The sequence below is a fragment of the Amphiura filiformis genome, chromosome 6, assembly GCF_039555335.1.
Source record: "Amphiura filiformis chromosome 6, Afil_fr2py, whole genome shotgun sequence".
Lineage (NCBI taxonomy): Eukaryota > Metazoa > Echinodermata > Ophiuroidea > Amphilepidida > Amphiuridae > Amphiura > Amphiura filiformis.
The window spans coordinates 7,601,340-7,660,866 of NC_092633.1; the positions used below are offsets into that span (position 1 = coordinate 7,601,340).

The 59,527-nt window shown below is 37.5% G+C and overlaps 20 non-coding genes across 20 annotated transcripts; 3 read left to right on the forward strand and 17 right to left on the reverse strand.

Moving 5' to 3' along the window:
* Positions 1 to 14,055: 14,055 nt before the first annotated feature.
* On the reverse strand, positions 14,056 to 14,127 carry Trnap-cgg (transfer RNA proline (anticodon CGG)). Its single transcript has one exon. It is a non-coding gene; the product is annotated as a tRNA-Pro (tRNA).
* A 463-nt stretch (positions 14,128 to 14,590) lies between these two features.
* On the reverse strand, positions 14,591 to 14,662 carry Trnap-agg (transfer RNA proline (anticodon AGG)). Its single transcript has one exon. It is a non-coding gene; the product is annotated as a tRNA-Pro (tRNA).
* Positions 14,663 to 15,064: 402 nt separating this feature from the next.
* On the reverse strand, positions 15,065 to 15,136 carry Trnap-ugg (transfer RNA proline (anticodon UGG)). The gene has a single exon. It is a non-coding gene; the product is annotated as a tRNA-Pro (tRNA).
* A 1,444-nt stretch (positions 15,137 to 16,580) lies between these two features.
* Positions 16,581 to 16,652, reverse strand: Trnap-cgg (transfer RNA proline (anticodon CGG)). Its single transcript has one exon. It is a non-coding gene; the product is annotated as a tRNA-Pro (tRNA).
* A 465-nt stretch (positions 16,653 to 17,117) lies between these two features.
* Positions 17,118 to 17,189, reverse strand: Trnap-agg (transfer RNA proline (anticodon AGG)). The gene has a single exon. It is a non-coding gene; the product is annotated as a tRNA-Pro (tRNA).
* A 402-nt stretch (positions 17,190 to 17,591) lies between these two features.
* On the reverse strand, positions 17,592 to 17,663 carry Trnap-ugg (transfer RNA proline (anticodon UGG)). The gene has a single exon. It is a non-coding gene; the product is annotated as a tRNA-Pro (tRNA).
* A 4,254-nt stretch (positions 17,664 to 21,917) lies between these two features.
* Trnap-agg (transfer RNA proline (anticodon AGG)) lies at positions 21,918 to 21,989 on the reverse strand. Its single transcript has one exon. It is a non-coding gene; the product is annotated as a tRNA-Pro (tRNA).
* Positions 21,990 to 25,077: 3,088 nt separating this feature from the next.
* Positions 25,078 to 25,149, reverse strand: Trnap-cgg (transfer RNA proline (anticodon CGG)). The gene has a single exon. It is a non-coding gene; the product is annotated as a tRNA-Pro (tRNA).
* Positions 25,150 to 34,663: 9,514 nt separating this feature from the next.
* Trnap-agg (transfer RNA proline (anticodon AGG)) lies at positions 34,664 to 34,735 on the reverse strand. Its single transcript has one exon. It is a non-coding gene; the product is annotated as a tRNA-Pro (tRNA).
* A 5,641-nt stretch (positions 34,736 to 40,376) lies between these two features.
* Positions 40,377 to 40,448, reverse strand: Trnap-ugg (transfer RNA proline (anticodon UGG)). The gene has a single exon. It is a non-coding gene; the product is annotated as a tRNA-Pro (tRNA).
* A 452-nt stretch (positions 40,449 to 40,900) lies between these two features.
* On the reverse strand, positions 40,901 to 40,973 carry Trnaq-uug (transfer RNA glutamine (anticodon UUG)). The gene has a single exon. It is a non-coding gene; the product is annotated as a tRNA-Gln (tRNA).
* Positions 40,974 to 41,755: 782 nt separating this feature from the next.
* On the reverse strand, positions 41,756 to 41,827 carry Trnap-agg (transfer RNA proline (anticodon AGG)). The gene has a single exon. It is a non-coding gene; the product is annotated as a tRNA-Pro (tRNA).
* Positions 41,828 to 43,568: 1,741 nt separating this feature from the next.
* On the reverse strand, positions 43,569 to 43,640 carry Trnap-ugg (transfer RNA proline (anticodon UGG)). Its single transcript has one exon. It is a non-coding gene; the product is annotated as a tRNA-Pro (tRNA).
* A 1,895-nt stretch (positions 43,641 to 45,535) lies between these two features.
* Positions 45,536 to 45,607, reverse strand: Trnap-agg (transfer RNA proline (anticodon AGG)). Its single transcript has one exon. It is a non-coding gene; the product is annotated as a tRNA-Pro (tRNA).
* A 426-nt stretch (positions 45,608 to 46,033) lies between these two features.
* Trnap-ugg (transfer RNA proline (anticodon UGG)) lies at positions 46,034 to 46,105 on the reverse strand. Its single transcript has one exon. It is a non-coding gene; the product is annotated as a tRNA-Pro (tRNA).
* Positions 46,106 to 46,882: 777 nt separating this feature from the next.
* Trnap-agg (transfer RNA proline (anticodon AGG)) lies at positions 46,883 to 46,954 on the reverse strand. The gene has a single exon. It is a non-coding gene; the product is annotated as a tRNA-Pro (tRNA).
* Positions 46,955 to 47,366: 412 nt separating this feature from the next.
* Trnap-ugg (transfer RNA proline (anticodon UGG)) lies at positions 47,367 to 47,438 on the reverse strand. The gene has a single exon. It is a non-coding gene; the product is annotated as a tRNA-Pro (tRNA).
* Positions 47,439 to 47,660: 222 nt separating this feature from the next.
* Positions 47,661 to 47,732, forward strand: Trnap-cgg (transfer RNA proline (anticodon CGG)). Its single transcript has one exon. It is a non-coding gene; the product is annotated as a tRNA-Pro (tRNA).
* Positions 47,733 to 54,752: 7,020 nt separating this feature from the next.
* Trnap-cgg (transfer RNA proline (anticodon CGG)) lies at positions 54,753 to 54,824 on the forward strand. The gene has a single exon. It is a non-coding gene; the product is annotated as a tRNA-Pro (tRNA).
* A 3,093-nt stretch (positions 54,825 to 57,917) lies between these two features.
* On the forward strand, positions 57,918 to 57,989 carry Trnap-agg (transfer RNA proline (anticodon AGG)). Its single transcript has one exon. It is a non-coding gene; the product is annotated as a tRNA-Pro (tRNA).
* Positions 57,990 to 59,527: the final 1,538 nt, after the last annotated feature.

Sequence of the window (59,527 nt, forward strand, 5' to 3'; positions counted from 1 at the left end):
AACTGCACTATCATATCCTGAAAGAAACAGGAAGAAAGAAAATTAAGGTTGAAAGAAAGAAAGAAAGAAAGAAAGAAAGAAAGAAAGAAAGAAAGAAAGAGATATAAAAGAGAAAGCAAAGAAATAACTTAAAGAACTTAGATAGAAAGAAAGAAAGAAAGAAAGAAATAAAGAGAGAAAAAAAGAAAGAAAGAAAGAATAAAAGAGAAAACAAAGAAATAACTTAAAGAACTTAGATATAGAAAGAAAGAAAAAAAGAAAGAAAGAAAGAAAGAAAGAAACTGAGAAAGAAAGAGATATAAAAGAGAAAGCAAAGAAATAACTTAAAGAACTTAGATATAGATAGAAAGAAAGAAAGAAAGAAAGAAAGAAAGAAATAAAGAGAGAAAGAAAGAAAAAAAAAAAAAGAAAGAAAGAAAGAAAGAGATAAAAGAGAAAACAAAGAAATAACTTAAAGAACTTAGATATAGAAAGAAAGAAAGAAAGAAAGAAAGAAAGAAAGAAAGAAAGAAAGAAAGAAAGAAAGAAAGAAATAAAGAGAGAAAGAAAGAAAAAAAGAAAAAAAGAAAGAACAAAAGAAAGAAAGAATTTAAACAAACGAGCAAAAAAAAAAGCTCAAAAAGAAACAAATGGGTGATGAAAGATAGAAAGAATTATAATTTTTAATATATTTTTATAGTTGTATTGATAGGCCTACATGTAGAAAGTACATTAATAACTGTATATAAAAATACATGTAGGCCCTACACAAAAATTGACACAATTAATTGTGGGGTGGGATTAAGTGAAATCAGTCCGATCTCACAAATTTGCATATTTATCTTTCCCCCGGGGTGGGGCAAATTCCAAAATGCCCTGTCAAAATTCCTTCGTCCCCCCTTGCGGCCTGCCAAAAATGTCTTCCCCTCCCACTTCGGCTTGCGCAAAAATAAACCCCTGCCTCCGTTGCACATGCCAATTTGGGAACCCCATTTATAAACCTTTAGGCCTAATATAATTATAATGCATTTTGCATCTTAGAACGTTTCCGTAATAATTTTTAGTGCTGTTTATTTAAAAAGGTGCCAGGTGAATGTGTGCCAAAATTCTCTTGCCTCCCTGCTCCCCCCTTTCGACCTGCCAAATATTGCTCCCCCATTGCTCTGCCAAGAAGTGCCTCCCCCATTTTTGCCCAATGGTTTAAATAGTAATTAAATAAGTTCTATTAGTGTTTGTTATAATGTTTTTATTTGAATGGGGGTATCGAGTTACTCAAGTAAAACTGAACACATGTTATAGTTACCACATATTTTAGGCAAAAAAATAACAAAACAAAAAAAACAAAAAACAAAAAAACAAAACAAAACAAACGTACATAACTCAATAATAAATCAAGCAAGTTTTCAAAGCATATAATTTGTAGAATGAACATTTGCAAACATCAAGGAGTTATTTTTCAATAACATATTGATTAAGATAATGAGTTTTTTTTTGGCTGCTTCGACCAACAATTTTAAAACGCTTGAAATATCACAAACAAATAGGCCTATGTTGATAAATAATATAAATAGGCCTACAAGCTAAAACCGTTGGGGTTCGATAATGAACCCCACAAAACTAAACGACTATATTGGAAAATGCCATACGGCCAGGCGGTTTCACAAGTTGCCGGCTCGATCATGTCATCCGCCGCCTGCCCTAGACCAACGAGCCTTCGATGAAAATAATGTGTAATTTTACTGCTATTATCCATGCAATTCAGAATGAAAGATACACGAGCCACACTTGTTGCTCTTATTACAGAACAGAGAGTGCAATCACCCCTGCTCAATGTGATCCGTTTCCACTAAAACCAGGAACAATATTTTACATTTTGAAAACGACATCAAACTGGGTTTTTTTATAGCATTATATAGGCCTACAACAAAATGTGCGCACCTTACAATTTGGGTGTGACTGCAAGGAGTAATATATAACTCCAAACGGTAATTTGTAGCTAATGTGTTAATGACCATAGGCGTAGATCCCAGGGGATGGTCCATATACTCACTCTCTCCCAATGTTGATGCCTGCATATGGGTTTCTGACCAAATTAACCCCAATTAATTGGCCATTTTAACCTTAAAAGTGCCAAATATTGCGCTTCGCGCAAATTCATTCCATTCACTGTACCATCACTAGTTTAGCTTCAATATGGAAAATTTTTATTTGGTCGCCAAAAGGTGCTGGATTCACTAGACTTCAAGAAATTTTCTCCAACCCTATCCCCCAATGTCAAAAAAAGAGAAAAAATCAGACCATAGGTAGGAAATTTCAATATGGCCTGCCAAAATCCTCCCCACCCCAAAAAATTATTTCCCATCCCTTCACGGCCTGTGCAAAATCCTCCCCCTTCCCCCATTGCCCATTGGGAACCCCATATTTATAAGCCTTTGATATATAATGCAAGCGTAGCGAGCAGGATATTTGCCATCTTAGAACGTTTCCGTAGTCCTACTACTTTCCTAAGTCTTTTTTGTGCGTTTTATTTAAAGGGTCCGGGTGAACATGTGCCAGACTCTTGCCTCCCTGCTTCCCCCTTTCGACCTGGCAACCTCCCCCCCTTTACTCTGCCAAAAATTGCCCATTCCCCATTTTTCCCCAATGGATAAATAATTAATGCACAGTCCCTGACGAAAAAAGTTGATAAAACAACAAAAAAAAGCTAAAATGCTAAGAGTTACAGTTGTGTAAGAAAATTTACCATCCCAAAAAATATATGCTCACACATAGAACTCCTATCAATGATTAACGTCGATTGTTCGAAATAGGCTATCATTAGTACGAAAACCCAATAACTTAGTTAAAAACCCCAATCCTTGCCCTAACCCTAATAGCGCTAATAGCGCCTACCATACTGAGAAAGTAAACAATTTTGCCAATGATACGTTAATAAACGCTAATAGCGCTAATACCGTTATTAGCACACCTTACGCTATTAGTGCTAATAGCGCTATTAGTACACCTTACGCTATTAGCGCTATTAGCGCACCTCACGCTAATGAATGCTATACTATTAGCGCTAATAGCTGCGCCTACCATACTGAGAAAAGTAAACAATTTTGCAAGTGATATGTTAATGATCGCTAATATTAGCGCTAATACCGTTATTAGCACACCTTGCGCTATTAGAGCTAATAGCGCTATTAGCACAACTTACCGCACCTCACGCTAATATGTGCTATTTTCGCTATATCGCTAATAGTGCCTACCATCCTGAGAAAATTAACACTTTTGCAAATGATACGCCAATGAGCGCCAATAGCGCTAATATCATTATTAGCAAACCTTATGCTATTAGCCCTTATAGTGCGCATTACGGTAATGGTCGCTATTAGCGCTAATATCAATAATATTGGGGAAATAGCGCCTACGCGCTGAAGCGCTAAATCGCCAATCCGGCACCATGAACCCATTTTTGATAAAGGTGCGATGATGGTTATTTAGCGCGTTAGCGCTGCTCACTAGCAAAATTGCAAATTGCGCGGTATTGCTTTGCTATTTCGTGCTAATTGTGGTGAACCAATTGCGCGCTATTACCAAAACTGCTAAAAATGTTCTCGGCATGGGAAGCGATATTAGCGCTAATATCGTTAATAGCGGTCATTACCGTAATGCGTGCTATTAGCGCTATTAGCGTGAGTCGTGCTATTTTCATCACTAACGCTATTAGCACTCATTAGCATATATCATTTGCAAAAGTTCTAAAAATGCTCTCAATAGCGTAAGGTTTGCTACTACGCTATAAGCACTAATAGCGCTAACAGCACTCATTAGCGTGAGATGCGCTTAGCGCTAATAGCGTAATGCGTGCTATTAGCGCTATTAGTGCTAATACCGACAGGTATGCTAATAACGATATTACAACTCATTGTATTATGTGCTAAATTGTTCATTTTCTGCGAATGGTAGACGCTATTAGCGCTAATAGCGCTAATAGCATTCATTAGCGCGAGGTGCGCTATTAGCGCTAATAGCGTAGTGTGTGCTAATAGCGATATTAGCGCTCATTAGTGTATCGTTTGCAAATTTTAAAATTGATCATTTTCTACGGATGGTAGGAGCTATTAGCGCTATTAGCGCTAATAGCGCTAATAGTGCTAATAACACTCATTAGCGTGAGATGTGCTATTAGCGCTAATAGCGTAAGGCGTGCTATTAGCGCTAATACCGACAGGTATGCTAATAATGATTTTACAACTCATTGTATTATGTCCAAATTGTTCATTTTCTGCAAATGTTCATTTTCTGCTAATAGCGCTATTAGCGCTATTAGCGCTAATAGCACTCATTAGCACTCATTAGCGCTCATTAGTGTATCGTTTGCAAAATTTAAAATTTATCCTTTTCTACGGATGGTAGGTGCTATTAGCGCTAATAGTGCTAATAGCACTCATTAGCGTGAGATGTGCTATTAGCGCTAATAGCGTAAGGCGTGCTATTAGCGCTAATACCGACAGGTATGCTAATAATGATTTTACAACTCATTGTATTATGTCCAAATTGTTCATTTTCTGCAAATGGTAGACGCTAATAGCGCTAATAGCACTCATTAACGCGAGGTGCGCTAATAGCGTCGTGTGTGCTAATAGCGATATTAGCGCTCATTAGTGTATCGTTGGCAAAATTTAAAATTTATCATTTTCTACGGATGGTAGGTGCTATTAGCGCTAATAGCACTCATTAGCGTGAGATGCGCTATTAGCGCTAATAGCGACAGGTATGCTAAGGGGCTGTGCAATAATTATCAGCCCCCCCGGGGGGGGTAAAAATTTCCGAATGGCTCGCCAAAAATCGCTTGCCCCCCCCTCTCGGCCCGCCAAAAATCGCTTGCCCCCCCTCTCGGCCCGCCAAAAATTCTTTGCCCCCCTTGAACATGCCGAGTTTTTGGGATCCCAAACCCAAACTTTAAGTGGTCTAGATGTATGTTGCGAGCGCAGCGAGCAGGAAAATTTGCATATTTAAGCGTTTCCGTACCGTTTTCCTAAGCCTTTTTAGAGCGTTTTATTAAAAGGTGCCCCGTGAATGCGTGCCAAAATCGCTTGCCCCCCCCTCTCAGCTTGCCAAAAATTGCTTGCCCCCCCCTTTCGGCTCGCCAAAAATTTCTTGTCCCCCCAATTTTACCCTCCCCCAGGGCTCATAATTATTGCACAGCCCCTAATAACGATATTACCACTCATTTGTTCATTTTTGTTCAAATTGTTCATTTTCTGCGATTGGTAGACGCTATTAGCGCTAATAGCACTAATAGCGCTAATAGCACTCATTAGCGCGAGGTGCGCTATTAGCGCTAATAGCGTAAGGTGTGCTAATAGCGCTAGTAGCGCCAATAGCGCAGTGACTAGGCCGGTGACTCCCATACGACAACTAAACACTCCAAGTGAGTTCCAATATAAAAGGGCCCCGCAGGGCAACAAAGCTAGTGTGACCGCTGTCCCCACCATCAACAAAAATATTAAGACCGCAGGGCCGGCAGGGCTGAGGCCGGAGACTCCCATACGACAACTAACCACTCCAAGTGAGTTCCAATATAAAAGGGCCCTGCAGGGCAAGAAATTTAGTGTGACCACTGTCCCCACCATCAACAAAAAACATCAAGGCCGCAGGGCCAGCAGGCCCGAGGCCGGAGACTCCCATACGACAACTTAACACTCCAAGTGAGTTCCAATATAAATGGGCCCCGCAGGGCAAGAAACTTAGTGTGACTGCTGTCCCCAACATCAACAAAAACATCAAGGCCGCAGGGCCGGCGACTCCCATACGACAACTAAACACTCCAAGTGAGTTCCAATATAAAAGGGCCCCGCAGGGCAAGAAATTTAGTGTGACCGCTGTCCCCAACATCAACAAAAAACATCAAGGCCGCAGGGCCGGCAGGCCCGAGGCTGGTGACTCCCATACGACAACTAAACACTCCAAGTGAGTTCCAATATAAAAGGGCCCCGCAGGGCAAAAAAGCTAGTGTGACCGCTGTCCCCACCATCAACAAAAATATTAAGGCCGCAGGGCCGGCAGGGCTGAGGCCGGAGACTCCCATACGACAACTAAACACTCCAAGTGAGTTCCAATATAAAAGGGCCCCGCAGGGCAATAAAGCTAGTGTGACCGCTGTCCCCACCATCAACAAAAATATTAATAATAATAATAATAAACAGACACTTAATATAGCGCATTATTACGAAGAGCCTCAATGCGCTTTACAACAAAATATACAAGCATAAAAAACATTAAAAGAACCAACACGCCTAAGAATACAGTCAGAAGGAGAGCAAAACAAGGCCAAAGGCTGAAACTCAAACGTGATGGTTTTACAAAAGCAGGCAAGCAATAAAAGTAAATTACAGTTATAGAACCACAAAATATAGGCAAGCAATATAATGATATAATATGAAAGTAAGCTACAAATATATCAAAGCAAATATAAACATAAAAATATTTCAATTACAAATGGCAAGTAATAAAAGAGAGTATGGATGACCAGCATCCACGCCCTCGGCAAAAAGAACATGTCAAACAACATTATTTTAATGCAGGCAAAACCTTATCTAAACAAACATCAGAATACAAGAGCATATTACATTTCAACAAACTATATGAAACCACTAATGATCAATTATCGGAAAGATCATCAATAATTATGAAAACAAAACCAAATAATGTGATCAAGCAATTAACAAAGATACAATATATGCAAAATATAATGCAAAATGAATCAAAATATGAACCAATATGAGGAACACGCAAAGGCAAGAGTAAATAGGGAACCCTTGAATAACGAAGAGGTCACCAGTACATATGAGCAACATTAAGATGCAAACAAAGTATAATGATAAACAATTCAATCATAAATACAACAAAATATAATAAAGCATTAATGAAACCGGTTATCAGGAACATACAAAGACAAAATATTATATGGAACCCTGGAGGAGCAGAGGTCGCCAGTACATGCATCCTCAGCCTAGATCCTCAGCATCCGGCTCTTGAAACAAGCAGGGAACCCGAGCACAAGAAAAATAAGCAAAACACACAACCCTGGTGGAGCAGAGGTTGCTAGCACATGCATCCACAACCAAGATCTTCAGCATCTGGTTCTTGATGAAGCAGGGTATTACAAATTTTGAAACATGTGTGTCTTGAGCAATTTTTTGAAACAAGCAGCAGATGGAGCGGAACGGATGTTTTCTGGTAAGGTGTTGCACAGTGCGGGTGCAGCTGACGCAAAAGCTCTATCGCCGTAAAACTGCGTAGATGAGCGGCGTGTAACAGACAGAAGAGTTTTGGAAGATGAGCGAAGATGACGTTTGGGCTTGTACAATGAAATGATGTCAGATATGTAGCGTGGAGCAAGGTCGTTGATCGCTTTATAGGTGAGAAGAAGGATCTTATAAGCTGTACGCTGTTTGACCGGGAGCCAGTGAAGGGAATGAAGAACTGGAGAGATGTGTTCGTGACGAGATACGCGTGCGACAAGTCTGGCAGTCGTATTCTGGACTCGTTGAAGCTTGTTGATGTCGGAACAAGGAAGACCATACAGGGCAGAATTGCATGAATCCAAACGCGATGTAACAAAAGCGTGAACCAGTCGCGCACATGTTGTATCATCTAAAAATTGCGAATTTGGCCGATACGACGAATTGCTGTGAGAGCACCTTTGCAAGTGTTGGAAATGTGGTCTTTCATTCGAAGCTCGTCGTCGAAATGGACACCAAGATTGCGAGCGCACGATGACGCGTTGATCTCTGAATCACCAATTGTAACAGTAGGAGATGGGGAAGATGTATTTGAAAAGCGTGATCTGAAATGAAGAACTTCGGTTTTAGCATCATTGAGAACAAGTTTATTTTCGATGGCCCACAATTTCACATCCTGGATACATTTCTCAATTCTGGAGACTGCTGTATCTCTATCCTCTGGAGGGAATGTGAGGTAGAGTTGCGTGTCGTCTGCATAAACGATAGTGTTAATACCATGGCTGTTAATGATGTCCTGAAGAGGAGCACTGTACAAGGTGAAAATAAGAGGGCCCGCTACAGAGCCTTGAGGAACTCCCCATTTAAGGGGAACCTTCTCCGACAAATCATTTGAGATGTTGACAGACTGCGTGCGGCCATCTAAGTACGAGGTGAACCAGTCCAATGCTGTTCCCGTGATACCATACCGCGATGAAAGACGTTTCAGTAGGATGGAATGATCGATGGTATCAAACGCGGATGAAAAATCCAGAAGGACTAACAGGGCCTCATGACGAACATCCAGAGCACACAAAATGTCATTCATGACGCAAAGAGTGGCAGATTCGGTGCTATGGTGGGCGCGGTATGCAGACTGTGCCCTAGTATAGAGATCGTGTTCAGCTAGGTAGGTCTGCAACTGAGCAACTGCAGCACGTTCAATTAACTTGCCGAGGTACGCTAAATTCGAAATTGGACGGAAGTTAGCTAGATTGTCGACATCCAAATTCACTTTCTTGAGAAGAGGTATCACGTGGGCATGCTTGAGAGACGCCGGGAACTTTCCAGATGATAGGGACTTGTTCACAATGCTGGTAAGCACAGGTAAGATTGGCTCAATGCACTCCTTAAAGGTGCACGTGGGTAAAGGGTCCAGCTGACAAGATGTTATGGACGATGAACGAATGATCTTCTGCAAGTCTTCCTCAGATACATGATCAAAATTTGAGAAAGTGCTGGTACAGGGAGCAGAGAGGTCATCAAGAAGCATCGATACCGGCGACGAATCAAGGCGTTCTCGAAGTGCATTGATCTTTTGGTGAAAGAAGTCCGCAAACCGCTTGGCAAGGTCACTTTTGTTCGTATGGGATGGAAAGATGGTATCAGATTTAGGCTTCGAGAGCTTGTCCACTACACGAAAAAGATCTTTATGATCCGCACGTTCTATCTCCTTCCGGTGAAAAGATGACTTAGATTCATTGAGCATGTTTCTATAGTTGACGCATTGTTCCTTGTAGAGATCTTGGTGAACAGACAGCCCAGTGCGTTTGTATTTTCTCTCGCGACGGCGCTTCTCCTGTGAGGCTGCCCGTAGCGCATCATCATACCAGGGAGCGTGAGGGCGAAGAATAACGTTTCGCTCCACAACAGGGGCATGGACGTCGATGATTTCACTCAGAACATCAGTGTATTGCTCAGTCAAAGAATCCAGATCACTAGCAGGATCACAGAGTAAGGAAGATTCCATGATATCTTTGTGGAATGACACAATATCAACGTTGCGCAATTTGCGGCCACGTATCATCTTCCTTGTCGGCGGCGGACGAGAGATGTTAATCAAACATTTGACCGCAGAGTGAAATGAAGGAAGATCATCATGAATTGATGTCGAAGTGACAAGGTCATCATCCTTGTAAGATATTAGAAGATCCAAGGTGTGATTTCCCTTAGAATAGGTTGGACCAGTGACGTGCTGAAGTAAATTGTAGGACTCCAAAATGTTTAGAAAAACAGACGATTCTCGATCATCAGGAGTGTCCACGTGAATATTGAAATCTCCAGCCAGCAGGATCCTTGACGAGGATGCAGTACAGGTTTCTAGCAGAGAAGAAAATTCATCTTGAAAAGCGGAGAAAGTGAACTTGTTTATGCGATTTGGTGGTGGTCTGTACAGGACGATTAAACGGAACGAAGATGACTGAGAAGTTACGTTCAAGTCCAAGTACTCAAATGTACTAAAATCACCGGTGGTGTTGAAGTCAACATTAATACCCTTGCGAACGATCACAGCAACCCCGCCACCTCTTGAATTGAGACGATGCTTGTGATGGATGACAAAATGCGGAAGAGTATTCTGGATATCAGCGATTGCACGATTATCTCGAACAGTCCCGGTAAGCCAAGTTTCTGTAATGGCTAACACATCGACATGATGATGGATAATAAAATCACAAATAGCACTAGATTTCTTTTTTGCTTTCATGGAGCGAGCATTCCATACCGCAAAACAAATATTTGGAGCATTATGGGCACTATCTCTATTAAGCGGAATGCTAATAAGATTGTTCTTATTTACTGATGATGAAGCGGTGCATTTTGGGATTCTGTTCTTTATGCAAGTTTTTATTGACCGCTTTTTGTGTTTGCCAGCTCTGCAACCTCTGATTTCTTGATCAATACGAGAATAGTTATTGTTTATCACACTTTTTCGCTCAGACGATCGATTGGGTGGAAAGAGCAAGAACGGTCTCATGATGAATAAAATGAAGACAATTAAGTACTATACAACAGTCAACAGTAAACATGTAGCGTAGTGTTAGTATAGTAAAACGCAAATTAAGGCCGCAGGGCCGGCAGGGCTGAGGCCGGAGACTCCCATACTACAACTAAACACTCCAAGTGAGTTCCAATATAAAAGGGCCCGCAGGGCAACAAAGCTAGTGTGACCGCTGTCCCCACAGGGTTTCAAATTCGAGGAGAACCCGAGAACCGGTTCTCCTGAAGGTTCTCGCTGGATTGCAACTAGGAGAACCAAAATTGGTTCTCGTAAGCTTCCAAGTCTCAGATCGCATGTTGTGTTATATGTTACCTTTCTGCAACGGAAATGTGATTTAGTTGGGAAAAAGGCAAAGTTTTCTTCATTTTAGCTGTCAATTTATTGTACGATCACGAACAGGAATCCACGTATGCATGTACTTTCAATAATGTTTAAATATTACTCGAACATCCCATAATAATAGATGTGACCTCACTAGCATAGCAATGAAAGTGTCTCCTTTGGCTGTATTCGCCATAGAAGTGATGATGTAACAGGAATAACTACCATAGCAATAGATGAATACAATTTTCGAATATATCGTTCTGCACTACAATATTCACGCGAACCGAAGGTTCTCGCAAAAGCCCTTTGTGAGAACCTAAACAGGTTCCCGCAATTGACTGCCAATTTGAACCCCTGGCCCCACCATCAACAAACAACATCAAGGCCTCAGGGCCGGCAGGCCCGAGGCCGGTGGCTCTCATACGACAACTAAACACTTCAAGTGAGTTCCAATATCAAAGGGCCCCGCAGGGCAACAAAGCTAGTGTGACCGCTGTCCCCAACATCAATAAAAAACATCATGGCCGCAGGGCCGGCAGGCCCGAGGCCGGTGACTCCCATACGACAACTAAACACTCCAAGTGAGTTCCAATATAAATGGGCCCCGCAGGGCAAGAAATTTAGTGTGACCGCTGTCCCCAACATTAACAAAAACATCAAGGCCGCAGGGCCGGCAGGCCTGAGGCCGGTGACTCCCATACGACAACTAAACACTCCAAGTGAGTTCCAATATAAAAGGGCCCCTGCAGGGCACGAAAGCTAGTGTGACCGCTGTCCCCACCATCAACAAAAATCATTAAGACCGCAGGGCCGGCAGGGCTGAGGCCGGAGACTCCCATACGACAACTAACCACTCCAAGTGAGTTCCAATATAAAAGGGCCCTGCAGGGCAAGAAATTTAGTGTGACCGCTGTCCCCACCATCAGCAAAACATCAAGGCCGCAGGGCCGGCAGGCCTGAGGCCGGTGACTCCCATACGACAACTAAACACTCCAAGTGAGTTCCAATAGAAAAGGGCCCCTCATATCAAGAAAGCTAGTGTGACCGCTTTCCCCACCATCAACAAAAATATCAAGGGCCCCGCAGGGCAACAAAGCCGGCAGGCCTGAGGCCGGAGCCTCCCATACGACAACTATTAAACACTCCAAGTGAGTTCCAATATAAATGAGCCCCGCAGGGAAGAAACCTAGTGTGACCGCTGTCCCCAACATCAACAAAAACATCAAGGCCGCAGGGCCTCCAGGCCCGATGCCGGTGACTCCCATACGACAACTAAAAACTCCAAGTGAGTTCCAATATAAAAGGGCCCCGCAGGGCAACAAAGCTAGTGTGACCGCTGTTCCCACCATCAACAAAAACATCAAGGCCGCAGGGCCGGCAGGCCTGAGGCCGGAGACTCCCATACGACAACTAAACACTCCAAGTGAGTTCCAATATAAAAAGGGCCCTGCAGGGCAACAAAGCTAGTGTGACCGCTGTCCCCACCATCAAGGCCGGTAGGCCTGATGCCGGAGACTCCCATACGACAACTATTAAACACTCCAAGTGAGTTCCAATATAAATGAGCCCCGCAGGGCAAGAAACCTAGTGTGACCGCTGTCCCCAACATCAACAAAAAACATCAAAGCCGCAGGACCTCCAGGCCCGAGGCCGGTGACTCCCATGTGACCACTAAACACTCCAAGTGAGTTCCAATATAAAAGGAACCCTGCAGGGCAAGAAATTTAGTGTGACCGCTGTCCCCACCATCAACAAAAACATCCAGGCCGCAGGGCCGGCAGGGCCGGGGCCGGGGACCCCCCTACGACCACTAAACACCCCCAAGTGAGTTCCAATATAAAAGGGCCGCAGGGCAAAAAAGCTAGTGTGACCGCTGTCCCCACCATCAACAAAAAACATCAAGGCCCAGTTCCGGCAGGCACTAATAGCTAATACGCTAATAGCACGCTTTCCCTAGACTTAGAATCTTTTTAGATTTAGCACAATTGAATATGACGTGCTATTAATTGCTATTAGCGCTAATAGCTATTAGTGTTATTATCTCAAGACTTAGAATTCTGTTAGATTTAAAACAATTGCATATGACGTGCTATTAATTGCCGTTAGCGCTAATAGCGCTAATAGCACGCTTTTCCTAGACTTAGAAACTTTTTAGATTCAGCACAATTGCATATGACGTGCTATTAATTGCTATTAGCGCTAATAGCGCTATTTGCGCTAATAGCACGCTTTCTCAAGACTTAGAATTCTGTTAAATTTAGCACAATTGCATATGACGTGCTATTAATTGCTATTAGCGCTAATAGCGCTATTATCGCTAATAGCACGCTTTCCTTAGACTTAGAATCTTTTTATATTTAGCACAATTGCATATTACGTGCTATTAATTGCTATTAGCGCTAATAGCGCTATTATCGCTAATAGCACGCTTTATCTAGACTTAGAATTCTGTTAGATTTAGCACAATTGCATATGACGTGCTAGTAATTGCTATTAGCGCTAATAGCGCTATTAGCGCTAATAGCACGCTTTCCCTAGACTTAGAATCTTTTTAGATTTAGCACAAATTGCATATGACGTGCTATTATTTGCTATTAGCGCTAATTAGTTGCTATTAGCGCTATTAGCGCTAATAGCGCGCTTTCCCTAGACTTAGAATCTTTTAGATTTCGCACAATTGCATATGACATGCTATTATTTGCTATTAGCGATATTAGCGCTAATAGCGCGCTTTCCTTAGACTTAGAATCTTTTTAGATTGAGCACAATTGCATATGACGTGCTATTAATTGCTATTAGCGCTAATAGCGCTAATAGCGCTAATAGCACGCTTTCCCTAGACTTAGAATCATTTTAGATTTAGCATAATTGCATATGACGTGTTATTAATTGCTATTAGCGCTAATAGCGCTATTAGCGCTAATAGCACGCTTTCCCTAGACTTAGAATCTTTTTAGATTTAGCACAAATTGCATATGACGTGCTATTATTTGCTATTAGCGCTAATAGCGCTATTAGCACGCTTTCCTCAGACTTAGAATCTTTTTAGATTTAGCACAATTGCATATGACGTGCTATTAATTGCTATTAGCGCTAATAGCACGCTTTCTCTAGACTTAGAATTCTGATAGATTTAGCACAATTGCATATGACCTGTTATTAATTGCTATTAGCGCTAATAGCGCGAATAGCACGCCTTCCCTAGACTTAGAATATTTTCAATATTGACATATTTGCAAATGAGGCACTAATAACTGCTAAAACGCTAAAATTGGTTTGGTAATAGCAGTTTTAACGGATTTTCATTAGCGTTGCTATTAGCGCTATAATGCATAGAGATAGCATACTAATTAAATGCTAATAGCATCTGTAGCATAATAGCGCTAATTCTGCAATAAGCCATCATCGCACCTTCCTCCCATTTTTGCAGAAAATTGTTTCGATTTGTCCAAACAAAATTCTTGCTTTAGCAAAGTAAAACATGGGCTCGTCCGGGAGTCGAACCCCGGACCTCTCGCACCCGAAGCGAGAATCATACCACTAGACCAACGAGCCGGATAGAAAATATTTATGCTAATTCTGTTATTGAACATGATTTCAATATTAATAATACAATCAATCCCGCCATCAACATGTATAATCATGATAATGCCGAAACCGACAATTGTTGCTTGGATATTTTTAATAGGACAAATACATCAATACCTGCTCTTTAAATATTGCAGCTAATTTGGACAATTTTGGGGTATAAAACTGTTATTGTAATGAAAAATCACTTATTTTGAATTTTTAAAAAAATAGACAGGCCTACAATGTTCATATCATTGTCAGAAATGATTGCATCTGTACTTCGGAATGCACAAGTGGTTGGATTATAGGTAGGACTTCCAAAAAAAAAGCTGAACAATGACAGAACGGTCAACTAGTCGCCATGAGCCATTAGCAGAAATTTTGAATTTTACTTTTGTTATGGAGAGACACCCGAAATTCAAGGGAAATCAGGAATGAACAAAACTTCGGGCTCGTCCGGGATTTGAACCAGGGACCTCTCGCACCCTAAGCGAGAATCATGCCCCTAGACCAACGAGCCTACCTTGATATTATGTAGTTTAAATAGTAATTAAATAAGTTCTTTTTGTGTTTACTATTAATGTTTTTGAATGGGTAACGAATTACTCAAGTAAAGTTGAAAACAGGTTTTAGTTACCACATATTTTATGCAAAAAAACACGCACAAAACCGCCATTTACTTCAATTTTATAAGGTGAGGGATAACAAGGAAAAAACACTTTGTGAAAAAAGTATCAGCAGCCATGTTTTACCAAAATTAGAAACACTAATATTTGGACAGCGTTAACGACAACAGTTAAAAATCAAAAAATAACAAGAAAAATAAATCAAACTTACTTATGTCACCAAACACATTTTCACCAAAGATAGATTACAGCAAGTTTTGGTTGGGCATGCAATAATGACAAAGGCAAAAAGATTAGGGCTCGTCCGGGATTTGAACCCGGGACCTCTCGCACCCAAAGCGAGAATCATGCCCCTAGACCAACGAGCCTTTGATGAAATTATGTGTAATTTTACTGGTATTATCAATGCAATTCAGTCACATGATGGCCTTAGTAGGCCTGCATGATGCACTGAACTTATTTGACAAAAATTAAAAATGTACTAAATAATCTTTAAAGGGATTGATTTGGCAAATAAAAAACAACAACAACAAAAACAGGAGAACACTTTTTTTGTTCTTGATGCTGTTTTGAATCATAAGTCTTAACAGAACATTATTTATTACATAATGTTTTAATATCGATTCCATCTGTGTGTAGTCTATAAACGTAAGGAAGTTATGCGGCCCGTTTCCACTAAACCAGAAACATCAATTTTTACATCTTGAAAACGACACCAAATTTTTTTTTTTTTAGCATTGTATACTTGAACATGTTGAAGATGTACAACCCATATGTCAAGCGATCTTTGGATAATAATAGTCAAATGCTGCACAAATTTGTCCTAAATTCAACGGGCAATCTTTTCATTATAAAATCCTCTGTTTAATTCTGTTATTGCACATGATAACCAAATTTTCTCCAACCCCATCCCCCAATGTCAAAAAGAAATCTACGCCACTGTTAATGACGTACGTTTTGGTTTCTTTTTTTTTTTGACATGAAGGAGGGGTGAATCAAAAAGCATTTTAGAACATAAAAAGGGGGTATAAACAAAAATCCACCCTTTTTCCTCCCTAAAACAAAAGAAAGAAAGAACAAAAGACAAAAGAAGCAAACGAGCCAAAAACACACCAATGGGTGATGACAGATAGAAATAATTATTATTAATAATATATTATTACCTGTAGACAGTATATTAATAACTATATAGCATAAAATAAAAACACATGTACACACAAATTGACACAATTGATTTGCATCTTAAAAACGACTGCTATACCTTGTTTAGAACATTCTAAAGAAGTACCTGCATGTGCAACCATGACTGTTTCAAAATAGCCCGCCAAAGTCATGCAGGTAACTCCGAGGTCGTGCATTGAATTAGTTTGAATGAGGTATACTACGGGAACCAGTGTCTTTTGTTAGAAGTCACACATGAGTGAAGTGGATAACCTCTATTGGGTTTTTTTAGCGTTGTATACTTGAAGATGTACAACCAATATGTCAAGCGTTTTTTGGATAATAATAGTCAAATGCTGCACAAATTTCTTCTAAATTTTATTATATAATCCTCATTTTCTTACGTGTGTTACATAAAGTAACTCAGCTGTTATAAATACGCCTATATATCTTTAAACTACTAATTGTATTTTGTATTTGAAAATACCAAGATAAATACGTTTTTCAATAACGGTAGTTTTAGCACCTCATTTATTACAATTAGGCCAGGTTGTGGTCTCAGTGTAACTCTGAACGTGACAAGTGCCCATTTTTGCAGCAAATTGTAACGATTTTTCCAAACAAAATCCTTGCTTTGGCAAAGTAAAACATGGGCTCGTCCGGGAGTCGAACCCGGGACCTCTCGCACCCGAAGCGAGAATCATACCACTAGACCAACGAGCCAGATAGACAACTTTCATCATAATTCTGTTATTGAACATGAATTCAATATTAATAATACAATCAACCCCACCATCAACATGTATAATCATGATAATGCCGAAACCGACAATTGTTGCTTGGATATCTTTTAATAGGATAAATACATAAATACCTGCTCTTTAAATATTGCAGCTAATTTGGACAATTTTGGGGTATAAAACTGTTATTGTAATGAAAAATCACTTATTTCGAATTTTTAAAAAAGATAGATGGGCCTACAATATTCACATCATTGCCAGAAATGATTGCATCTGTACTTCGGAATGCACAAGTGGTTGGATTATAGGTAAGACTTCACAAAAAAAGCTGAACAATGAAGCCTGGCATTTTTACAAACTTATGAGCCATTAGCAAACATTTTGAATTTTTCTTTTGTTATGGAGAGACACCCGAAATTTATGGGCAATCAGGAATGAAAAAAACTTCGGGCTCGTCCGGGATTTGAACCCAGGACCTCTCGCACCCTAAGCGAGAATCATGCCCCTAGACCAACGAGCCTCTTTTAATATTATGTAGTTTAAATAGTAATTAAATAAGTTCTTTTTGTGTTTACTATTAATGTTTTTGAATGGGGTAACGAATTACTGAAGTAAAGTTGAAAACATGTTTTAGTTACCACATATTTTATGCAAAAAAACACACAAAAAACCGCCATTTACTTCAATTTTATAAGGTGAGGGATAACAAGGAAAAAATACTTTGTGAAAATAGTATCAGCAGCCATGATTTACCAAAGTTAGAAATACTAATATTTGGACAGCGTTAATGACAACAGTTAAAATTAAAGAACAGCAAGAAAAATAAATCAAACTTAATTATATCACCAAACACATTTTCACCAAAGATAGATTACAGAAAGTTTTGGTTGGGCATGCAATAATGACAAAGGCAAAAAGGTCAGGGCTCGTCCGGGATTTGAACCCGGGACCTCTCGCACCCAAAGCGAGAATCATGCCCCTAGACCAACGAGCCTTCGATGAACTTATGTGTAATTTTACTGGTATTATCAATGCAATTCAGTCACTGATATGATGGCCTTAGTAGGCCTGCATGATGCCCTGAACTTATTTGACAAGAATTAAAAATGTACTAAATAATCTTTAAAGGGATTGATTTGGCAAAAAAAACAACAAGCTTGATGCTGTTTGAATCATAAGTCTTAACAGAACATTATTTATTACATAATGTTTTAATATCGACTCCATCTGTGTGTAGTCTATAAACGTAAGGAAGTTGTGCGACCCGTTTCCACTAAATCAGAAACATCAATTTTTTACATCTTGAAAACGACACCAAATTTTTTTTCTCTTAGCATTGTATACTTGAACATGTTGAAGATGTACAACCCATATGTCAAGCGATCTTTGGATAATAATAGTCAAATGCTGCACAAATTTGTCCTAAATTCAACGGGCAATCTTTTCATTATAAAATCCTCTGTTTAATTCTGTTATTGCACATGATAACCAAATTTTCTCCAACCCCATCCCCCAATGTCAAAAAGAAATCTACGCCACTGTTATAATGACGTACGTTTTGGTTTCTTTTTTTTTTTTTTTTTTTTTTGGTTGTATTTAAAAGTATTTTAGAATATAAAAAGGGGGTATAAACAAAAATCCACTCTTTTTTCTCCCTAAAACAAAAGAAAGAAAGAACAAAAGACAAAAGAAGCAAACGAGCCAAAAACACACCAATGGGTGATGACAGATAGAAATAATTATTATTAATAATATATTTATTATAGCTGTATTATCGATACCTGTAGACAGTATATTAATAACTATATAGCATAAAATAAAAACACTGATATGATGGCCTTAGGCCTGCATGATGCACTGAACTTATTTGACAAAAATTAAAAATGTACTAAATAATCTTTAAAGGGATTAACTTTCATGCTAATTCTGTTATTGAACATGAATTCAATATTAATAATACAATCAACCCCGACATCAACATGTATAATCATGATAATAGCCAAAACCATGACAATTGATGCTTGGGTATTTTTAAATATATGCTCTCAAAATATTGCAGCTAATTTGGACAATTTTGGGGTAAAAACTGGTATTGTAATGAAAAATCACTTATTTCGAATCTAAAAAGATTGTGGGCCTAAAATATTCATATCATTGCCAGAAATTATTGCATCTGTACTTCGGAATGCACAAGTGGTTGAATTATATGTCGGACTTCCAAACAAAAGCTGAACAATGAAGCCGGCCAATTTTTACAAACGTATGAGCCATTAGCAAAAAATTTGAATTTTACTTTCGTTATGGAGCTGGAGACACCTGAAATTCATGAGCAATCAGGAATGAACAAAATGTTGGGGTCGTCCGGGAGTTGAACCCGGGACCTCTCGCACCCTAAGCGAAAATCATGCCCCTAGACCAACGAGCCTCCATTCTTCTTCTTCTTTGTTGATACTGTCCAACACCCTTTTTATTTCAAAAGAGTCAATGTTGAACTTCGGAATGCACAAGTGGTTGAATTATAGGTAGGACTTCAAAAAAAAAAAAAGCTGAACAATGAAGCCTGGCATTTTTACAAACTTATGAGCCATTAGCAGGAATTTTGAATTTGACTTTTGTTTTGGAGAGACACCCGAAATTTATGGGCAATCAGGAATGAACAAAATGTTGAGCTCGTCCGGGAGATAAACCCGTGACCTCTCGCACCCTAAGCGAGAACCATGCCCCTAGACCAACGAACCGCCATTGATATTATGTAGTTTAAATAGTAATTAAATAAGTTTGTGTTTACTTTAAAAAAAAAGTTTTTGAATGGGGGTATTAACGAGTTACTCAAGTAAAGCAAAAAACATGTTATAGTTATGGCATGCACATTCCAATTTGTGCGCGCGCACTATGTTCATTAGAGAATGAATTTGGAGAAAACCTTCTGATAATTACAAACACTCGCTGAGCAGCAAGACCTTACCTCTAAGCTTTTAATCCGATAAGCTGATTATCTATTTGTTTTCACGAATTGGAAGACATTATTTGATGTATTACAAGTTCAAGTTCAAGTTCAAGTTTATTTCACCATCATCATATTATATACAATAACAAAATATCAAGAAAAGGATGGTAAGACAATCACAAGAGCAAAGCTCGTAAGACATGATTGCCCTCAGTGCAGAAACAAAAGACGCCTACAGGCAACAGACAAGGACGGGGTGCAAACGCAGACTGACAGGACTAGTGCGGCCAGACAATGACGTTGGCAATGGCAATAGTTTATAAACAAAAGTCAATTGCATTAACTTTATACAGTACAAAATAGAATATTATGATACAGGGCATTTATGAAGCAATAAATTTATGAGTATAAAGAAATCAGATAATCTTTATAGCTGCGTTTGAATGAATTAGGAGACAAGGCGATTTTGATATCATTGGGGATAGAATTCCAGAGCAATGGGCCCTGCCTTCTAATGGTATTTCTGGCCCAATCATAATTGAATATTGCAGGGCGAAACAAATTGGATGAGCGTGTTGATTACTGAGCTCAATCATCAGAAACTACTGGAGCGTGAGCCACCCAGGCTGGTGGCTCAGCATAGTATTTTATTAACAGAGGGTTTTCTCCAAATTCGTTTCCTAATGTAAGTGTGTACTCTCAAGCTTCAAATCAACAAAATGTGTGCACCTTACAATTGGGGTGTGACTGCAAGGAGTAATATATAACTCCAAACGGTAATTTGTAGCTAATGTGTTAATGACCATAGGCGTAGATCCCGGGGTATGGGGTGATAAATCCCTCCAATATTTTGATAGGGGGATGGTCCATTAAATTATCCCCACTCTCCCAATGGTGATGCCTGATATGGGTGTCTGACCAAATTAACCCCATATTTGGTCATTTTAAGGTGGTACTACACGGTACACCCGGGGGTACATCCCTTGATAAATTTGTGACTATATTGCATTTTTCTCAAAAAATAATAACACACTGGTAACAAAAGTTATCATTATAGGGGTAAGAAATCCAGTTACTACACTGGAATTTCAGTGACTCAAGACAAGTAGTACGTTATTTATGATAAGAAACGAGGTACCGCTAAAATGTACCTCATTTTTCTTAAGGTGGTACTACACCTCATGATAAATTTTGTGATTAATTTTGCATTTTTCTCAAAAAATAACCACACACTGGTAACAAAAGTTATGTATATTATAGGGCAAGGAATCCAATTACTTCACTGAAATTTCAGTGATTCAAGACAAATGGTTCGTTATATACCGTAGAATTCCGTCTAGAAGCATATATGCCTCTAAACGAGGGTTTTTTTAACGAAAGATATGAAAGGCCAATACCCTTCTCAAAAACATTGCAATAGATTGGTCTTACAAATATACATGTTTGTACAGCCGCCTTTATCAGTAATATAGTTGTTCAAACTCCAAATAACGTTTTTGCTGAGAGTGTCTGCCTCTTGTCTCTTGTGTAAAAAAACCTCGTTTAGAGGCATATATATGCTTGTAGACGGAATTTTACGGTATGTTAAGAAATGAGGTACATTCTAGCGGTACCTATTTTCTTATCATAAATAACGTACCGCTTGTCTTGAGTCACTGAAATTCCAGTGTAGTAACTGGATTCCTTGCCCCTAAAATATACATAACCTTTGTTACCAGTGTGTTATTATTTTTTGAGTAAAATGCAAAAATAGTCACAAATTTATCAAGGGGTGTAGTACCACCTTAACCTAAAAAGTGCCAATTTTTATTTGGTCGCCAAAAATTGCTGCTTTCATTAGCATCCCCAAACCCCAATGTCAAAACAAGAAATCTACGTCACTGTTAATGACTTAATTTTGAGGTTTCTTTTTTAGGACATGAAGGGGGGGGGGGGGGTGAATAAAAAAATTAGACCATGAAAGGGGGAGAAAAAATCCACCCTTTTTTCTTCCCTAAACAAAAGAAACAAACGAGCCAAAAAAGACAATTTTGGGGTATAAAACTGTTATTGTAATGAAAAATCACTTATTTCGAATTATAAAAAAAATGGTGGGCCTAAAATATTCATATCATTGCCAAAAATGATTGCATCTGTACTTCGGAATGCACAAGTGGTTGAATTATAGGTCATGTAGGTAGGACTTCCAAGAAAAGATGAACAATGAAGCCTGGCATTTTTTTTTTTTAAACTTATGAATTTTACTTTTGTTATGGAGAGACATCCGAAATTAATGGGCAATCAGGAATGAACAAAAATTTTGGGCTCGTCCGGGAGTTGAACCCGGGACCTCTCGCACCCTAAGCGAGAATCATGCCCCTAGACCAACGAGCCTTCGATGAAACTATAAATTGACATAATTAATTGATCAGTCCGATCCCACAAATGTGGTGCTGTGCAAAAACTTCTGTTCCCAGAGGTAGGAAATTTCAAAATGGCCTGCCAAAAATCCTCGCGGCATGCCAAAAAACTACTTCCCATCCCCTTCACGGCCTGTGCAAAAATCCTCCACCTTACCCCATTGCCCATTGGGAACCCATATATAAACCTTTGATGTATCGCAAGCGTAGCGAGCAGGATATTTACCATCTTAGAACGTTTCCGTAGTCCTACTACTTTCCTGTAAGTCTTTTTGTGCGTTTTATTTAAAGGGTCCAGGTGAACATGTGGCGGACTCTTGCCTCCCTACTTCCCCCTTTCGACCTGGCAAAAATTGCTCCCCCCTTTGCTCTGCCAAAAATTGCCCACTCCCATTTTGCCCAATGGATAAATAATTAATGCACAGTCCCTGACGAAAGAAGTTGATAAAACAACAAAAAAAAGCTAACATGCTAAGAATTACATCTATATAAGAAAATTTCCCATCCCCAAAATGTATACACACACATAAAACTCCTATCAATGATTAACGTCGATTGTTCGAAATAGGCTATCATTAGTACGAAAACCCAATAACTAATATCCTTGCCCTAACCCTATAACCTATATAACCTAAGCCTATATCTTTAAACTACTAATTGTATTTTGTATTTGAAAATACCAAGATAGGCCTACATATGTTTTTAAATTACGGTAATTTTTGCACCTCATTTGTTACAATTAGCCGAGTATTGTGGTCTCAGTATAAGGTGGCTTTATCGGCTACGTTGTCATGTACAGAACTCCTTGAAAATTATATAGGATGTGTATATTGATGAGAAAACCTTACTTACCAAGTTTTATTTTTTGTTTCCAAAAAAGCGGTTTTGATTTATGCAACTTTTTGTCATCTCAAAATCCCATTGAATTACTACAGGGAAGGGCTTTTGGCACTTTGCCAATTTCTCAAAATTCACATTTTTGAAAACAAAGATTTTATTAAAACTCATTTTTCTCTCCTTTATAGCAGTTGTATATAAAAGTTTTAAGTTTCATTTTCCTGCCAATATATCACAAAATAATACAAACCAAGTTTATTTTCTAACTTAGTGTTACTTAAGTATATACTTAAAAAGAATGTTGGTACTTTTTATGATTTTTTATTTTTTCAAGAAACACTAAATTACCTAAATTCTATGATTTTTTTAGCGCTAATAGCACCTTGATGTTTTTTGTTGATGGTGGGGACAGCGGTCACACTAGCTTTCTTGCCCTGCGGGGCCCTTTTATATTGGAACTCACTTGGAGTGTTTTGTTGTCGTATGGGAGTCACCGGCCTCGGGCCTGCCGGCCTGCGGCCTTGATGTTTTTTGCTGATGGTGGGGACAGCGGTCACACTAAATATCTTGATTTGCGGGGCCCTTTTATATTGGAACTCACTTGGAGTGTTTAGTTGTCGTATGGGAGTCTCCGGCCTCAGCCCTGCCGGCCCTGCGGCCTTAATATTTTTGTTGATGGTGGGGACAGCGGTCACACTAGCTTTCTTGCCCTGCGGGCTCTTTTTATATTTGAACTCACTTGGAGTGTTTAGTTGTCGTATGGAGTCACCGGCCTCAGGCCTGCCGGCCCTGCGGCCTTGATATTTTTTGTTGGTGTTGGGGGCAGCAGTCACACTAAGTTTCTTGACCTGCGGGGCCCATTTATATTGGAACTCACTTGGAGTGTTAAGTTGTCGTATAGGAGTCTCCGGCCTCGGGCCTGCTGGCCCTGCGGCCTTGATGTTTTTTTGTTGATGGTGGGGACAGTGGTCACACTAGCTTTGTTGCCCTGCGGGGCCCCTTTATATTGGAACTCACTTGGAGTGTTTAGTTGTCGTATGGGAGTCACTGGCCTCAGGCCTGCCGGCCCTACTGCCTTAATATTTTTGTTGATGGTGGGGACAGCGGTCACACTAGCTTTCTTGCCCTGCGGGGCCATTTTATATTGGAACTCACTTGGAGTGTTTAGTTGTCGTATGGAGTCACCGGCCTCAGGCCTGCCGGCCCTGCGGCCTTGATGTTTTTGTTGATGTTGGAGACAGCGGTCACACTAGCTTTCTTGCCCTGCGGGGCCCATTTATATTGGAACTCACTTGGAGTGTTTAGTTGTCGTATGGGAGTCACCGGCCTCGGGCATGCCGGCCCTCCGGCCTTGATGTTTTTTGTTGATGGTGGGGACAGCGGTCACACTAGCTTTCTTGCCCTGCGGGGCCCTTTTATATTGGAACTCACTTGGAGTGTTTAGTTGTCGTATGGGAGTCACCGGCCTCGGTTTTTACTTTTTATGTACATTTAGCGACCCCATATCCTATTATCGCTAATAGCGCTAGTAGCATTAGCGCTAATAGCGCACCTCGCGCTAATGAATGCTATTAGCGCTATTAGCGCTAATAGCGTCTACCATTTGCAGAAAATGAACAATTTAGCACATAATACAATGAGTTGTAATATCGCTATTAGCATACCTGTCGGTATTAGCACTAATAGCGCTAATAGCACGCATTGCGCTATTAGCGCATCTCACGCTAATGAGTGCTATTAGCGCTTTTAGTGCCAATAGCGTAGTAGCAAGTGCAAGTGATATGCTAATGAGTGCTAATAGCGTTAACGATGAAAATAACACGACTCACGCTAATAGCGCTAATAGCACGCATTACGGTAATGCCCGCTATTAACGATATTAGCGCTAATATCGCTTACCATGCCGAGAACATTTTTAGCAGTTTTGGTAATAGCGCGCAATTGGTTCACCACAATTAGCACGAAATAGCAAAGGTTTGCTATTATCACGCTATCGGCGACATTAGCGCTATTACTAATAGTATTAGCGTGGAAAAAAACCAGAAAATTGCAAATACCGCGCAATTTGCAATTTTGCTAGTGAGCAGCGCTAACGCGCTAAATAACCATCATCGCACCTTTATCCGAGGCAGCTACCTAAGTCTGAAGGCGACAAGTGTCCATTTTTTGCAGAAAATTGTATCGATTTGTCCAAACAAAATCCTTGCTTTAGCAAAGTAAAACATGGGCTCGTCCGGGAGTCGAGCCCGGGACCTCTCGCACCCGAAGCGAGAATCATACCACTAGACCAACGAGCCGGATTTACTACTTTTATGCTAATTCTGTAATTAAACACTAGTATTTCAATATTAATAATACAAATTATCAACCCCGCCATCAACATGTATGATCATGATGAAACCATAACGATTGTTGCTTGGATTTTTTTAAATATAGGATAATACATAAATACCTGCTCCCAAAATATTGCAGCTAATTTGGACAATTTTGGGGTATAAAACTGTTATTGTAATGAAAAATCACTTATTTCGAATTTGAAAAAAGATAGTGGGCCTAAAATATTCATATCATTGCCAGAAATTATTGCATCTGTACTTCGGAATGCACAAGTGGTTGAATTATAGGTCGGGCTTCCAAACAAAAGCTGAACAATGAAGCCGGCCAATTTTTACAAACGTATGAGCCATTAGCAAAAAATTTGAATTTTACTTTTGTTATGGAGCTGGAGACACCTGAAATTTATGAGCAATCAGGAATGAACAAAATGTTGGGGTCGTCCGGGAGTTGAACCTGGACCTCTCGCACCCTAAGCGAAAATCATGCCCCTAGACCAACGAGCCTCCATTGACATTAGTTAGTTTAAATAGTAATTAAATAAGTTCTATTTTTGTTTACTTTAAAAAAAAAGTTTTTGAATGGGGTAACGAGTTACTCAAGTTAAAGCTGAAAACATGTTTTAGTTAATGCAAAAAAATAAAAAATATAAAAAATATAAATAAAAAAACGCCATTTACTTCAATTTTATAATGTGAAGGATAACAAGGAAGAAAACTTATCAGCAGACATGTTTGACCAAAGCTAGAAACACTAATTCTTGGACAGCGTTAATGAAAAATTAAAGGATAACAAGAAAAATAAATCAAACTTAAGGGCTGGGGTATGAACGTTTGGACAGTATTTATTTTGGGACATCAGAGCACATCAGACATATCGAATTGCATTCTGAATACGAAGAATGTCATTCTGATATCAAATAATTTTCATTTTTGAAATTCACAATTTAATACACATTTTATGGCAAATCATTAAAATTGATATTTTTGATATTTAACAGTACTTGAAGTAAACTTTATAAATCTGATGATTTATACTTAAAGTGTATGTAGGTGGGATGAAAAGCCGACGATCAATTGAAAATTTTGACCTTTCGTATTGAAGATATGGATTTTTTTCCCAAAACACCAAAAAAAATACGTCTTTTGGGGGGAAAAATCCATATCTTCAATGTGAAAGGTCAAAATTTACAATTGACCGTCGGCTTTTCCTCCCTGCTACATACACTTTAAGAATATATCATTAGATTTATATAATTTACTTCGAGGACTGTTATATATCAAAAAATTTAAAAATATCAAATTTTTATAATTTGTCATAAAATTTGTATTATATTGTGATTTTCAAAAATGAAAATTATTTGATATCAGAAAGACATGCTTCGTATTCAGAATGCAATTGATAGGTCTGAGGTGCTCTCATGTCCTACAAAAATACTGTCGAAACGCAATAAACGCTCATTTTAGATCCCTTAATTATGTCACCAAACACATTTTCACCAAAGACAGATTACAGCAAGTTTTGGACATGTTATAATGACAAAGGCAAAAAAGATCAGGGCTCGTCCAGAATTTGAACCCGGGACCTCTCGCACCCAAAGCGAGAATCATGCCCCTAGACCAACGAGCCTTCGATGAAACTCTGTGTAATTTTACTGGTATTATCCATGCAATTCAGTCACTGATATGATGGCCTTAGTAGGCTTGCATGATGCACTGAACTTATTTGACAAAAATAAAACCTGTTTTTTGGCCCACTTTTTTTTTCGTGCAACGTAAAAAAAAAAAAATTTCTTGGGCCAATTTTATTTTTTTTAGTAATTTTAAAATTAGATAAAAATATTTAGGAGCCGTTTTTTCATTTTTTTGAATTTTGACCAACTTCACCAAAAATATTTGAAATTTGGGCGAAAATCAGGCTTTTTTATGATTTTTTTTTGAAAATTCAGCATTTTTGGTGCAAATTTCTCGAAGTTGGTCGAAATTCAAAAAAATGAAAAAACGGCTCCTAGATATTTTTATCTAGTTTTTAAAAATTAATAAAAAACGATTTTGGCCCAAATTTGACCTCACAGATGAGTCTTTGCTATTCTAAATATGTATACTTTTATATACTTTAGACCAACAATTTAGCAGTTATGAGGCCCGAAAGTTTCCATAATAGCAGGGTATATGCAATTGTGCTAAATTTGAAAATATTCTAACTCTGGGGAAAGCGCGCTAATACTAGCGCTTAATAGCACGTCATATGCAATTGTGCTCAATTTGAAAATATTGCTAAATTTGAAAATATTTTAACTCTAGGGAAAGCGCGCTAATAGCCCTAATAGCGATTAATAGCACGTCATATGCAATTGTGCTAAATTTGAAAATATTCTAAGTCTTGGGAAAGCGCGCTATTAGCGTTAATAGCGCTACTGGTCCTTTTCTGGTGGCTGTGTCTGTTACAGGCACACTTCCTCTGGAATCCAAACCAGGTTCACGCTCATTACACATCCCTTAACTGCTGACTGTTAGGTTTTCTTCCTTGTTATCTTTCACATTTTAAAATTGGAGTAAATGGCGTTTGTGGTTTTTTTCTTTTCTTTTTCCTTTTTTGTGCATAAAAAGTATTTCAGTTTCGACCCCGTCAAAATTTTTTAAACAATCAAACACAAATAGAAATTATTTAATTACTATTTTTACCGTATACCGGAGGCTCGTTGGTCTAGGGATTCTCGCTTTGAAGGGTTCAATATTCCGGACGTGCCCGATTCTATTTGCCCTTTATTTTAAGATGTCCAAAACCTGCCGTTCCCTATTGTAGGATTTGGTGAAATTATGTTTGGTGACACTTTTAAATTTGATTTTTATTGATATCCTTTAACATGTTTCATTTTAACTGTTGTCATTAACAATGTCAAAAAGTGTTTCCAACCTTGGTAAAACATGTTTGCTGACACTAATAAGTTTTTTTCTGTTATCCTTAACATTTAAAATTCGAGTAAATGGCGGGTTTGTTTTGTTTGTTTTGTTTTTTGTTTTGTTTTTTGTGCGTAAAATATATGATAACTATAGCATGTTTTCAGTTTTACTTGAGTAACTTGGAACCCCTTGAAAAAATTATAAAATTTAGCAAACACAAATAGAACTTATTAAATTACTATTTAAACCTCATAAAATCAACAGAGGCTCGTTGGTCTAGGGGCATGATTCTCGCTTAGGGTGCGAGAGGTCCCGTGTTCAACTCCCGAACGAGCCCAATATTTTGTTCTTTCTTGATTCGCCATAAATTGCCTGTGCATCTCCGTAACAAAATATGTAAAATTCAAAACTTATGCAAATGGCTCATAAGTTTGTAACAAATGCCCGGCTCAATCATTCAACTTTTTTGAAGTAATACCTATGATTCAACCACTTGTGCATTCTGAAGCACAACATTGCATGCTTGTTAAAAAATATGCAATCATTATAGGCCCACTATCTTTCTTTTATATTCAAAATAAGCAATTTTTCTTACAATAACAATTTTAACCCCCAAAATTGTCAAAATTAGCTGCAATATTTTCGGGGCAGCGTTTTATATATCTATCATTTTTTTTTTATAACCCAAGCAACAGTTGTCATGGTTTCGGCTATTATCATGATTATACAGGTGCTGTTGATGGAGGAAAGTGCGGGATTGGCTAAAAAAGAATTAGCACAATTTTGCTAATACTGCTATTAGCACGAAATGAGTGTATAGAGTCTATGAAAATCAGCGCTATTAGCAACGCTAGCCAAAAAGCGTGCCAATTCGCTAAAGAACCACTTAGAATTAGAACTAATTAGCGTATTAGTGTTCAGAGCGCTATTAGCGTTAATACCACCTTTGTTTGTTTGTTTGTTTGTTTGTTTTATTTCTTCTTTTGCCTGGGTTACTCATTCAGTGGATGTTTTAAGGTATCCTCTGTTCTTCCATGAGGCCCAGTGTTCTTCCATGAGGCCCAATACCGTTCGTTATTAGCGCTAATATCACATTAGCACGGTATATGCAGTTGTACTAAATTTGAAAATATTCTAAATCTAGGAAAAGCTCGCTATTAGCGCTAATAGTGCATAATAACACCATGGCGCTATTAGCGCTAATATCACATTAGCACGTCATATGCAATTGTGCTAAATTTTGAAATATTCTAAGTCTAGCGAAGGCGCAATATTAGCGCTAATAGCACTAGTCGCACCATGGCACTATTAGCGCTCATCACATTAGCACGGCACATGCAATTGTGCTAAATTTGAAAATATTTCAAGTCTAGGGAAGGCGCGTTATTAGCGCTAATAGCGTTATTAACCCTTATAGCGTCTAATAGCACTATAACGCTAATAGCGTCTAATACTATTAGCACCAGGCGCAATTAGCGCTTATTTACATTAGCACGTCATATGCAATTGTGCTAAATTTTAAAATATTCTAAGTCTAGGGAAGGCGCGCTATTAGCGCTAATAGCACTATTAGCGTCTAATAGAAACCATGGCTATATCAGCGGTAATATCACATTAGCACGTCATATACAATTGTGCTAAATTTGAAAATATTCTAAGTCTAGGGAAGGTGCACTATTAGCGCTAATAGCGCTATTAGCGCTAAGAGCGTCTAATAGCGCATTGGCGCTATTAACGCTAATATCGTCGTGTAGGGACCAGGAGTAACCTTAAAGATATGTTTTTAGAGAGAGCCTGTCACCTTTAAGGTTACTCATTGCTTTTATGCCCTGCGTGGCGTGTCGTCGTATGGGAGTATCCGGCTTCGGGCCTATCGGCCCTGTGGCCTTGATGTTTTTTCTTGATACTGGAGCCAGAAATAACCTTTAAGGGTAGTTTTTTTAGAGAGAGGTTATTGCTTTCATGCCCTGCTGGGCTATTATACAGGGTTCAAAAGAAATAACTCCCCCTCTAAAATTACAAAACATTTCTTTGCATAACTTGACATTTATTTTGTTGATTTGAAAAATTAAAAAAGCTGTGAATAAAGGAATCGTTTTTGAACCCTCCCAAAGTTGTTTAATTTGCAAAAACAATATTTTTGGTCAAAAATAATCACATTCTCTAAAAATGATGCTTTCAGACAAAGTTGCACTTTACCACATTATGTACAAAACGTTCTCAATATTAATGTTAAGGTTGATTCAATTCTTGATTTTTCCTTCCCTTTTTGTCTCTGATCCTTTAAGCACCCATGCAACCATCATTCAGTGCAAAAAAAGATTTGTTGAACTTAATTTTGGCGTAAAATGAAATTTTGTTTGATGTTTTTAATCAGAAGTTGTTTCAAAATGATAAAATCACTAGGAAGGAAAAATGAGCTCTCCACGCATAAAGTTGACCAAAAGGGTGAACATTTACCTGCATTTGGGTCAATTGAAGCATCTTGCATTTTGATTTAAAATGATGGCTTTCTTGGATAAAGGTGTAACACTCATGATGTGACCACAAGAGATTGGCTGCATGCAGTTAATTGGCTGGATGCTGACTTCCAACCTCCAATCTTTGTTGGCCATTTCTTCTTTGTCATGTACGCCTTTATTCAAGAGAGCCGTTGCTATAGGTCTTTGCAATTGTTTCAGTCTACCGTTTGCAAGTAAATTTTTCATCTCTTCTAGCCAACGAAAGAAATAAGCTTCACACTACAAACCCTGTTTCTACTCCTATAGTGATTTCACCATTTTGAAACACCGACTGAAAACCCTTTCATGTCAAAATTCATGTCAATGAATCATTGTTTTATACTGAAAGATGATTGCATGGTTGACTGAGTAATCGGATACATACAATTTAAGAAAATTAATTAACAATTGAATCAATCAAAACATTGATCACATTGATATCGAGAACATTTTGTACATTACATGTATAGGATGTTGAAAAGTGCAACTTTTTCTGAAAGCATCATTTTTGGAAAATGTGATAATTTTTGTCTTACAAAAAATGATTTTCAAAAAGAAGAAAATTGGGAGGGTAGCAAAAAGATTCCTCTATTTACAGGTTTTTAAATTTTTCAAATCAACAAAATGTATGTCAAGTTATGCGAAGAAATGTTTTGTAATTTTACGGGGGGAGTTATTTCTTTTGAACCCTTTATTATTGCTATTAGCGTTAATAGCGGCCATTACCGTGATGCGCGCTATTAGCGCTAATAGCGTAAGGTGTGCTAATAACGATATTAGCGCTCATTAGCGTATCATTTGTAAAAGTGTTAATGTTTTCGGGATGGTAGACGCTAATAGCGCTAATAGCACTCGTTTAATAGCGTAAGGTACGCTATTAGCGCTAATAGCGTAATGTGTGTTGATAGCGCTATAAGCGCTAATAGCGTTAAATTTGCTAATAACGATATTAGTGCTATTAGCGCTCATGTCGCACAGTGTCGACACCCTATATTATAAATATAAACTTAATACTCCGTTGGTGAGCGACGGGCGAATGGTATTTCACCGAACGTAAGAAAAGGAGTCCATCTGATTGGCTAGAAATCGATCGCTAGATCGCTCAGTGGTGGAGTACAAACTCAAAATGGAGAGATGTATTCAATTGAAATCAATATTCTATTATTGACGCAGATAAAGAAAGTGGTATAGTGTGTTGATATAGTACATTGTATAGACTTGTGCTTTAATATTCTGTACACGTGTTCCTTTATAAAATTGTAATTCTCAAATAGTTTAATATAGCACAATTTTGACGAACGATTTCAAAATCGTTACGGATAAAATGCAGTAAAATATATCCACAGCAAACAGCAATCCCCGCTAAATAGTGTATTGCATTTCCAGTTAGTGTATTGGAAACAAAACCTGGGGTTTGTAATGGCAATATCATATGGGGTACTTGATCATGCGCAAATCGTCAAAACATAGGATAGAAACTCTGTTGCAGGCTATGTGGTATCTCATATCGTGTGCATATGGTATGCTTAGCCTGAGTCGCTCGGCCTATCTCGAACAAAATCGCCATGCGTAGCTTTTGAAAAACGAGAGGATTCGCCGTACTATCACGGCAATTTTTGACACGAAGATATAGGGATGATGACACTGTGTGTCGCATCATTTGTAAAATTGTTAATTTGGTCAGGATGAAAGGCGCTCCGCTATTATCGCTAATAGCGCTATAGCACTCATTAGCTTAAAGTGCGCTATTAACAGTAACAGCGTAAGGTGTTCTAATAGCGCTGTTAGCGCTAATAGCGTTAGATGTGCTAATAATGATATTAGTGCTATTCGCTGTCGTAGTGCACGTTAGAATATGACCGTTGCTAGGTCAATTGGATCACGCTTTCTTTGTTACGAACCACTGATCAAAATGATCACAACACAAAGCCTAGGGCATATCAAAATTCGGAACAGATGTATGAGCCCAGGCTAAGAGCAGTAACCAGTGGTTACTAACGTGCACTACAACAGCGATCATTAGCGTATCATTTGCAAAAGTGTTATTTTTTCTCAGGATGGTAGGCGTTATTAATCTTGAGGCCGGAAACACTCCAATAATAACAGCCCCGCAGGGCATGAAAGTAATAAGTAATCTTAAACAGACTCTCTCTAAAAACATTATCCTTTGAGGTTACTCCTCGGCCGCAGTATCCTTATTCTTATTGGATGAAAGGAATACTTGAGGTTTCGACAAAAACCAATCAAAGATGCCCATTTTCACTGTTCACAGTTCATACATTGCTATGCGATCAACCGCGTAGTGCAATCAGAGACTGTTTTGGAGACATTCGCTGCTTGTTGTTCTCTGCTGGAAGCTCTTGGGACAAAAATGTGTGGTTAGATGTATCGAGGTGGAAACTGTGCGCATGATGGTTTATAAGAGAATCGTTTTTGTATAGAAACCTTTCCATATGATGAAAGCAATCAATAAACTTTAAGGTGATAGGCTCTCTTTCTCCAAAAATTAAACTAAAGCTTTTTGGCTAGCGTTGCTAATAGCACTAATTTTTATAGACTCTATACACTTATTTCGTGCTAATAGCAGAATTAGCAAAATTGTGCTAATTCTGCTATTAGCTAATCCCGAACCTTCCTCCATCAAGTACCTGTATAATCATGATAATAGCCGAAACCATGACACTGTTGCTTGGTTTAAAAAAAAAAATATATGATAGATATATAAAACCCTGCCCGAAAATATTGCAGCTAATTTTGACAATTTTGGGGTTAAAACTGTTATTGTAAGAAACAATTGCTTATTTTGAATATGAAAAAGATAGTGGGCCTATAATGATTGCATATTTTAACTACAGGGTGTCCCAAAAAAGAGAGGCCCCTCATTGCGCCCTCTTGTTCTCCTATTTCTGAAAAGTTGATCAAACATATTTTGGTATGTAAAGAAACCCTGAGTCGTTAGCTTTAATAAACTAAAACAATTATATCAATCGGCTCAAAACTTTTGATGATATGCTCTTTTAAAGAAATGTACCCGTTTTTCACTCTTTTTTTGTAGAAGGTTTGGCTACTTCAAAGATTGAAAAGGAGTACACATACCAGCAATGAATATCAAACATTCCTCAATGATAACTTTATAAAATAACTTAATTTATGGAATGGGCTTTACCGGTGGGTTTATAGGTAATGGATTTTGTTAATAGTGTAATTAATTTGTGGGTAAAATGGATGCCGAATGGGACTTCTTTTGCTTTACTTGCAATTACTTATTTTTTTCTTGGTTATTTATGCCTTTTTGTTGTATTATCTTTCTTACTTTCTTTATACTTTGCTGTGTCTTGCTTCTTTTTTTTTTATATTTACAACATAAGTTATTTCTCTTTTTAGGATAAAAGGTAGCCCTAAAAGCCTCGTTGGTTTGTCTTTGGTTCTTCTGAAGTGAGTTTACTGTGCTGCTCTGCCTTCTACCTGGTTGCCTCCTTGGCGAATACAGGTTTCAGCCCTGGTCCTCATTGCATCAATTGCGTTGCGTACCATCCTTGTGCACCGGATACTTGCGAATGCATTCAGTAATACGTTTGCGAAGACCTTGGATTTTGCCACAAAGGAAAAAAAATCAAGTGGTGTGAGGTCTGGTGATCGTGCAGGCCACTCCACAGCATGAGCCATCCCAACCACTCTGTTTGCTATCCGTGGACAGAGTGAAAAACGGGTACTTTTATTCAAAAGGGCATATCTTCAAAATTTGTGAGCCGATTGAAATAATTGTTTTGGTTTATTAAAGCTAACGATTAAAGGTTTCTTTACATACCAAAATATATTTAATCAACTTTTCAGAAATAGGAGAAAAAGAGGGCGCAATGAGGGGCCTCTTTTTTGGGGACACCCTGTAGCATGCAATGTTGTGCTTCAGAATGCACAAGTGGGTGAATCATAGGTATTACTTTAAAAAGTTGAATGGTGGAGCCGGGCATTTGTTACAAACTTATGAACCATTTGCATCAGTTTTGAATTTTACTTATTTGTTATGCAGAGACACTGGCAATTTAAGACGAATCATGAAAGAACAAAACATTGGGCTCGTCCGGGAGTTGAACCCGGGACCTCTCGCACCCTAAGCGAGAATCATGCCCCTAGACCAACGAGCCTCTGCTGATATTATGAGGTTTAAATATTAATTTAATAAGTTCTATTTGTGTTTGCTAAATTTTATAATTTTTTCAAGGGGGTCTCAAGTTACTCAAGTAAAAGTGTCACCAAACATAATTTCACCAAAGTCTATAATTAGGGATGACCAATGAACCATCAACTTGATTAGAACACTCCCATAGACATGCAGGGAGCTCAACTGTGTACTGCTTGCACAGACATTTCTAAATTGAGCTCATTCTTTTATTTTTCATAATTTTTCTGTAAAAATTGGGGATGTTAATGCCAATTATGTTTTGTAACTATCCTGCAAATTACAGCAATATATATTGGTTTTCCTGTAAGTGTGAGTCAAAATTGGTCCATCGCCACAGTGCGCTTAATTGCCAGTGGTCAAGTACAGCACTGCTCAGAATGGCACAAAATATTCAAATCAATAAGATCAAGTGAAAACCTTGACCTACTGAGCTGTAATTTGGCAGAGTTACCAGTAATACCTCTATCACACCGTCTGTAAAAAGGTTAAAAAATTGGACAAGTAGATCTCGAGTTACAAATTAAATCACCAGCTTCCCTTTGGAATTTCCATACGCCTTTCGAGCCATGTTAAATAGACAGAAGATTTCGATAGAAGTTTCGTGTATTTTTCACCTGATCCAAACCCTAAACTTGTTCTTATAATTATTTATACCATCTACACTGACTTGCTGCTAGTACACGCACAGGATCTGTACTTTTAAAATACTCGCCTAATCAATAACAAGGGGGTGACACTAACTTCACGGTTGTTCTATTATCAACGCAAACCTATGACAAATCCCGCTGGTTTGCTACTTAGAAAATGAGGCCAGTTATCGATCGGTTATGAATTATTAATTTCGATCCCTTTTAGGGTTGGCAAATAACGACGCCGTTAGTTTTGCGAACTCTGCCTGTTCAATGCGAGTAGCTAGCTTGAAAGTGCGCCAGCTAGCAGAGCAGGGAGCAATCCGGTGATGGCGCACTAGTATTTCCCATCAGGCACCAGTGATTTGTTTTTACAGAAAGTCTACTAATTTGATAATGGAATAACCTTTCGCAATAGTAATGTCGAAATTAGGAATTGGTGTCAATAATACGACGGTAGTGTATCACTTGAATTTGATACGATATTCAGCCAGCGATTTAGCGATAAAAAAACCTTTGACCACTGACCTGACCTGAAGCACGTGAGGCGCCATATTCGTTTGTTTTTATTTCCTCGTGTGATAATAAATATCATTCAAACTATAGTTGTCGGCCGTGAACGTAGTTTATTAATGGCCTAAGAAGTTTGTTTTTAAAAACAAGTAAATAATCATCACTCACCGTTCTATTTGATCTTGTGGATTTCCCAACACGTAATAAATTGAAACGCCACTACCGGATTGCTCTCAGGTAGTAAAGCGGGCGCTCTTTCAACCTTCGAAGCTTGATATTCACTACCGGTAGTAATATTAATTAAGTGATGTCACTGATGTGCAGCGTTTCTGGAATAGCACTTGCATCGTGCATGTATAATTTGAATGTAGCTTGCTGTATTTAATATGTGCATGCATATTACAGGAGTTTAGGCCCATCGAATAAACAATTGAATAATTTAGGAGATAATCAGGGGCTGTGAATAATTATGAGTCCTGGGGAGGGTAAAATTGGGGTGAGAGGGGTGCGATTTTTGCCTTAAAACGCTTTAAAAGGAAGAACAACTTTGTTCATTTGGGCTTGCGTGGTGAAATAAAGCTTCCTATCCTATCCTATCCTATCCTAGGATAACCAGGGGGGCGGGTACTTGGATTATTTTTCGACGGAGATGTGCGGCCCGAGCTTCCGAACCCATAACCATTTCTAAGGGTCACGATTTTACCGAAAATAGGTAGGCCCCTACCCATATCTAAGGATTGTCAGGAAAGTAAGGACCCATATCTAAGGATTTGAGCTTGAAAATAGCAAAAGCAATATGTTTTCCGGCACACATAGCACGGAAAATCTAAAAGGGAGACCCATGTCTAAGGTTTTTTCGTGGAAAACCTTGTACGTGGGGTAATAGTAGAGGTCCGGAAACGCTTATGATATGGAAATTTTATTTTGAACAAAAATTCTTTAATCACTATTGACGGTTTCGCCTACCATGGTCAATAATGAGTAAAATATCGGTTTAGTTAAAAAAAAAAGGCTGTGAGGGGGTAAGCGATTTATTTATTTATTTATTTATTTATTTATTTATTTATTTATTTATTTATTTATTTATTTATTTATTTATTTATTTATTTATTTATTTATTTATTTATTTATTTATTATAATTATTAAGGCTTGTTCAAGTAACTCACTTCTAACATTTCACGCACTCACTTGCACCGGCTCAACAAATCAATCAATCAGTTAATTAATCAATCAATTCACAAACAATGAATATGAATAAATTATATGATATTCAATTTCGATCAATAGACATATCATATCAAACCATCAAACAATGAATAAATGAACTGATCGACCAAGAGTCCTTTTTTCTAAAGAGTGTGAGTGAGTGATTAAACAAAATAAATACATGCATAATTATTTACATAAATAAACAAATAAATAAATAAATAAGAAAAATTTGAACAAATGGTATCGTAGCATTGCATTCACAAAAACAAACATTGCTGAGAGGAGGACTCGAACCAACAATCTTTGCATCACCAGTCTGATGCTCTACCACTGTGCTACGACGTCGTCTAGTGGTGAGGATCTAGTTTTTAGCCTATACAGTGTTCGTCTGTGACAATGCGGCCTCGTGAAATGAATTTAAAGTTATTTTGATATCAATCTTTTTTTTTCCAATAGAGCCGTAAAATTTTGTTTAAAGATCTCAATTTTTATTTTCTTTAGAGCAGAGACAAATATTTCCCCTTTTCTACAATTTGAGCCCAAAATAAGAATCTACTTCTTTTATTACTGATTTAATGTTACACGTTTCACAACAGATATTTAGCTGGCATAGTGGTCTTGCACTGTGCTTTTTAACCGGGAGGTACCGAGATCGATTCCCACCTCTGCCTGTAATTTTTTTTCAAGCCTGGGAAATAATAAGTTTATTTGGCTTCACAATGCTAAATTATTCATGACTTGCCCAACCTGGTGGTGTAAAGTGCTTCCCATAACATATGAATATTAAGCAATAACACAATTGCTAATTTAAATAAGAATGCGTCACATGCAAATGAGGGATTGCCCTCTCCAGGAATGGCTTCATGTCAATAATGAGTCTTTCACTCCATTGTTAAAGTACTGTGCTCCCTGCAGCATTATACGCTGGCGAAGTTACGTAATTAATCGGATTAACTACCATAGCAATAGGTACAAACAATTTTGAATATACCGCGCTGCACTACAAGCAGGTTGCACTCATCACCTGTCGTCAATCATATAATAGATTGAATACAATACCGCTCTTTTCAAAGAGACTAATCTTACAGGTGCAAGTGATTAGCATTTCTTTGACATCTATGGTTCAATGCAGAGGTACTGCATGAACGTAGTAGTGCAGCACGATATAATCAAAAATTGTTTGTACCTATTGCTATGGTAGTTAATCCGATTATTACGTAACTTCGCCAGCGTATGGAGTGACCAGGTCCTAGAGTGTGATGGTTTTGTAGCAGATGACTAGTGTTCATTCAAGCCTATCAAGGTCAGTTATTAGCCGTTGCAGTGTTATTGGTTGGGTAAAAACCAATAAGTGGCATACCATTGGCAAGCTTGGACTTCAAGCTTTTAGAAAAACAAGTTTAATATTTAATTATGTAAATATTATGCAAATTAGCTCATAGCCAAATATGATCAAAAAATTATTTTCATTTACAATTTTGAAGTGTATGAGTACATCAATGTGGCATTTTTATGCAGTTTTAAATACACTGCCGTGTTTCTACATATAATAAAAAGGAATCTGAGTTACTTTTTACCATATTTAAAAAGTTTATGGACATTTTTGGGCTATTTTTAGGGCAAAATTTGGCCTAAAAATGGTCAAAATATGCAGGTTTCCAACATTTTAAACCATTTTATGATGTGTTAATGGTAGTTGTATTAGGAAAAAAGGTGTTTTGTTGATAGAGAAGTGATAAATTATCAAAACTATTCCAAAGATAAGACCTTATTTTGTGTAAATAATTTTTTTACATGCATATTAAGCCATTTAGTGCCATATGGCACGAAATTGATAGGGGGTAATAGAATAGGGTTAATGATTTTCGCAGACAAGGTTGCCGAATTCTACACCCTTGGCATTTGAATTACGATGAAAATACTGGATATTTTATATAATGTTAGTTGTAAAATATTATGCATCCTGAAACATACGCAATATGATATAAATTGATGAAGTTTTTACAGCTTAGTATGGATTTTGGTGATTTTTTTTAAAAGTTGTAGAATTCTGCACCCATGACTGCGGATTTTTTTCCCGAAAACTCTTAGGTTTTATTTTACTATTTGATGCATATTAAACCCAATAACATTGAAACTTTTGGTTGTGAAAAAAAAATCACCTGGACTTTTGATTTTGTGCCATTTCGGCCATTTTGGATGATTTTTGGCAAATGTTTTCTAAAAGCATAATTTCAGTGCCTCGGTTTGACGAAATAATTTATGCTATTGACTAGTAAAGTGCCATTTCATAAGAAGCCCCTTTGATACTTTCACAATATGCTTGTTTCATGTTGTAAAATAAAGAAATATAAAAAGGTAAATATATGATTATACCAATTTTGCTCCCATTGCTATTTTTGGACTTTGTCATTTTATTTCGTTTCAATGACCGGTAAGAATGGGAAACTTTGAAAATTCATAATTCGAAAAGTTTTTGACCAATTTTGACCATTTAACCACCAAATACTTCTGTTGATGAGTTCTTTCCAGAAAACAATCTTTTGTAGCAATATAGGCAACATGAAATGTTGATGGTCATCCCTACTATAATTAGTATAGCAGCAAGTTGTAGATTGTATAAATATAAGATAAAGTTTAGGGTTGGGATCAGGTGAAAAATACATCAAATGAGCACGAAACTTCACATTTATGTTCAGAAAGGTGTCTATTTAGCATGATTCGAAAGGCATATGGAAATTCCAAAGGGAAGCTGGTGATTTAATTTGTAACTCGAGATCTACTTGTCCATTTTTTTAACCTTTTTACAGAGGGTATGATAGAGGTAATAATGGCAACTCTGCCAAATTACAGCTCAGTAGGTCAAGGTTTTCACCTGATCTTATTGATCTGAATAATGTGAATATTTTGTGCCATTCTGAGCAGTGCTGTACTTAGCCACTGGCAATTAAGCGCACTGTGGCGATGGACCAATTTTGACTCACACTTATAGGAAAACCAAATAAGTTATGTTGATGTAATTGCAGGATAGTTACAAAACATAATTGGCATTAACATCTCCGATTTTTACAGAAAAATATTGAAAAATAAAAGAATGAGCTCAATTTAGAAATGTCTGTGCAAGCAGTGCACAGTTGAGCTCCCTGCATGTCTATGGGGGTGTTCTAATTAAGTTGATGGGTCATTGGTCATCCCTACTAATGTAGGGAATAGCAAGTTTTGGACATCTTAAATAAATGGCAAAAAGAATCGGGCTAGTCCGGGAATTGAACCCGGGACCTCTCGCACCCAAAGCGAGAATCATGCCCCTAGACCAACGAGCCTGCGATGAAGAATTGTGGAATGTTAGTGCTATTTAAAGAAATGATTAGTTTCTTGTCCCCTCCCGCTCCGATATTTGAAAAAAAAAATCACAAAATATTAAAAAACCTTTTTTCCTCGGAGATAGTATTATTAATATTGAACTCATGTTTAATTACAGAAATAGCATAAGTGAAGAATATCCGTCTTTTTTAAGCCAATTCCGCACCTTCCTCCATCAACAGCACCTGTATAATCATGATAATAGCCGAAACCATGACAACTGTTGCTTGTTAAAAAAAAAATATGATAGCTATATAATATAAAACCCTGCCCCGAAAATATTGCAACTAATTTTGACAATTTTGGGGGTTAAAACTGTTATTTAAAAGTGTCACCAAATATAACTTCACCAAAGTCTACAATGTAGGGAACAGCAAGTTTTGGACATCTTAAATAAATGGCAAAAAGAATCGGGCTCGTCCGGGAATTGAACCCGTGACCTCTCGCACCCAAAAGCGAGAATCATGCCACTAGACCAACGAGCCTACGATGAAGAATTGCGGAATGTTAGTGCTAATTAAAGAAATGATTAGTTTCTTGTCCCCGCTCCGATTTTTTTTTTTTTGTTATTTGCTATTTTTGAAAAAATAAAATCACAAAATATTAAAAAACCTTTTTTCCTCGGAGATAGTATTATTAATATTGAACTCATGTTTAATTACAGAGATAGCATAAATGAAGAATATCCGGCCATGTTTTACTTTTGCCAAAAGAAGGATTTTGTTTGGCCAAATCGATACAACTCAGAACGCAAGTGCTTTTTTCTGTACAACAACCCTAATAAAGAATAGTTTGAACCACCTAGAATGACTTGTTGCCAAAATATAACACATCAAAATAGTCATTGCCGATTGAGTCCTGCTGATGTTGACCTACTGGTACTTAAGTTGTACTTCCCTGAATGGTTACCAAGTTAACGAATCATTGCAGTTAGTTATAACTATTCTTTATTAGATTGAAATTCATGATTGAAATAACCAGCGCACTACATGGTTTATTATTATAGTGTGTCCGAAAAATTGCTTATTTTGAATATATAAAAAAAAAAGATAGTGGGCTTATAATGATTATATATTTTAAGTAGCATGCAATGTTGTGCTTCAGAATGCACAAGTGGTTGAATCATAGGTATTACTTCAAAAAGTTGAATGATGGAGCCGGGCATTTGTTGCAAATTTATGAGCCATTTGCATGAGTTTTGAATTGTACTTATTTGTTATGGAGAGACACTGGTAATTTATGGCGAATCAGGAAAGAACAAAATATTGGGCTCGTCCGGGAGTTGAACCCGGGACCTCTCGCACCCTAAGCGAGAATCATGCCCCTAGACCAACGAGCCTCCGTTGATAGTATGAGGTTTAAATAGTAATTCTAGTAGTTCTATTTGTGTTTGCTAAATTTTATAATTTTTTCAAGGGGGTCTCAAGTTACTCAAGTAAAACTGAAAACATGTTATAGTTATCACATATTTTACGCACAAAAAACAAAACAAACAACAAAACAAAACAAAAACCCGCCATTTACTTGAATTTTAAAATGTGAAGGATAACAGAAACAAAACTTATTAGTGTCAGCAGACATGTTTTACCAAGGTTGGAAACACTTTTTGACATTGTTAATGACAACAGTTACAATTAAACATGTTAAAGGATATTAATTAAAAATCAAATTTAAAAGTGTCACCATAATATAACTTCACCAAAGTCTAGTATAATGTACGGAACAGCAAGTTTTGGACATCTTAAATAAATGGCAAAAAGAATCGGGCTCGTCCGGGAATTGAACCTGGACCTCTCGCACCCAAAGCGAGAATCATGCCCCTAGACCAACGAGTCTACGATGAAGAATTGCGGAATGTTAGTGCTAATTAAAGAAATGATTAGTTTCTTGTCCCCGCTCCGATTTTTTTTGTTATTTGCTATTTTTGAAAAAATAAAATCACAAAATATTAAAAAACCTTTTTTCCTCGGAGATAGTATTATTAATATTGAACTCATGTTTAATTACAGAGATAGCATAAATGAAGAATATCCGGCCATGTTTTACTTTTGCCAAAAGAAGGATTTTGTTTGGCCAAATCGATACAACTCAGAACGCAAGTGCTTTTTTCTGTACAACAACCGTAATAAAGAATAGTTTGAACCACCTAGAATGACTTGTTGCCAAAATATAACACATCAAAATAGTCATTGCCGATTGAGTCCTGCTGATGTTGACCTACTGGTACTTAAGTTGTACTTCCCTGAATGGTTACCAAGTTAACGAATCATTGCAGTTAGTTATAACTATTCTTTATTAGATTGAAATTCATGATTGAAATAACCAGCGCACTACATGGTTTATTATTCTAGTGTGTCCGAAAAATTGCTTATTTTGAATTAAAAAAAAAAAAAGATAGTGGGCTTATAATGATTGTATATTTTAAGTAGCATGCAATGTTGTGCTTCAGAATGCACAAGTGGTTGAATCATAGGTATTACTTCAAAAAGTTGAACGATGGAGCCGGGCATTTGTTGCAAATTTATGAGCCATTTGCATGAGTTTTGAATTGTACTTATTTGTTATGGAGAGACACTGGTAATTTATGGCGAATCAGGAAAGAACAAAATATTGGGCTCGTCCGGGAGTTGAACCTGGACCTCTCGCACCCTAAGCGAGAATCATGCCCCTAGACCAACGAGCCTCCGTTGTGATAGTGTGAGGTTTAAATAGTAATTCTAGTAGTGCTATTTGTGTTTGCTAAATTTTATAATTTTTTCAAGGGGTCTCAAGTTACTCAAGTAAAACTGAAAACATGTTATAGTTATCACATATTTGACGCACAAAAAAACAAAACAAACAACAAAACAAAACAAAAACCCGCCATTTACTTGAATTTTAAAATGTGAAGGATAACAGAAACAAAACTTATTAGTGTCAGCAGACATGTTTTACCAAGGTTGGAAACACTTTTTGACATTGTTAATGACAACAGTTACAATTAAACATGTTAAAGGATATTAATTAAAAATCAAATTTAAAAGTCTATAATGTAGGGAACAGCAAGTTTTGGACATCTTAAATAAATGGCAAAAAGAATCGGGCTCGTCCGGGAATTGAACCCGGGACCTCTCGCACCCAAAGCGAGAATCATGCCACTAGACCAACGAGCCTGCGATGAAGAATTGTGGAATGTTAGTGCTATTTAAAGAAATGATTAGTTTCTTGTCCCCGCCTGCTCCGATATTTGAAAAAAAAAATCACAAAATATTAAAAACCTTTTTCCTCGGAGATAGTATTATTAATATTGAACTCATGTTTAATTACAGAAATAGCATAAGTGAAGAATATCCGTCTTTTTTAAGCCAATTCCGCACCTTCCTCCATCAACAGCACCTGTATAATCATGATAATAGCCGAAACCATGACATCTGTTGCTTTAAAAAAAATATATATGATAGCTATATAATATAAAACCCTGCCCCGAAAATATTGCAACTAATTTTGACAATTTTGGGGGCTAAAACTGTTATTGTAAGAAAAAATGCGTATTTTAAATATAAAAGAAAGATAGTGGGATGAATGCACAAGTGGTTGAATCATAGGAACTACTTCAAAAAAGTTGAATGATTGAGCCGGGCATTTGTTACAAACTCATGAGCCATTTGCATAAGTTTTGAATTTTACATATTTTGTTTTGGAGATACACTGGCAATTTATGGTGAATCAGGAAAGAACAAAATCTTGGGCTCGTCCGGGAGTTGAACACGGGACCTCTCGCACCCTAAGCGAGAATCATGCCCCAAGACCAACGAGCCTCTGTTGATATTATGAGGTTTAAATAGTAATTTAATAAGTTCTATTTGTGTTTGCTAAAGTTCAGAATTTTTTCAAGGGGGTCTCAAGTTACTCAAATAAAACTGAAACCATGTTATAGTTATCGCATATTTTACGCACAAAAACAAAACAAAACAAAAAAACCAAAAACCCGCCATTTACTCGAATTTTAAAATGTGAAGGATAACAGAAAAACTTATTAGTGTCAGCAGACATGTTTTACCAAGGCTGGAAACACTTTTTGACAACAGTTAAAATTAAACGTGTTAAAGGATATTAATTAAAAATCAAATTTAAAAGTGTCACCAAATATAACTTCACCAAAGTCTATAATGTAGGGAACAGCAAGTTTTGGACATCTTAAATAAATGGCAAAAGAATCGGGCTCGTCCGGGAATTGAACCTGGACCTCTCGCACCCAAAGCGAGAATCATGCCCCTAGACCAACGAGCCTACGATGAAGAATTGCGGAATGTTAGTGCTAATTAAAGAAATGATTAGTTTCTTGTCCCCGCTCCGATTTTTTTTGTTATTTGCTATTTTTGAAAAAATAAAATCACAAAATATTAAAAAACCTTTTTTCCTCGGAGATAGTATTATTAATATTGAACTCATGTTTAATTACAGAGATAGCATAAATGAAGAATATCCGGCCATGTTTTACTTTTGCCAAAAGAAGGATTTTGTTTGGCCAAATCGATACAACTCAGAACGCAAGTGCTTTTTTCTGTACAACAACCCTAATAAAGAATAGTTTGAACCACCTAGAATGACTTGTTGCCAAAATATAACACATCAAAATAGTCATTGCCGATTGAGTCCTGCTGATGTTGACCTACTGGTACTTAAGTTGTACTTCCCTGAATGGTTACCAAGTTAACGAATCATTGCAGTTAGTTATAACTATTCTTTATTAGATTGAAATTCATGATTGAAATAACCAGCGCACTACATGGTTTATTATTATAGTGTGTCCGAAAAATTGCTTATTTTGAATATATTAAAAAAAAAGATAGTGGGCTTATAATGATTATATATTTTAAGTAGCATGCAATGTTGTGCTTCAGAATGCACAAGTGGTTGAATCATAGGTATTACTTCAAAAAAGTTGAATGATGGAGCCGGGCATTTGTTGCAAATTTATGAGCCATTTGCATGAGTTTTGAATTGTACTTATTTGTTATGGAGAGACACTGGTAATTTATGGCGAATCAGGAAAGAACAAAATATTGGGCTCGTCCGGGAGTTGAACCCGGGACCTCTCGCACCCTAAGCGAGAATCATGCCCCTAGACCAACGAGCCTCCGTTGATAGTATGAGGGTTTAAATAGTAATTCTAGTAGTTCTATTTGTGTTTGCTAAATTTTATAATTTTTTCAAGGGGGTCTCAAGTTACTCAAGTAAAACTGAAAACATGTTATAGTTATCACATATTTTACGCACAAAAAACAAAACAAACAACAAAACAAAACAAAAACCCGCCATTTACTTGAATTTTAAAATGTGAAGGATAACAGAAACAAAACTTATTAGTGTCAGCAGACATGTTTTACCAAGGTTGGAAACACTTTTTGACATTGTTAATGACAACAGTTACAATTAAACATGTTAAAGGATATTAATTAAAAATCAAATTTAAAAGTGTCACCATAATATAACTTCACCAAAGTCTAGTATAATGTACGGAACAGCAAGTTTTGGACATCTTAAATAAATGGCAAAAAGAATCGGGCTCGTCCGGGAATTGAACCCGGGACCTCTCGCACCCAAAGCGAGAATCATGCCCCTAGACCAACGAGCCTACGATGAAGAATTGCGGAATGTTAGTGCTAATTAAAGAAATGATTAGTTTCTTGTCCCCGCTCCGATTTTTTTTGTTATTTGCTATTTTTGAAAAAATAAAATCACAAAATATTAAAAAACCTTTTTTCCTCGGAGATAGTATTATTAATATTGAACTCATGTTTAATTACAGAGATAGCATAAATGAAGAATATCCGGCCATGTTTTACTTTTGCCAAAAGAAGGATTTTGTTTGGCCAAATCGATACAACTCAGAACGCAAGTGCTTTTTTCTGTACAACAACCGTAATAAAGAATAGTTTGAACCACCTAGAATGACTTGTTGCCAAAATATAACACATCAAAATAGTCATTGCCGATTGAGTCCTGCTGATGTTGACCTACTGGTACTTAAGTTGTACTTCCCTGAATGGTTACCAAGGTAACGAATCATTGCAGTTAGTTATAACTATTCTTTATTAGATTGAAATTCATGATTGAAATAACCAGCGCACTACATGGTTTATTATTCTAGTGTGTCCGAAAAATTGCTTATTTCGAATATTACAAAAAAAAGATAGTGGGCTTATAATGATTGTATATTTCAAGTAGCATGCAATGTTGTGCTTCAGAATGCACAAGTGGTTGAATCATAGGTATTACTTCAAAAAAGTTGAATAATGGAGCCGGGCATTTGTTGCAAATTTATGAGCCATTTGCATGAGTTTTGAATTGTACTTATTTGTTATGGAGAGACACTGGCAATTTATGGCGAATCAGGAAAGAACAAAATATTGGGCTCGTCCGGGAGTTGAACCCGGGACCTCTCGCACCCTAAGCGAGAATCATGCCCCTAGACCAACGAGCCTCCGCTGATAGTATTAGGTTTAAATAGTAATTCTAGTAGTTCTATTTGTGTTTGCTAAATTTTATAATTTTTTCAAGGGGGTCTCAAGTTACTCAAGTAAAACTGAAAACATGTTATAGTTATCACATATTTTACGCACAAAAACAAAACAAACAACAAAACAAAACAAAAAACCCGCCATTTACTTGAATTTTAAAATGTGAAGGATAACAGAAACAATACTTATTAGTGTCAGCAGACATGTTTTACCAAGGTTGGAAACACTTTTTGACATTGTTAATGACAACAGTTACAATTAAACATGTTAAAGGATATTAATTAAAAATCAAATTTAAAAGTGTCACCAAACATAAAGTCTATAATGCAGGGAACAGCAAGTTTTGGACATCTTAAATAAATGGCAAATAGAATCGGGCTCGTCCGGGAATTGAACCCGGGACCTCTCGCACCCAAAGCGAGAATCATGCCCCTAGACCAACGAGCCTGCGATGAAGAATTGTGGAATGTTAGTGCTATTTAAAGAAATGATTAGTTTCTTGTCCCCGCCCGCTCCGATATTTGACGCCGCTCCGATTTTTTTGTTATTTGCTATTTTAAAAAAAAATCACAAAATCACAAAATATTAAAAACCTTTTTTCCTCGGAGCTAGTATTATTAATATTGAACTCATGTTTAATTACAGAAATAGCATAAGTGAAGAATATCCGGCTCGTTGGTCTAGTGGTATGATTCTCGCTTCGGGTGCGAGAGGTCCTGGTTTCGACTCCCGGACGAGCCCATGTTTTATTTTTGTCAAAGGAAGGATTTTGTTTGGCTAAATCGATACAACTCAGAACGCTAGTGAATCGATGACTATTGTTATACGAGGCTCACTCAGTCATTTAAGGGGAGGCGATCTTTTGTGCGTAATTATAGAGGGCCAGGGGATTCACTCTATCATTATGAAAAAAATATTTGAAGAAATCATAGAGCCCTAGGAATAAAAACTGTAGTGTATTATTCACGCCTGACGCAATTTCTTTTAATGACAAAAATGAATTTTTGTAATCGATCAAAAACCAAACGTTTTATACCAATTTTGAATTTAGCCTGAATCCGTAAATATGGCACCTCTCGCCCTTTTTTTAGGTCAAGGCTGTTTTTGCCATTTTGGAGCGAACCATTGTTGAATCTATTTAACAACACTCTAGAGAAAGAATGAGGCAATATATTGCTGAAATATCTTTTGTTGATTTCGAATGATAATGTTATGACGTAGTAAATTTTAAGGTCAAATTCCTAAAATCAAAACAAAACATTGCAACATAATGGCCCCGCAGGGCATGAAAGCAATGTGTAACCTTAAGGGTCACGGGTTGCTTCTACAAAATTAACATTTAAGGTTAGTCCGGTTCCCCAGTATCAAAAAACAAACAAACATCAAGGCCGCAGCGCCTGTAGGCTCGAGGCCGGAGACTCCAATAAGACTAAACACTCCAAGTGGGAGTCCAATATAATGGCCCCGCAGTACAAGAAAGCAATGAATAACCTTAACGGTGACGGACTGTCTCTAAAACATTAAAGTTTACTATACTCCTGGGCCGCAGTATCAAGAAAAAGGCCGGAGACTCCCATACGACAACTAAACACTCCAAGTGGAACCCAAATAAAGGGTTCAAAAGAAATAACTCCCCCCGCCCCTCTAAAATTACAAAACACTTCTTTGCATAACTTGACATACATTTTGTTGATTTGAAAAATTTAAAACCTGTAAATAGAGGAATCTTTTGCTACCCTCCCAATTTTCTTCTTTTTGAAAATCATTTTTTGTTGGTCAAAAATTATCACATTTTCCAAAAATGATGCTTTCAGAAAAAGTTGCACTTTTCAACATCCTATACATGTAATGTACAAAAATGTTCTCGATATCAATGTGATCAATGTTTTGATTGATTCAATTGTTAATTAATTTTCTTAAATTGTATGTATCCGATTACTCAGTCAACCATGCAATCATCTTTCAGTATAAAACAATGATTCATTGACATGAATTTTGACATGAAAGGGTTTTCAGTCGGTGTTTCAAAAATGGTGAAATCACTATAGGAGTAGAAACAGGGTTTGTAGTGTGAAGCTTATTTCTTTCGTTGGCTAGAAGAGATGAAAAATTTACTTGCAAACGGTAGACTGAAACAATTGCAAAGACCTATAGCAACGGCTCTCTTGAATAAAGGCGTACATGACAAAGAAGAAATGGCCAACAAAGATTGGAGGTTGGAAGTCAGCATCCAGCCAATTAACTGCATGCAGCCAATCTCTTGTGGTCACATCATGAGTGTTACACCTTTATCCAAGAAAGCCATCATTTTAAATCAAAATGCAAGATGCTTCAATTGACCCAAATGCAGGTAAATGTTCACCCTTTTGGTCAACTTTATGCGTGGAGAGCTCATTTTTCCTTCCTAGTGATTTTATCATTTTGAAACAACTTCTGATTAAAAACATCAAACAAAATTTCATTTTACGCCAAAATTAAGTTCAACAAATCTTTTTTTGCACTGAATGATGGTTGCATGGGTGCTTGAAGGATCAGAGACAAAAAGGGGAAGGAAAAATCAAGAATTGAATCAACCTTAACATTAATATTGAGAACGTTTTGTACATAATGTGGTAAAGTGCAACTTTGTCTGAAAGCATCATTTTTAGAGAATGTGATTATTTTGACCAAAAATATTGTTTTTGCAAATTAAACAACTTTGGGAGGGTTCAAAACGATTCCTTTATTCACAGCTTTTTAATTTTTCAAATCAACAAAATAAATGTCAAGTTATGCAAAGAAATGTTTTGTAATTTTAGAGGGGGAGTTATTTCTTTTGAACCCTGTATAATAGCCCAGCAGGGCATGAAAGCAATGAGTAACCTTAAACCTCTCTCTAAAAAAACTACCCTTAAAGGTTATTTCTGGCTCCAGTATCAAGAAAAAACATCAAGGCCACAGGGCCGATAGGCCCGAAGCCGGATACTCCCATACGACGACACGCCACGCAGGGCATAAAAGCAATGAGTAACCTTAAAGGTGACAGGCTCTCTCTAAAAAAATATCTTTAAGGTTACTCCTGGTCCCTACACGACGATATTAGCGTTAATAGCGCCAATGCGCTATTAGACGCTCTTAGCGCTAATAGCGCTATTAGCGCTAATAGTGCACCTTCCCTAGACTTAGAATATTTTCAAATTTAGCACAATTGTATATGACGTGCTAATGTGATATTACCGCTGATATAGCCATGGTTTCTATTAGACGCTAATAGTGCTATTAGCGCTAATAGCGCGCCTTCCCTAGACTTAGAATATTTTAAAATTTAGCACAATTGCATATGACGTGCTAATGTAAATAAGCGCTAATTGCGCCTGGTGCTAATAGTATTAGACGCTATTAGCGTTATAGTGCTATTAGACGCTATAAGGGTTAATAACGCTATTAGCGCTAATAACGCGCCTTCCCTAGACTTGAAATATTTTCAAATTTAGCACAATTGCATGTGCCGTGCTAATGTGATGAGCGCTAATAGTGCCATGGTGCGACTAGTGCTATTAGCGCTAATATTGCGCCTTCGCTAGACTTAGAATATTTCAAAATTTAGCACAATTGCATATGACGTGCTAATGTGATATTAGCGCTAATAGCGCCATGGTGTTATTATGCACTATTAGCGCTAATAGCGAGCTTTTCCTAGATTTAGAATATTTTCAAATTTAGTACAACTGCATATACCGTGCTAATGTGATATTAGCGCTAATAACGAACGGTATTGGGCCTCATGGAAGAACACTGGGCCTCATGGAAGAACAGAGGATACCTTAAAACATCCACTGAATGAGTAACCCAGGCAAAAGAAGAAATAAAACAAACAAACAAACAAACAAACAAAGGTGGTATTAACGCTAATAGCGCTCTGAACACTAATACGCTAATTAGTTCTAATTCTAAGTGGTTCTTTAGCGAATTGGCACGCTTTTTGGCTAGCGTTGCTAATAGCGCTGATTTTCATAGACTCTATACACTCATTTCGTGCTAATAGCAGTATTAGCAAAATTGTGCTAATTCTTTTTTAGCCAATCCCGCACTTTCCTCCATCAACAGCACCTGTATAATCATGATAATAGCCGAAACCATGACAACTGTTGCTTGGGTTATAAAAAAAAAATGATAGATATATAAAACGCTGCCCTGAAAATATTGCAGCTAATTTTGACAATTTTGGGGGTTAAAATTGTTATTGTAAGAAAAATTGCTTATTTTGAATATAAAAGAAAGATAGTGGGCCTATAATGATTGCATATTTTAACAAGCATGCAATGTTGTGCTTCAGAATGCACAAGTGGTTGAATCATAGGTATTACTTCAAAAAAGTTGAATGATTGAGCCGGGCATTTGTTACAAACTTATGAGCCATTTGCATAAGTTTTGAATTTTACATATTTTGTTACGGAGATGCACAGGCAATTTATGGCGAATCAAGAAAGAACAAAATATTGGGCTCGTTCGGGAGTTGAACACGGGACCTCTCGCACCCTAAGCGAGAATCATGCCCCTAGACCAACGAGCCTCTGTTGATTTTATGAGGTTTAAATAGTAATTTAATAAGTTCTATTTGTGTTTGCTAAATTTTATAATTTTTTCAAGGGGTTCCAAGTTACTCAAGTAAAACTGAAAACATGCTATAGTTATCATATATTTTACGCACAAAAAACAAAACAAAAAACAAAACAAACAAAACAAACCCGCCATTTACTCGAATTTTAAATGTTAAGGATAACAGAAAAAAACTTATTAGTGTCAGCAAACATGTTTTACCAAGGTTGGAAACACTTTTGACATTGTTAATGACAACAGTTAAAATGAAACATGTTAAAGGATATCAATAAAATCAAATTTAAAAGTGTCACCAAACATAATTTCACCAAATCCTACAATAGGGAACGGCAGGTTTTGGACATCTTAAAATAAAGGGCAAATAGAATCGGGCACGTCCGGAAGATTGAACCCTTCAAAGCGAGAATCCCTAGACCAACGAGCCTCCGGTATACGGTAAAAATAGTAATTAAATAATTTCTATTTGTGTTTGATTGTTTAAAAAATTTTGACGGGGGTCGCAACTGAAATACTTTTTATGCACAAAAAAGGAAAAAGAAAAGAAAAAAACCACAAACGCCATTTACTCCAATTTTAAAATGTGAAAGATAACAAGGAAGAAAACCTAACAGTCAGCAGTTAAGGGATGTGTAATGAGCGTGAACCTGGTTTGATTCCAGAGGAAGTGTGCCTGTAACAGACACAGCCACCAGAAAAGGACCAGTAGCGCTATTAACGCTAATAGCGCGCTTTCCCAAGACTTAGAATATTTTCAAATTTAGCACAATTGCATATGACGTGCTATTAATCGCTATTAGGGCTATTAGCGCGCTTTCCCTAGAGTTAAAATATTTTCAAATTTAGCAATATTTTCAAATTGAGCACAATTGCATATGACGTGCTATTAAGCGCTATTTAGCGCGCTTTCCCCAGAGTTAGAATATTTTCAAATTTAGCACAATTGCATATACCCTGCTATTATGGAAACTTTCGGGCCTCATAACTGCTAAATTGTTGGTCTAAAGTATATAAAAGTATACATATTTAGAATAGCAAAGACTCATCTGTGAGGTCAAATTTGGGCCAAAATCGTTTTTTATTAATTTTAAAAACTAGATAAAAATATCTAGGAGCCGTTTTTTCATTTTTTTGAATTTCGACCAACTTCGAGAAATTTGCACCAAAAATGGTCAAAAAAAGCTGAATTTTCAAAAAAAATCATAAAAAAGCCTGATTTTCGCCCAAATTTCAAATATTTTTGGTGAAGTTGGTCAAAATTCAAAAAAATGAAAAAACGGCTCCTAAATATTTTTATCTAATTTTTAAAAATTACTAAAAAAAATAAAATTGGCCCAAGAATTTTTTTTTTTACGTTGCACGAAAAAAAAAGTGGGCCAAAAAACAGGTTTTATTTTTGTCAAATAAGTTCAGTGCATCATGCAAGCCTACTAAGGCCATCATATCAGTGACTGAATTGCATGGATAATACCAGTAAAATTACACAGAGTTTCATCGAAGGCTCGTTGGTCTAGGGGCATGATTCTCGCTTTGGGTGCGAGAGGTCCCGGGTTCAAATTCTGGACGAGCCCTGATCTTTTTGCCTTTGTCATTATAACATGTCCAAAACTTGCTGTAATCTGTCTTTGGTGAAAATGTGTTTGGTGACATAATTAAGGGATCTAAAATGAGCGTTTATTGCGTTTCGACAGTATTTTTTGTAGGACATGAGAGCACCTCAGACCTATCGAATTGCATTCTGAATACGAAGCATGTCTTTCTGATATCAAATAATTTTCATTTTTGAAAATCACAATATAATACAAATTTTATGACAAATTATAAAAATTTGATATTTTTAAATTTTTGATATATAACAGTCCTCGAAGTAAATTATATAAATCTAATGATATATTCTTAAAGTGTATGTAGCAGGGAGGAGGAAAAATAGACAGTCAATTGAAAATTTTGACCTTTCACATTGAAGATATGGATTTTTCCCCCAAAAGACGTATTTTTTTGGTGTTTTGGGAAAAAAATCCATATCTTCAATACGAAAGGTCAAAATTTTCAATTGATCGTCGGCTTTTCATCCCACCTACATACACTTTAAGTATAAATCATCAGATTTATAAAGTTTACTTCAAGTACTGTTAAATATCAAAAATATCAATTTTAATGATTTGCCATAAAATGTGTATTAAATTGTGAATTTCAAAAATGAAAATTATTTGATATCAGAATGACATTCTTCGTATTCAGAATGCAATTCGATATGTCTGATGTGCTCTGATGTCCCAAAATAAATACTGTCCAAACGTTCATACCCCAGCCCTTAAGTTTGATTTATTTTTCTTGTTATCCTTTAATTTTTCATTAACGCTGTCCAAAAATTAGTGTTTCTAGCTTTGGTCAAACATGTCTGCTGATAAGTTTTCTTCCTTGTTATCCTTCACATTATAAAATTGAAGTAAATGGCGTTTTTTTATTTATATTTTTTATATTTTTATTTTTTTTCATTAACTAAAACATTTTTTCAGCTTTAACTTGAGTAACTCGTTACCCCATTCAAAAACTTTTTTTTAAAGTAAACAAAAATAGAACTTATTTAATTACTATTTAAACTAACTAATGTCAATGGAGGCTCGTTGGTCTAGGGGCATGATTTTCGCTTAGGGTGCGAGAGGTCCCGGGTTCAACTCCCGGACGACCCCAACATTTTGTTCATTCCTGATTGCTCATAAATTTCAGGTGTCTCCAGCTCCATAACAAAAGTAAAATTCAAATTTTTTGCTAATGGCTCATACGTTTGTAAAAATTGGCCGGCTTCATTGTTCAGCTTTTGTTTGGAAGCCCGACCTATAATTCAACCACTTGTGCATTCCGAAGTACAGATGCAATAATTTCTGGCAATGATATGAATATTTTAGGCCCACTATCTTTTTTCAAATTCGAAATAAGTGATTTTTCATTACAATAACAGTTTTATACCCCAAAATTGTCCAAATTAGCTGCAATATTTTGGGAGCAGGTATTTATGTATTATCCTATATTTAAAAAAATCCAAGCAACAATCGTTATGGTTTCATCATGATCATACATGTTGATGGCGGGGTTGATAATTTGTATTATTAATATTGAAATACTAGTGTTTAATTACAGAATTAGCATAAAAGTAGTAAATCCGGCTCGTTGGTCTAGTGGTATGATTCTCGCTTCGGGTGCGAGAGGTCCCGGGCTCGACTCCCGGACGAGCCCATGTTTTACTTTGCTAAAGCAAGGATTTTGTTTGGACAAATCGATACAATTTTCTGCAAAAAATGGACACTTGTCGCCTTCAGACTTAGGTAGCTGCCTCGGATAAAGGTGCGATGATGGTTATTTAGCGCGTTAGCGCTGCTCACTAGCAAAATTGCAAATTGCGCGGTATTTGCAATTTTCTGGTTTTTTTCCACGCTAATACTATTAGTAATAGCGCTAATGTCGCCGATAGCGTGATAATAGCAAACCTTTGCTATTTCGTGCTAATTGTGGTGAACCAATTGCGCGCTATTACCAAAACTGCTAAAAATGTTCTCGGCATGGTAAGCGATATTAGCGCTAATATCGTTAATAGCGGGCATTACCGTAATGCGTGCTATTAGCGCTATTAGCGTGAGTCGTGTTATTTTCATCGTTAACGCTATTAGCACTCATTAGCATATCACTTGCACTTGCTACTACGCTATTGGCACTAAAAGCGCTAATAGCACTCATTAGCGTGAGATGCGCTAATAGCGCAATGCGTGCTATTAGCGCTATTAGTGCTAATACCGACAGGTATGCTAATAGCGATATTACAACTCATTGTATTATGTGCTAAATTGTTCATTTTCTGCAAATGGTAGACGCTATTAGCGCTAATAGCGCTAATAGCATTCATTAGCGCGAGGTGCGCTATTAGCGCTAATGCTACTAGCGCTATTAGCGATAATAGGATATGGGGTCGCTAAATGTACATAAAAAGTAAAAACCGAGGCCGGTGACTCCCATACGACAACTAAACACTCCAAGTGAGTTCCAATATAAAAGGGCCCCGCAGGGCAAGAAAGCTAGTGTGACCGCTGTCCCCACCATCAACAAAAACATCAAGGCCGGAGGGCCGGCATGCCCGAGGCCGGTGACTCCCATACGACAACTAAACACTCCAAGTGAGTTCCAATATAAATGGGCCCCGCAGGGCAAGAAAGCTAGTGTGACCGCTGTCTCCAACATCAACAAAAACATCAAGGCCGCAGGGCCGGCAGGCCTGAGGCCGGTGACTCCCATACGACAACTAAACACTCCAAGTGAGTTCCAATATAAAATGGCCCCGCAGGGCAAGAAAGCTAGTGTGACCGCTGTCCCCACCATCAACAAAAATATTAAGGCAGTAGGGCCGGCAGGCCTGAGGCCGGTGACTCCCATACGACAACTAAACACTCCAAGTGAGTTCCAATATAAAGGGGCCCCGCAGGGCAACAAAGCTAGTGTGACCACTGTCCCCACCATCAACAAAAAAAACATCAAGGCCGCAGGGCCAGCAGGCCCGAGGCCGGAGACTCCTATACGACAACTTAACACTCCAAGTGAGTTCCAATATAAATGGGCCCCGCAGGTCAAGAAACTTAGTGTGACTGCTGTCCCCAACATCAACAAAAAATATCAAGGCCGCAGGGCCGGCAGGCCCGAGGCCGGTGACTCCCATACGACAACTAAACACTCCAAGTGAGTTCAAATATAAAAGAGCCCCGCAGGGCAAGAAAGCTAGTGTGACCGCTGTCCCCACCATCAACAAAAATATTAAGGCCGCAGGGCCGGCAGGGCTGAGGCCGGAGACTCCCATACGACAACTAAACACTCCAAGTGAGTTCCAATATAAAAGGGCCCCGCAGGGCAAGAAATTTAGTGTGACCGCTGTCCCCACCATCAGCAAAAAACATCAAGGCCGCAGGGCCGGCAGGCCCGAGGCCGGGGACGCCCATACGACAACAAAACACTCCAAGTGAGTTCCAATATAAAAGGGCCCCGCAGGGCAAGAAAGCTAGTGTGACCGCTGTCCCCACCATCAACAAAAACATCAAGGTGCTATTAGCGCTAAAAAAATCATAGAATTTAGGTAATTTAGTGTTTCTTGAAAAAATAAAAAATCATAAAAAGTACCAACATTCTTTTTAAGTATATACTTAAGTAACACTAAGTTAGAAAATAAACTTGGTTTGTATTATTTTGTGATATATTGGCAGGAAAATGAAACTTAAAACTTTTATATACAACTGCTATAAAGGAGAGAAAAATGAGTTTTAATAAAATCTTTGTTTTCAAAAATGTGAATTTTGAGAAATTGGCAAAGTGCCAAAAGCCCTTCCCTGTAGTAATTCAATGGGATTTTGAGATGACAAAAAGTTGCATAAATCAAAACCGCTTTTTTGGTTACAAAAAATAAAACTTGGTAAGTAAGGTTTTCTCATCAATATACACATCCTATATAATTTTCAAGGAGTTCTGTACATGACAACGTAGCCGATAAAGCCACCTTATACTGAGACCACAATACTCGGCTAATTGTAACAAATGAGGTGCAAAAATTACCGTAATTTAAAAACATATGTAGGCCTATCTTGGTATTTTCAAATACAAAATACAATTAGTAGTTTAAAGATATAGGCTTAGGGTTATATAGGTTATAGGGTTAGGGCAAGGATATTAGTTATTGGTTTTTCGTACTAATGATAGCCTATTTCGAACAATCGACGTTAATCATTGATAGGAGTTTTATGTGTGTGTATACATTTTGGGGATGGGAAATTTTCTTATATAGATGTAATTCTTAGCATGTTAGCTTTTTTTTTGTTGTTTTATCAACTTCTTTCGTCAGGGACTGTGCATTAATTATTTATCCATTGGGCAAAATGGGAGTGGGCAATTTTTGGCAGAGCAAAGGGGGGAGCAATTTTTGCCAGGTCGAAAGGGGGAAGTAGGGAGGCAAGAGTCCGCCACATGTTCACCTGGACCCTTTAAATAAAACGCACAAAAAGACTTACAGGAAAGTAGTAGGACTACGGAAACGTTCTAAGATGGTAAATATCCTGCTCGCTACGCTTGCGATACATCAAAGGTTTATATATGGGTTCCCAATGGGCAATGGGGTAAGGTGGAGGATTTTTGCACAGGCCGTGAAGGGGATGGGAAGTAGTTTTTTGGCATGCCGCGAGGATTTTTGGCAGGCCATTTTGAAATTTCCTACCTCTGGGAACAGAAGTTTTTTGCACAGCACCACATTTGTGGGATCGGACTGATCAATTAATTATGTCAATTTATAGTTTCATCGAAGGCTCGTTGGTCTAGGGGCATGATTCTCGCTTAGGGTGCGAGAGGTCCCGGGTTCAACTCCCGGACGAGCCCAAAATTTTTGTTCATTCCTGATTGCCCATTAATTTCGGATGTCTCTCCATAACAAAAGTAAAATTCATAAGTTTAAAAAAAAATGCCAGGCTTCATTGTTCATCTTTTCTTGGAAGTCCTACCTACATGACCTATAATTCAACCACTTGTGCATTCCGAAGTACAGATGCAATCATTTTTGGCAATGATATGAATATTTTAGGCCCACCATTTTTTTTATAATTCGAAATAAGTGATTTTTCATTACAATAACAGTTTTATACCCCAAAATTGTCTTTTTTGGCTCGTTTGTTTCTTTTGTTTAGGGAAGAAAAAGGGTGGATTTTTTATCCCCTTTCATGGTCTAATTTTTTATTCACCCCCCCTTCATGTCCTAAAAAAGAAACCTCAAAATTAAGTTATTAACAGTGACGTAGATTTCTTGTTTTGACATTGGGGTTTGGGGATGCTAATGAAAGCAGCAATTTTTGGCGACCAAATAAAAATTGGCACTTTTTAGGTTAAGGTGGTACTACACCCCTTGATAAATTTGTGACTATTTTTGCATTTTACTCAAAAAATAATAACACACTGGTAACAAAGGTTATGTATATTTTAGGGGCAAGGAATCCAGTTACTACACTGGAATTTCAGTGACTCAAGACAAGCGGTACGTTATTTATGATAAGAAAATAGGTACCGCTAGAATGTACCTCATTTCTTAACATACCGTAAAATTCCGTCTACAAGCATATATATGCCTCTAAACGAGGGTTTTTTTTACACAAGAGACAAGAGGCAGACACTCTCAGCAAAAACGTTATTTGGAGTTTGAACAACTATATTACTGATAAAGGCGGCTGTACAAACATGTATATTTGTAAGACCAATCTATTGCAATGTTTTTGAGAAGGGTATTGGCCTTTCATATCTTTCGTTAAAAAAACCCTCGTTTAGAGGCATATATGCTTCTAGACGGAATTCTACGGTATATAACGAACCATTTGTCTTGAATCACTGAAATTTCAGTGAAGTAATTGGATTCCTTGCCCCTATAATATACATAACTTTTGTTACCAGTGTGTGGTTATTTTTTGAGAAAAATGCAAAATTAATCACAAAATTTATCATGAGGTGTAGTACCACCTTAAGAAAAAATGAGGTACATTTTAGCGGTACCTCGTTTCTTATCATAAATAACGTACTACTTGTCTTGAGTCACTGAAATTCCAGTGTAGTAACTGGATTTCTTACCCCTATAATGATAACTTTTGTTACCAGTGTGTTATTATTTTTTGAGAAAAATGCAATATAGTCACAAATTTATCAAGGGATGTACCTCCGGGTGTACCGTGTAGTACCACCTTAAAATGACCAAATATGGGGTTAATTTGGTCAGACACCCATATCAGGCATCACCATTGGGAGAGTGGGGATAATTTAATGGACCATCCCCCTATCAAAATATTGGAGGGATTTATCACCCCATACCCCGGGATCTACGCCTATGGTCATTAACACATTAGCTACAAATTACCGTTTGGAGTTATATATTACTC